Genomic DNA, 72089 nt, shown 5'->3' on the forward strand with positions numbered 1-72089 from the left:
AGGGAACTATCAAAATCATCTAGGGTCACATGCATACTGTTGCATTCTTCTCTCTCCTTCTAATAAGACACCTCCCTACCTGCGGGTAGAGTCCGGATAATATGGCCTATGAGAATGAAGTATCAAACCTTGGGAGACACAGTCTTTTCTAAAAAAAACTATTTTCTATAAGCCTATTTTTAAAATCTCAAACATACATAATTTGAGCCTTTTCAACTAGCATGCATCGTATTAGAAATCAACTAAATTAAAATTTGATTGCATTAGCTCTAGGAGCATTCACCTTCTATATGTCCAGGTCCAATTACGAAACTCTCTAGATGTCGGCCCAACTTCTAAAATATTCGACCTACCTACCTATCTTTCATAAAGATTGAATAATATAAATTTTATACGCTTAGATGTTTAGTTGGCTTCCCTCTTCAGGCAGGGCATAAGCCTAGGTGCATTAGCTAGGAAACGGGTATTAGTATTGGGTATAATACTAAACCCACCTTAAATCTAGTATTCATGGCTATTTTATTGGGTTTCTCATTGTATGCCTAAATAGTGGGTAAGTTCCTTCTCTTTAGAGGCTATAAATCCTTCTTATCCATGTCACATAAATGGCACCACTTACATCCCTTTCTCTCTATATGCTCTGAGTATATGAGTTTCTTTCTTTCCTTAACTACCTTAGTCCCTCTGAGTGTGGATCTGAACTGTGCATATTGACTAAGACACTTAAGCCCTTTCTTTCCTTTTGAGTAGGAATTCCTAATCTCCCCTTTTCATACTGATCCCTCTTTTCTGGAAAGAATAATATTGAATCCTTAATCGAGAATTTTCATGGGCCCTAGGCTCAAGACGTAATTAACCACGGGGGTTTGCACCTATGAGAAATGGAACTCCACCATTAAATAAACCTCACCCGAGCTGATGTATTAGGTGGGGGAAACTCATTGTTATAATTAGGTCGTATATATTACTACCCATCGGGGTGTACTGGTGAGAGCCGTTATCCTCAATAGATAGTCATATGTATGATCTAATCTGCCCTTTCTTTGGCCTATTTGAGATGAGCATGGAGACCTGCGATCGTCCCTATCCCTCAAGGTGGTGCATTCATATCCCCTCTGTACTCTATAGCCGGCGGTGTCCTTTCGGAGGTCCACAGTTTTTTGGCGACCACGGTGGGACCCGTTTCTTTCTCCATCTTTGGATCATATATTATTATTTCTTATATGTACTCTATAATTGGTACTCTATATATTAGGTACATCCTACTCTTAGTTAGGATCCTTTTCTTAGTTAGGTTCCCTACTTAGCTAGGGTTTCCCCTAGCTATGGTCCCTTTCTTTTCGGCCTTATAGGTCATTTTCTACCTTTTCAATTCTCTTCTTCTCGTTGGGTTTTTGTGTTCACTCAGCTCTCTCACCCTGAGACCACCGAGCAGACCCCATCGCTTTCATACCTTTTATAGATGCTTAATACCTAAGGGTGGATTATTTATTGATAGTATCTTAGATGAGGAAGGAGACTTCAAACGTCAGAGTACTAACAAGCAACCTATTCCCTATCAGGTTTATGGAATGAGAGTCAAAGATTCCACTTAAAAACCTTCTGACACTCCTTCCACTAGTGCTAGATGTTTGCTACATATTAGTGAACCTCCCTACCTCCTATAAATATCCCTTTGTATTCATACTCCATAAAAAAATCCCTCTTACTTTTCGGCAGACTGTGTGGCCATGATGATTTGTCCTCTACCACATGATGTTTGTTATGAAGAGTATAAGGCTATCCTTAAAAGTGATATGATGATATGCCATAGGGATTTTTGTACTTATATTTATGCACACCAATCACAATGGTGCCAGTGCATAAAACCAACAATTTAAACCCATTTTTAAGAGATGATACTGGGTCCATACCCACCTAGGTTAGTTAGGTGTGGTGATGTTGATCCAATGTCCCTGATTTAAATCTATTTTTTAGAGGTGATACGGGGTGCATACCAACCTAAGTTAGTTAGGTGTCGTAATGTTGATCCATTGTCCCTAATTAAAATCTATTTTCTATAGGTGATACTAGGTTCATACCCACCTAGATTAATCAAGTGTGGTGATGTTGATTCAATGTCCCTAATTCAAATCTATTTTTTTAAAGGTGATATTGGGTTCATATCCACCTAAGTTAGTTAGGTGTAGTGATGTTGATCCAATGTCCTTAATTTAAATCTATTTTCTAGAGGTGATATTGGGTCCATAACCACCTAAGTTAGTTAGGTGTGGTGATGTTGATCTAATGTTCTTAATTCAAATCTATTTTCTATAGGTGATATTGGGTCCATACCTATCTAGGTTAATAAGGTGTGGTGATGTTGATCCAATGTCCCTAATTAAAATCTTTTTTTTTTTTTTTTTATAGGTTACTAGGTCCATGCCCACTTGCGTTAATCAGGTGTGGTGATGCTGATCCAATGTCCCTAATTCAAATTCATTTTATATAGGTGATATTAGGTCCATGCCCACTTGTATTATTCAGGTGTGGTGATGTTGATCCAATGCCCCTATTTGAATTTCATTCTTCTATCAGTCATGTTATGATAGTTATTATACCCCAATTTTTCTTGTCACTCCAAGCATGATCTGAGATACCAAAATCAAAAATTCAAACTTATTTCTAAGAGGTGATATTGGGTCCATGTCCACCTAGTTTAATCATGTGCGGCGATGTTGATCTAATATCCCTATATTTAAATTCCTTTCTTCTATTAGTCATGATGTGATAATTGATCTTACCCAATTTTGCTTATCACCCCAAGCGTAGTCTGGGATACCAAAACTAATAATTCAAACCAATTTTTAAGAGGTGATATTGGGTCCATACCCACCTAGGTTAATCAGGTATGTTTATGTTGATCCAATATCCCTAATTTATATCCATTTTTTTATAGGTGATACTGGGTCCATGCCCACCTACGTTAATCAGGTGTGGTAATGTTGATTCACTATCCATATATAAATTTCATTATTATATCAATTTATTGTGATCGTGTTCCCTAGTTTCAATCATATAATGGATGTGGCCTAGGTTATCAAAGGCAATATTTCAATTTATTATAAAATCCTATCTGATTTCTCTCTCCCGAATTTTATTCATATGGCGAACATGGCCTGATAATAAAAAATAGAGGAAGCTCTCAGTTGAGCAAAGCCGGTTTTGCTTATCACAGGTTGAAACTGGCTTTACTCCCTAAGAACTCAATTCCCCCCTTTTTTATTCTTCTCCTCTATAATTTTTTATTTGATAAAAAAAATATATAGAGAAGCTCTAAGTAGAGCAAAACTGTCTGCCCTTATCACAGGTGGAACCCGGCTTTACTCTCAGAGATCTCAAATTCCCCCTTCTCTATATTATTTTAAATCTTTTGATAAAGTTACTTAAAGAATTCTGCTGGTATTTGGATACCCTTGGCCATGACATTTTGCTTTCCACCACGAGGTCACTAGGAGTTAGTTTGAAATCTCTTAAATAATTTTTTCACTAAAAGTTTTAAAATTATCTTTACTTTCTCCCTCATATCCCTACGTGAATCTGTATCAAGTTGATGTCAATGTGACTTTAGCCTTCCATCTTGTCGCTTCGATAGGGTCAGGCAGGTAGTTGGCCACTTTCTTACTCACTTAATTACCTGGTTAGGAGCGCCCGATAGAATCCCTGGGAGGCACACCCCGCCACCTTGACTCATTATTTGCTTGGTTGAAATGATCAGGTGAGTATTGAGCTTATTATGTTTGCCAAGCTGAAATGACAAGGTAGATGTAGAGAATTATCCTGTTGAGAGAGCCCGACAGAGTCCCTAAGAGGCATTCCTCACCACTTTTCTTCTCTGATGCCCTGTTATGATCAGGAAGGTGTCAGACCCTGACTTTTTATTCACTTGATTGAAATGATCAAGTGGACATCGAGCCCATCTATGTTTGTTAAGCTGAAATGGTAAGGTAGATATAGAGAATTACCTAGTTAGGGGTGTCAGATAGAACCCCTGAGAGGCACACCCCACCACCTTGACTCATTATTCCCTTAGTTGAAATGACCAGGTGAGTATTAAGCCCATCTATGTTTTTCCAGCTGAAATGGAAAGGCAGATGTAGAGAATTACCCGATTGAAAGAGCCCGATAGAGTCCTTGGGAGGCATTCCTCACCACATTTTTTTCTCTGATGCCCTATTGTGATCAAGCAGGCATCAGACCCTGACTCTTTATTCACTTGATTGAAATAATTAAGTGGACATCTAGCCCATCTATATTTTTTAAGCAAAAATGGCAAGACAGATGTAGAGAATTACATGGTTAGAGGTGCCTGACATATTCCCTAGGAGGCACACCCCACCACCTTGACTCGTTATTCGCTTGGTTGAAATGACCAGGTGAGTATTGAGCCCATCTATATTTTCCATGCTGAAATGGAAAGGCAAATGTAGATAATTACCCGGTTGAGAGAGCCAGATATAGTCCCTAGGAGGCATTTCTCACAACTTTTCTCCTCTGACGCCCTGTTGTGATCAGGCAGGTATAAGACCTTGACTCTTTATTCACTTGATTGAAATGATCAAGTGTATATTGAGCTCATCTATATTTTCTAAGCTAAAATGGTAAGGCGGATGTAGAGAATTACCTGGTTAGGGGTGCCCGATAGAGCCCCGGGGAGGCGCACCCCACCACCTTGATTCGTTATTCGCTTGGTTGAAATGATCGAGTGAGTATTAAGCCCATTTATATTTACCAAGCTAAAATAGCAAGGCAGATATAGAGAAATATCCAGTTGAGAGAGCTCGACAAAGTGTCCCTAGGAGGCATTTCTCCCCACTTTTCTTCTTTAATACCTTATTGTGATCAGGCAAGCGTCATACCCTAATTCTTTATTCACTTTATTGAAATGATCAAGTGGACATCGAGCCCATCTATATTTACTAAGCTAAAATAGCAAGGCAGATGTAGAGAATTACCTGGTTAGGGGTGCCTGGTAGAGCCCCTGGGAGGCACACCCCCCCTCCTTAACTCTTTATTCACTTAGTTGAAATGATCAAGTGGACATCTAGCCCATCTATATTTGCTATGTTAAAATGAAAAGGTAGATATAAAGAATTACCCGATTGAGAGAGCTCAACAGAGTCTCTGTGAGGCATTCCTCGCCACCTTTTTCTTCACGGATGCTCTATTGCGATCAAGCGGGCATCAGACCTTGATTTTTATTTGCTTGGTTAAAATGACCAAGTGGGTATTGAGCCCGTCTATGTTTGCTAAGCTAAAATGGAAAGGTAGATGTATAGAATTATCTAGTTGAGAGAGCCTAATATAGCCCCTGGACGGCATTCCTCACCACCCCTTTTTACCTTCCATCCTGCTATTTTGATAAGATCAGACAGATAGTTAGTCTACTTTGCCACTTTTGTTCTCCCCTTGGTTTTTCCCTCACTGTAGGGAAAGGTTAGGGGAGAATCCCTTTACTTTTTTACCTTTTAGTGATACTTACTTTAATTCTCCTCTCAGCTCTGCCCTTGTTATAGTATAAGGTTATAGGAGAGTTCCTTACTTTTTTCACCTTTTTGTGATCTTTTCTTCGGTTCTTTCTTCAACTCTGCCCTTGCTATATGGTAAGGCCAAGAGAGGATCACACTACTTATTCACCATCCGATGCTCTCTTACCTTATTTACTTGGGTCCTCACCTAGGCTCTGCCCTTGCTGTAGGGTAAGGCCAAGAGAGGATCAAACTACTTGATCAATATTCTTTGATATTCTACTTTACTATCTTTACAAGGGTTCTTTCCTCGGCTCTTCCTTTGCTATAAGGTAAGGCTAGGGGAGAATTCTTTTACATACTTTATTGGGATTCTTTCCTCGGCTCTGCCCTCACTATAGGATAAGGCCAGGAGAAGATCCCACCACTTATTCACCATTCCATAATCTTTTACCTACTACCTTTACTTGGGTTCTTTCCTCAGCTCTACTCTTGTTATAGGGTAAGGTTAGGGGAGAATTCATTTACCTACTTTATTGGGATTCTTTCCTCAGCTCTACCCTCACTGTAGGATAAGGCCAGGAGAAGATCCCACCACTTATTCACCATTGGGTGATTTTTTACCTACTACCTTACTTGGGTTCTTCCCTCGGCTCTGCCCTTACTATAGGGTAAGGCCAGGAGAGAATCCCACTATATTTTTTCACCTTTTGGTGATTCTTTACTACTTTACTTTTCCCCTCATCTTTTCCCTTGTCAAAGGGTAAGGCTGGGAGAGGAACTCCTTACTTCTTCACCTTTTGGTGATCTGTGTTGTTGCTCTATGCTCTCTCCTAGGCTCTACCCTTGCTATAGGGTAAGGCGAGGAGAATATCTCTCTACTTTCTTCCACCTTTTTGGTACTCTTTTACTTATTTTCTTCACTCTACTTCTTTTGTCACATTCGATCAACGCCAACATGAGCGGTTCACTAGTTAGTTCGTCGCTCCTGTTGGGGACCATTTGTTGACCGTATTTTTCTCCAACCATTGGGTCAAGGAGTTTGACTTGTTCAAACTGACCAAGACATGCCCCAAGATCATCTCCCTTGTATTCATTGGGTCAAACAAAATTTGCTAAGCCAAGACCAGGGCCCTGGGTCAACCTGGTTGACCAGGTCAACCTGGGTTGACCAAAATTGACCCAATACTCTCTCTTTTGGTTTCAAATTAAATCTAAGGCTTCTTACATTCAACTCTCCCCTCCACTGGACTCAGTGGGTTAAACCCAACCCATTGGGCCCATATCTGTGCCCTGGGTCAACTCAGGTTGACCCATTTGGCTCTTTTTGAGCCCAAATCAATTTCAAATCAGTTCAACCCTTATTTACTCCAATCTCTCACCCCCTTAGGTCAAGTTGACCATATTGACTGGGTTGACCTTTGACTTTGTCAACTCAAGTCTTATATGGTCAAATTTGACCAATATAGGTCAAATAAAAGCTCCTAAGTGCATTAAATTCATTCCTAATTTGTTTTAATTCAAAACCACAGCCCATTAAGTCTTATTTCCCCACTAAATCAATTTAAATTTAATCCTAGCCATCCATAATAGATCTAGGGGCTTTAAATAAGAAAAAATTAGGGCTTTTCTTGGACCTTTTGCTCATATCTTTTTCCCTACGTGCACCCAAGCCGAGAGATTTGGTTTGTGAGCTCCTCCCATCTCCTTCGACACCTCCCAACTCAAATCCACCGGCAAAAGCTCACCGACAACGATCCTCCGGTGAACCTAAGGCCAAACTCTTCTTAGATGAATCCATGTTTATCTAGAGTTTTTGGAACACAATTTTTTCTACAAATAGGAGCATGGATAATCTATAAATGCAACAAGACCATATAAGGTTCAAACCATTCGTTAAATCAATGTAAAACCTTAACCCTAGTATAGGACACTTAGAATTAATTATCTTTATTCACACCGCATTTTAGAATGTCATTTTTGTCCCTAATTGATGCTCTTCATTAGCACTACTTATGTTTAAAATTTCATTAAATTTCATCATGTAGATCGAGAGAATGAAATGAATTATCATTTTAGGGTTTCAATTTCGTATCATTTGTATTGTGGACGATCTGGGCCATTGATCTTAAGATAAACAACTTCAATCTCGCCGCTCTATCATCTTCTTTGACCGCGAGAGTAGATCCCACAGTCAGTTGTTTGGTCCAGCACAATCTGAGCCGTCGGATTAATATAACACTTGATCCAATGGCACGCGGTGTTGCTGACTGTTTTAATTAGATGCCACGTGGGTCCCATCGCCGCCAAAATTAACGGGCAAAGATTGGCGGCAGCGCCAATCATTTCCCAAGATTAGGCCGCCGCCACCGTAGTCCGCAGATCCAACCTAGGGACGCGAAGTGTCACCCGGCCGGTTTCTTTGGATTTAATTTTTTAAAATATTTTTTTAAATCTAATTTCATTCAAAATATCATTAAAATTTGTATTTTAATCCAAAAAAAAGCGTATAATATATTGAATAGTTCATATTTTGATCCTCTTTAATAAAAAATAATATCAACTAAAAATATCATATATTTTTTAAAATATTATTAAAATAGCAATATTAATATTTTATTATTATTATTATTATTATTATTATTATTATTATTATTATTATTATTATTATTATTATTATTATTATTATTATTATTATTATTATTATTATTTCTTGAATTTTAAAAAAAAAATTTATTTTAATTTAAAAATATTTTCAAATATTTAAAATTATTTTTTTGGCATATTTGTTGCACTATTTAATTAGTATATTATTTAAATTTTATTTAAGTAATTAATATGCTAATTATTTTCAAATTAAAAATTATTCTAAAACCTTTTTGAAACCCCATTCGAGCGGCCAGTGCATCTCCCACATAGTTATATATGCCTATGCATTGAACTATTTTTTAAATTACATTATGTATCAAACTAATATATAAGTTATCGATATTTTGAAACTATTTTAAAATTATCTATTTTAAATTCCCTAATTGTTGGGAGATTCACATTGTGGAATTTTAAACTTAGGTTCAAACATATGAATAACATTCATGGGGAGGTGGATTAGGGGATGATTGAGTCCCAATCATTCACTAATCTCACCGATAAGCGTGCTTACTTTTCCTTTTATTATCTCTTGCATGTGTAGGACACACAAGCAGTTAGTTTAGGCCCTCCTAGATCTTAATATTAGTGTATTTATTATTTCATACATTTCCACTCATTTTATCAGGGGGTTAGTCCAAAAATTGATTTAAAACCAGCTTAACGTAGTGACACCCTAAGGACAATAATTAAAGACTCGTCTAATGAACTTAGAAAAAATATAGGAGATAGGATAGATCCCTAATTTATATAAAACTTTTAAAACTTAAACTTAGTGAATTTCTAAACCTCTTAGAATTTTATAGGAATTTTTAGGAGTCTTTAGACCCCTTAATTAGCAAACCCTAATTTACATATTAATTTGGGTCCAATCATTTCGAAAAATTCTAATAAATCAATTTCAGCTCAAAAAATTCCCCATAATACTTTGAACTCTTCATAATTTATCCCTTAATCTTAGATAATTATGGCCTCTCAATTGGACTTTAATTTGAGCCTTAATTTAACTTTAATTAAAAATTACCTTTTTACCCTTATTAATTAATTAAAAATTATTAAAAAAAACTAAATTTTCCCCAAACACTTAGAAACATCTTCTTAGGTCATTTCTAACCTTTAGGGATAATTCCAATTAGCTTGGAGCTGATTTGGATCAAAATCATAAAATCACCCGTAATTAAATAATTTTTAATAATTCCCTTAATTACCCGAAACTTCTAAAAATCATAACTTAGCCTAAAAAACTCTAAATCCAGTAAACTCAAAGCTTAACTACTCTAGCTCTAGAATCAGGGCCAATATCTAAACTATCCAAAGCCACACAAGCCTACTACACACATATAAATGTGTTAAGGCACCACTTCTAGCTCTAGAATCAGGGCCAATATTTTCTTTTCTTACTACTATGATGTGATATTTTTGTATGTGGCATGTGTGTTGATTGCTTTGATTTGTTCTGATATGTTCTAATTGATGTGATGCTTATTTCATTATTATGCTTTCTATGCTTTTCTTATGATTGATTGTGCATTAGATTGCCCATGGGCTAGGGCTGATTTTATACTAATTCAGTCTTATGTAGGTGGTCATGCTCGTGTTGTGCTAAAATAAAGGGGACCATAATCATTAATGCTTTAATACTAACATTATTTTCTACAGACGCTCTAGAGACTGCTTAGCCCCCTTTAAATTAAAAGAGTGTGGCCAAGTGTGTTTACTTTTTTGTATATACATAATTACTTAGATTGTTATATAAACTACTTAAGATTTTTATTAAGATAACTATATAGGAGTCCGGGTCTAGATTTTCTATTTTTTAAATATAATATAATTTGTTATTAATTGAGTTGTGAAATTCTTTAAAAGTTTAACATTTCAAACACTTGGTACCCAAAGAGAATAAGAAAGGCCCCTTCTCAGGGAATTTCTTAGTCATTTGGGTACCCTTCCGGAGGATGAACTAGACATAGCCGGAAGGAGATGATCCAAAGGGAGAAGATCTGGAGAAGGATGATCCACTCAAAGATGGTGACTTGAAGACTAAATGCCTAACTTTTAAGACTTATGTCATTTTATAGGAATAGAATCTAGATTGTTATCGGCCGAGCCTAGCCACCACTACTTTTCTGTAGACTTGCCATAGACTTTCTTTACTATACTTTTTAGTGGATTTATATTGATGTGTTTACATTGATTGCGTATTAGAAAATTCCTACTTTTTTAGGTTTCTTTCTTGCATGTACGTGACCTATTTTTGCTAGGCTCTTTAGGGCAAAAATTATTTTTCTACTCATAACTAAATTCTTAAATTTTAAGAATTATATAATATAGAAATCTAACCAGCTAGGGAACTGCAAAAATCACCCTGGGTCACATGCATACTACTGTATTCTTCTCTCTCCTTCTAATAAGAAACCTCCCTGCTTGTGGGTTGAGTCTGATAATCTGGCCTATGAGGATGAAGTGCTAGACCTGGGGAGGCACAATCTTTTTTAAAAAAAAACCTATTTTCTATAAGCCTATTTTTAAAATCTCAAGCATACATAATTTGAGCCTTTTCAACTAGCATGCATTGCATTAGAAATCAGTTAAATTAAAATTTGATTGCATTAGCTCTATAAGCATTCACCTTTCATAAGTCTATGGCCAATTAGGAAATTCTCTAGATGTCAACACTACTTTCAAAACATTCAACCTACCTACCTATCTTTCATAAAGATCGAATAATATGAATTTTATGCACTTAGGTGGTTAGCTGGCTTCCCTCTTTAGGCAGAATATAAGCCCAGGTGCATTAGCTAGGACATGGGTATTATTGCTGAGTATAATACTAAACTCACCTTAGATCTAGGATTCAAGACTACTACACTGGGTGTCTCATAGTATGCCTAAATAATGGATAAGTTTCTTCTCTTCAGGGGCTATAAATCCTACTTCTCCGCGTCATATAAATGGCGCTACTTCCATCCCTTTCTCTCTTTATGCTTTGAGTGTATGAGTTTCTTTCTTTCCTCAACTTTCTTAATCCCTCCAAGTGTAGAACTGAATTGTGCATGTTGACTAAGACACTTTAGCCCTTTCTTTCATTTTGAGTAGGAATTCCTAGTCTCCTCTTTTCGTACTAACCACCCTTTTCTGGAAGAATAATATTGAATCCTTAATCGAGAGTTTTCTTATTCTTAGGCCCTAACCTTGAGATGTAATTAACCACGGGGGCTTGTGCATGTGAGAAATGGAACTCCACCATCAAATAAACCCTACTCGAGTTGTTGTATTGGGGGGGGGGGACCTATTGTTACGATCAGGTCATATATATTACTACCTATCGAGGTGTGCTGGAGAGAGCCGCTATCCTCAATGGTTAGTCATATGTATGATCTAATATGCCCTTTCATTGGCCTATTTGCAAGGAGCGTGGAGGTCTCTATCCATCGAGATGGTGTGGTCATATCCCCTCTGCACTCTGCAGTCGGTGGTGACCTTTTGGAGGTCCACAGTTTGGTCCAACCTAACCTACGTCTACTCCCCGGAAACCTCCATTCCATGTATTTCGCAAAACCTTTAGTGACTCTCTTTTTTCCCCAATAGTTAGGTGGAGAAGCCCTTATAATATCTCTTTCATCAACCAAATGTGGTAGAGAACCGTAGTCCTTTTTCTTCCTCCATGAGACGCTTGGATCCTTTTTCACCCCCAGGTTATGGTAGATAACAACAAATCCTTTAACAGGTAGAGAATAATGAATCCCTTTCACCTTTCCCGATGTGATGGAGTAGGCATGTCCTTTAACACCAAAGAAATCTTCTTCTTCTAAAAATTTCCCTGAAGATAAGCCTTGACTATGATGGTACTTAGGTGCAAGTTCTCCAAAGCAACCATGTAAAACTCCATGTCACACTCCCTTGAACCCCACAAGGATCTTCTCGCTCTCTCAAACTCCACCCTTTCTTTTCTCATGCTCAAGGCTCTCTCTTCAAGTTTTCTCCATAAGAAAAAAATGAGTCAATGAATGCCAAAGATACATACTAGGTCTTTTAAGAAAGCTTAAATAGAGCATTTTGAAAAACCTTAAAACTCAATTTTGGTAGCACTAATCGTCAAGTATGATCTTAGGATTGTCTTGTTTGATTAGTTCAAAATAGCTATTTCATCCATTACGAATAGCATTGCCCTATACGATCCATTCAAGTGTTTATATTAATCGTCATGTATGTTTAAGAACATCGTCTAGTATGATTAGTATAAAAACATAGCTAATCATCATCTATGATAGGTGGCGATTAAATATCATACCATGTAAGAATAAGATCATCCATTATGATAATCTACAATTGTTGAAGGTTTGTGAAGGTTGTTAGACCTTTAAGAACTAGCCCAACGCTAACCAATAGGGGGCGGGGGTGAATTGGTTATTTTTAAAACACATTCTTTAGTAAAAAAATTTAAAAAATTTTTAAATCCATACATGATAATTGATACACAAATATAGAAATAATTAAATTTCATAACAACAAAATAAATAAAATTTTTGAACCACACATATAATTATAGAAAAAAAAGGACAAAAATTAATCATATATGAAATTTAACACATTTCTATTTCAAAAATATTAATTCAGTAATTTTTAACTTTATACACAATTTACCTTCACACCATTCATATGAATAATTTCATAGGGGTATAAGAAAAAGCTTATTATCATAGTTATGTCTAATACTTTTATAAGTAAACTTCACATGGATATTAAAATATTAGAATATATTTGCTACAAGAATAATTCTTACACTTGAACTTTTTCAAATTATAAGAATATGTTATGCATAAATGTACTATGCATATGTTCCAATGCTTTTTTAAAATTCTACTTTCACTTATAGCTCCCTTTAAGCCTCCAACACATTCCCAAGGCAAGTGAGGTCATAATAGAACATAAACATTTCACACTTACATAAATAATGGGGTTAGAACAAAGCAGAAAACCTCCAATATCCGCATAAAACAAGTAAGACTAAAAAGCCTCCCACATTTACATGTGGAAGATGGAGCAAGAATATAACTTATAGGGCCCTTGTAACATTTCAAAGAGTGCACTTGCAATCTTTCATATTTCAAAACTTCTTTAATGCTATGCCATGAAATATGTAATTTTAATGTATTAGAAAATAATTATTATTTCAAATATGAAAATGATGATGTATGATCTACAAGAATTACTAAATTGGGTTGACATTATATATGTAAAACCCTACACACTTAACATTTTTTCTAGTAAAAATTTTAGAAGAATATTCAAAGTAATATTTTTGGAGATTTAGAGAACTATCTTGGATACTTAAAATGCCTCGCTTATTTAAAATTCAAAGAAATTAGCACATAGAGAACTAACTGATAAAATTTAACTTCTAATATTCAAGTGTTCAGAGTAAAGTATTTTACAGTATACTGAAAGTTATGTGGTTAAAATTTTATAAAAGCAAAGAAAAATATATTTTTGTCTATATCTTATGATATACTTATTTGAATCTAAATCAAAGACAAGTTTTTAGAAGTCTACCTCCTACCTAATAAACCCCTAATTAGCCCAAAGAATGAATTCAGCTCCATGGCCTCTAAACCACTTTCCTCCTTTTCTCTCTCCTTCTTCTCTTCCTTCTCTAGTAATAATAAGGGGTTCGGGTGAGGGTTATAATATTAGAAATGGATTTAGATGTTTTATTTTTAAAAATATCACTTTTGAGTTGGCGATGTGGCGCTCCCTTATACAACACCATGGCACTCTAATAGAATATTCTAGAAGATCATAGATTCCCTTAAACTATGAACTAAGCACCATAAACCCTCCTTCCCAATGTCACAATAGTCCTTAAAATCTCCTTCCCAAATATAGAAGACAACACCATAGCGCCACCATTCTAAGTACCGCAGCGCACCAATGAATATTTTGCCTTCTATGGTTTCCTCATTCCTTTAATCTTTAATCTTATGTGGTATTGAATAGATAGTTAAGACTTATAATTAATAACTAGATTAAAATAAATGAAGATTCATACCATATTAGTTCAATCAGCTGAGTTTTGGGATAATATTTATTACACATGTTCCTTTTGAAGCTTCCATCTTTTAAGATTTTTAAATAAGAGTAAAACTTGTACCTTCTAAGGTTTATATCTTTCAAGGTTCTTGGACAAAACATACACTTTCTTTTGCAAGTATGTTATGAGATTTTTAAAAAGAATGTATACCTTTAAGGGTTTATACTTTTTGAGATATTTAAATGCGTGAATAATTTATTAACCACTTGCTCTCATTGAGTCTTTTTAGTGAATACCATATCCACTCATATCTTTCCATCAAAGCTTCCTTATAAGCATAACTTACAAGGGTTTGAAGTGGAGATCATGTTTGATGTTTACCCTCATAAGGTGTTTTTTAAATGAAAAGATAAAAATGTCTTTATTTATATAAAAAAATGTGGTTTGAAAAGGTAAATATCTTATCACCTCTAAAAGATATATATTACATTGTGATTCTTCTAAAAATTCTAATGAGATTAAGACTTAATTTTTTTATTTTTTTTTGTCTTGTTCAATGATGAAATTTTCTTTGTTGGATATTATGATAGCAATAGAAAGAAATACATGATATATATGCTAGCCAGGGTGAAGACTCCTAAAAAAATATGATAACATAAGTTCCTCCTAGACAAGACATCAATGTTTTCTCTTAGGATATTCATGAGGTGCATCAATAAAATGTGTTTTGGTGAAATCCACAAAAATTGTAAGAAGAATACAAGCTATTCCATTTGTACACCTTGTAGGTTACTAATGACACTTTTCCCCTTAATTGGGGAAAGCAATGATGCAATGTAGTAGGTATGATCTATGGAGGATGGATTCTATGATGTAATTTTGAAGAGCCTTAAGTCATGAGATTTATCGTCAAGAGATATATTTTTAGTACGTTTGATCATTTTACTTTGCGGAGAGGGGACCAAAGACCAAGAAGATTAATGTAAAACTTGGTGTTGATCAAAGGAGTTGGAGTTCATGTTGATGATGTGCATTATTCTTGTTGACAATAGTGTGTGTCAATTTTATTAGCAACAATAGTTGATGAAGTTGGAGGACACCTTTTTTGGTGTTGATGGCATGCACTAGCTATATAAATGATGGCATATATCGATATTATTGACGTTGATAAGTGATCAACTTGGTGGAGTAGGTGATGATAAACATTGCTATAAGGGGTAACACAATGTGATGAAGTTGGCATGCATCGATAGTGGTAAAAGAATGTAGTTGAGCAACGATAGTGAAAAAGATTGGTTTTGAGCGATAATAGTTGGGCAATAATGATTGTTAGTGGTGAGCATCAGCATAAAAACTCAAGTTGAGCTTCACAGTTTTTTAGATCTGCAATCTCTCTCCAATTTTAGCTCAAGGACCAAGCTCCTAAGCCCCACATCATATAAAGAATTGGAGGCTAATTATAATTTTTTAAGTGATATTATAATAATTTTAGCAAAAAACCGCAAAACACTACATTAAGCAACTCTTATTAACACCCTTGATTATTATTTCAGTATTTTAATGTCGTAATGACCTTAAAATTAACCGACCTTATGTTCGTTGGATTCATCTCGTAGAGTCTTTAATTTTAACTATAAGCATGCAATATTTAAAAATTCTTTGATCTTTCAATAATATCATGAAGTTTTTAATGATATTTCCATTATTCTATTTGGGTTTATTTGAATTAAGATCAAATTACCTTTTAATGCTATTAAATTTGCCATTGAAATATTTAATTTGATTTAAATTTACTATAATTGGAACTTAAATGATCATAAAATTAATTTTAAAATTTTCCAGTATCAAAATATAGATTTGATTGATGAATTTACTTGTAACGAATCAATTATTTTCTCATAACGTTAGTGTCCTCTATACGTTTGAGATGTACTATCCTTATCCCTCATCCTTCGATCGTCAAAATAAATAAATAGATTAAATTAAATTGAAAAAAAAAAACACACACACAATGGCATAAGCCATGGGCCCCACAGATGGTACAGGGTACAACCTTAATGGTCCCCTCCACCTTCCGTCTGTCTCAATCCACTATACTCAGATTCTTCCCTTCTCTCACCATTTCACCGTTCTGCTTCGCAGACTCATCGTTAATCCACCTTTCCTTCTCAAAACTCCACGCGGCAATAACCTTTCTCCTCACCATTGTCACGAGAAGCTAGCAAAGCGCTTGCTTGCGGCCAGTTAAATTTTCCTCTTTTCTGGCGGCGATGAGCCGGAATCAGCCCAAACTTAAGCCGCCGCCGCGACCCTTCTTCTCCTGTGGGATCTTCCGCAACTGCACACAGTCAGTCCTCAGTCCTAGAACTCCCCCTAGCTCAGCAGCTGCCTTCCTCCAACAGCCATTGCCTCCCCCTCCTCCTCCTCCACCGCTGCCTCCTCCAACTGCGGCGGCTGCTCCTCTTCCTTCAGTCGCCGCTCCTTCGTCAAGTTCCTCGTCTTCATCCTCCTCTGCATCCCACAGCTTCACTCAATGGCGTTTCCCTCTCCAGCACAGCCACCACCACAACCAGCCGCCGCCGCCGGATCCAGAATCCAACCGCCCTCCCTCCGCAGACTCAGCATCCACCTTATCCATCGATCTCGCTGAAGCCTTTCACGCTTCTGAGCTACATTTTAGCGCCGGCGATAGCCTTCACGCCCTCCGTCTTTTGGAGCGATCGCTCGCGACAGCCAGCCCCTCGCCGCCGGCCCCTCCTGCATCACCAGGGGTTATGGCGGGTGTGGTCACAGCTCTCAAGGTAACGGCAACGGCTCGGGCAGCGGCAAAGGTATTGCTAGCTATGTTATTGGCGGAGGGAAACCGACGGGTAGCAGTGGAAGCTGGAGCGGTGGCTGCTGCTGTGGAGGCGGTGGCTTCCGCCGGATCAGGGGCCACTACGGTGAAGGAACGCACGCTAGCGGCGCTGGAGTTGCTTTGTACAGTGGAGGAAGGCGCGGAAGAGGTGAGAGAACACGCTCTAGCGCCGGCGGCACTCGCCGGATCTGTCGAGGAGATGACAGGAAGAGGAAGGGAATGTGGGATCGGGATCTTGGCAGCTATATACGGCGGCGAGAGGGCGGCGGAAGCGCCGTCAGTGGTGGCGCATGCAGTGGTCGTGGCGCTACAAGGAGAGTGTAGCACTCGGGGGAGGAGGAAGGGAGCGCAGCTATTGCGCGCGCTGAAGGAGAGAAGTCGACTAGATCTCGCCGCCGTCCGGGATGATTGCTGAACCGTAGGATCGAGGGTTATGTTGGGAGGGTAGATGGCTGACGTGATTGGACGGCTGGTGCTGCATTGTGTTCATGTTTGAATGATTGATTGCTTATGCATGTTTAATTTGTTGCATTGTTTAATGATAATCAATATTAGATCTATTTATAAATTAAGTTTCTTATATGTTTGGGATTTTTTTTTTTTGGGTCCTTAAAAAATTAATGATAATAAACTATGTTAATTAAATTATTATTTTTTTGGTAAAAATAATAATATTTAGATTATTTTATTTTATTTTTAAGGAAAACTTCAATTATGGATGTTAACCTTGGAGTCTAAAGGATTTCATTTGATTATATCTAAAAGTAAATGAATGGAGTATAATTTTAGTGGTAATATATCTAGGACAGGGATTATGCTTGAGGGGATAAAGTCATTAAAAAGAAGAGGGATTGTGACTTGAAGGGTAAAGTCATTAAAAAGAAGTATGTTTTAGATATATCAGCTCTATTGTTTGATTGAAACGATTGTGAAATAGATGTGGACAATATTAGTAGAATTCAAGTTGGATGGTTGAAGTGGAGGAATGCATCAATATTGTTGTGTGGTGATAAAAGAAATTCCTCTAACTTATGAAAAAAATTCAATAATATAATGGTGAGGCCTGCAACGCTTTATTACGCAGAATGTTGGCCATTAATAGAGATGCATAAAATTAAGTGTAGCAGAGATGAGGAGGTTTAGGTGGGTGAGTGAATTTGAACTTATAGATAGCACACTGGTGAATATATATATATATATGTGAAAATGTTGTAGTGGCTCCATTGATAGATAGGATTTAAATGAGTCACCTTATATTATTTGGTCTCATAAAACTTCGGCTTTAAGATGACTAGATTATGAGAGTAGATGTATTAGATTTTGTTTATGTTACGAAAAGTAGAGATAAACCTAAAAGACATGATTAGGAATTTAAAAATAATAATTTTTTTATTAATTTTAAATGAGAATTCAATTCTTAATAGGATATAATGGAAAAAATGATTTATGTAGCCAACCCAATGAAGGCTTCATGTTGTTTTCAAAATATATTCCAAATCTTTAGTTTAATTAATGCCCTATGATTTCCACTCAATAATGACCAATTTATTTCTACCAATATAAATTATAAAATTGGAATATTTATTTAAACTCTAATTGGGTAGATAATGTGGAGGATTGATTTGAGAAAATAATAGGCAAATTTGAGCACATAATTGTAAAGTGTTAATGTATATCATCAATTCACAATGTTATTGCCAGCTACGAATGAGTCATTGTTGGATAGGTGGAGAAGGCAGTGATGGGATGGAAATAACTCAAAGAATGTTTGAATCTAATAACTCTTTTAACAGAACTCATGTTGATAGTTATGTGGATTATAATAATGTTGTTGGGGTTTTGCTTTGATTTGGTTTTTTAATTTGATATTTATTTGTTTTATTTAAGTTTTATTTCAAATTCAACTTGCATCACAACTTTTTGAAAAAAAAAATTGGATAAGAAGAATATTCAACTTTACATCTTGTTTATTTAAATTTTATTTTAAATTTCATTTAGATATTTATTTACACTACTTGAAATGAAAATCAATATTTTACTTAAAATTATTTTTTTCCTAAATTACAAGCAATATTTACAAAAAAAATCTTAAATTTAAAACAACAAAATCCGAGCTTTATAAACAAGCCAAGTTCGAGCTTCTTAAACAAGTTGAGTAATCGAACCAAGTACAAGCTTGAAATATTTACAAGTCGAGTTCAAGCTAATTATATGAGCTTGATTTCAAGTTTGAGCTCACTTTGAGCTAAATGAACTCAGCTCGATAATGTCACTATTTGGCTCGACTCAACACATTTACAACCCTAGAAGGAACGCTTCTAAGAAATATATGTGGAGAAAATAAACCACCAACCAGATTCAATATTCATTTATTTTGTAATTGAATACGGCATTGAGAATAAAGTACAATCTCGGGTGACTCACACAATATTCTACAATGGATTCAATATCAAAATAGGGTTTTGGAAAATGAAATTTCTTAAATTAAACATAAAAAGAATAACATATCATCCCGAAAGGTGATTATGAAATTCTAAAGAATGTTTGATTAAAAAAGGATTGAGTTTTTAAAAAAAATTAATTTTCTTTGAGAGAATTTAATTTCTAGAATTTTAGTTTTGAAATCAAACACGTCATTATGAATAATATATTACCTCAGGAGGTGATCATATAATTTTTTATGGGTTCAAATTATAAAATTGCAAGTTCACCCTAATTATCATAGTCAAACTTAGGGAAGAATAATATTTGATTTCGAAGGATCAAAATGATATTTGATCGAGTGTTTGGCATAAATAATATGAATAAAAGATGATTAATTTTATAATCAAAGTCATTATAATAGAATGATATATCTTCCCAAAGAAAGAAAATATCATTCACTATCAATCATTTGAATATAATGATAATGATCGTTGAATTTAATTTTTCTAAAGAGAATTAATTGGATTTTAAAAACTTAATTTTAAAATTTTGATCTGGATTCTAAATCTCATATGATCATAAGCTCTCGTAGTTAATTACATCTTGGGAAACATAAGTTTTCTATGAATACTCTCGATTAAAAAAAAAAAGTAGAGATTTCATTTTAAATTTTTAAAGATTGGTGTCAAATGAGTGAGGATTGGAAATTCAACTGGGATTATATCAAATTGTAATACTTATTTCTAGAGGTCAACAGATGAAGGTAAGAGGTGCTTTGTGATTCTAAAATATTTTAGAAGCACCACAACTTATCCTAAGTATCAAGCTTAAATTTTGGATTGAAAGAGATTTAATTTGAGTTGTCAATTTTATTAAAAAATTAAGATTCAATTCTCGGAAGGTTGAGGTCTTATAGTCTAAACTTACCTTAGAACCTAAGTCAAAATTAGGCAATGAAATTCATAAACTCAAACATAACTAATGCAGTATAAATCTAGACTTATCCCGACCTGGATTGGGTAGTCAGTTAATCACCTAGTCACTGCAAAATTATGAGTCTGGACTTTAATAAAATAGTGGTAGAAACATTGTTTAGTTAATTATATAGAAATGGGGCTAACATCTAGAGCATATCATAATTGGTCTTTTGTATTATGTTGGTTAAATTGATGCTTAAAATAAATGCAATTAATTTTTTAAATACTTTTAAGTTTGTATCTACTACGATGCATGCAAGTCAACTTAATAAAATGCTTAAATCAAATGTGAAACAGTTTTAAAAAGTCTTATAAATTGATTACTTCCTAGAAATTACACAATTTTTCCTTGATAAAACTGCACCCTAATAGGTCAAGGGGTCTACCAGAACCTGCAAGCGAGGAGGTGTCTAACAAGGAAAAGAATATATAATATGATATATGCGACCCTCAGCGATTCAAGCTTATTTCTTAAAATCATTAGAGTTTCTATCTGAGCATAAATTTTTTAAATTTAATTAAGGTAAAAAATATTTTATTGTTCCCTTACAAGCCTCCGATCGAGTTATAGGCTAAATAAAACTACGACGTGCAATCGTAAAAAAACTAAGAAAACTTACAATCTTAATCATAGGCAAAGTAAACAAATCAATCAAAACAAATTAAACTAATTAAATAAATTCAACACTCCATGTGACAAGTGCCACTTAAAATTATAACCTAGGATATGTAGAAAGTACAGTGGCCTAGTATCACTAATAATAGCTAGAATTATACTCCTAAAATTCAAGTGACTTTGAGAATGAGATTCTTCTTGATCTTCACTTCTTTGTACTTCTATGATCTCCTTAAATATGTTGGGTTTAGGGTATGTAGAAAGTATAGTGGCCTAGTATCACTAATAATAACTAGAATTCTACTCCTAAAATTCAAATAAAAAGAAACTCCCTCCTTAAATGGGATATTTTCTTTTCTTTTTGGATTATCAAAGTATCCTAATATGGATATCAAAATGAAAAGGGTCTCTCCCCTAGGTGATATCACTCTTCTCTTAGAATTTTAAATTAAATATTTAATATCACTTCTCAAAACACTTTTACAACTTTAAATATAATTAAATTACATTAAATGAAAGTTAAAACCTAGACTCAAATAATATGTAGGTTTATCCTACATAATTAATATTTAAATAATCTCAAACAGTTATATATGAAAATTAAAATGCTCAAATCAACCACGCTTGATCATACACTTTTTTATTTAAAAGAGGAAATTAACATTCTGGATCACTTGTAAAAAATATCATTAATTTTTAAAAAATTAATTTATTCATTTTCCCCTTTTATTTTTAATATCTTGTATGAGCATAGTCACATGTATAAGATTGTATTAGCATTTAAATCACCCCTAACCTAAAGGTAAATATAATGCCTATCACATCAATACATAGATTGCAAAAAGTAAGTAAATAATCACATCAATTTATACTAATAATCAGCATGCAATAAAAACTTAAAAAGCTCGACATAATAGAAAAGTAAACACCACCCTAGCAAAAGACTAGAGTTAATTGTCCTAGAAAATCATTTAAAATGTGAGATATAGGCTGTGTGGTTTGGATATGTCTTATGTAAGGTAATTGATTAAAGTTATTTGAGGTTCTGATTCATTGAAGGCTTAAGGCAATTTTGATTCAAGTTTAGGTCTTAATATTTTTGAATTTATTTTATAATATATTTAAGTGTTAAATGATTACTACCTATGTTAAACCAGTGTCATGAAATTTATTTCACATTTCTTGGGGCTAAGTCAATAGTCTCATAGGCTAGGGTTACCTAATAGTAATCGATATAAATTAAGTAGCTTAATTCATTAAAGATTTAAAGATTGATAAATTTTAATTAAAGTGATTAGATGCTGGTTTTAATATTGGATTAATTTTTTCTAAATTTTTAACTTAAATATTGATTTTCTATAATTATTTAAATGTATTAATTAAAGGGATCAAATTTTGACTTTTTGATTAAGGTTACTTTCTAAAGTTTTAATATATTTTTAAAGACTAGACTTTAAGATGAGCAATTAGACTATAATTTTGCTAAAAATAGATTTTTTTCACATTTAGTTATGAATTGTTTAAGTTTGTATTGAAATTTGTATTAGAGTTGACTTTAACATTGACTTTTTATTTTAAGTGATTTTTTATAGTTTGATATTTTTAATAAATATTAGACCTTAAATGTAATTCAATGATTTTGAGTTTTCTCTATTTGAAATTTTTTAAAATTTTGATCTCATTTTGAATTACGATTGACCAAAGAGTTAACTTTTTGACTTTATCTTATTTCTGTTGGTTTATCATTTTTAGAAAATAGTAGACCTCAAATGAAGTTGATTGAAACTAAGTTTGGATAATTTGGAACTTTTTAGAATTAGTTATGATTTTTTAAATTTTGGTTATCTAATTATATTTTTTAATTATTTAATTAAGAATGTTTGATTGTTTCAATCCAAACTCATCCTAAACTGCATAGAATCACTCTCAAAGGTTGGGGATGATCTAGGAGTGTCTTTAAGTGTTTAAAATTTATTTAGAATTTAATAATTTTAATTATTTAATTTAATTAAATATTAATTTTTACTAAAACTTAAATTAAAGGTCCAGTGATGGGGCTTTTATTTTCCTTGATAGAGGATTGAATTTTGGTTAGTTTGATCTATTTTTTGAATTTTTTTAGATTTTTTATTTTGATTTAGATTTATTATAATTTTTTGATGTGTTTGGGTCCCTCACAAGCTTGAATTTAAACTTGCTTAATTTTATAACCTATTGAACTTCAAATTTAATGAAATTTAATTTTTAGTTTATAATGTTACTAAGTTCACTGTGGTTAAGTTTCACTCCTATTATGTGTGTATATAATTTCCTAGAATTTATCTAAGTTAACTAGACCTTATCCTTAATTATTTTCTTAGGTGTCATTACTGTTCAATTAGGTTCCAATCTCTTTCAAGCTAACCCTGATACTAATGCAAGCATACCTCATAAATTTTATAACCTAAATTTAATAATTTAGAGGGTTATAAATTTTTAAAGTTTTGGGTCCAAAATGGACCCATTAGTTTGAAAATTCACATCACAGCAATCTAATATGTATATGATCCTAGAAAAATTATAGTAAATGCCTAAGATACCCAAATATTTTATCTCCAAAATTTGAGTCCATTTTGACCAATATATTATGAGAAAATTGCTAAAAAGTGATTTTAAAAAAACTCATAATTCAATGATCAAAATACTTTGATTTTAATTTTAATAAATAGTAGGGCTCAAGCCCTTTCCAATGAGCATAAAAATAATTAATTTGGTAAAATTATATTTTCTATAAATTTTGAAACTTTTTGGATTTAAAATTGATTTTTTAATTAAATTTAATTATTTTGACCACAATGGCAATGGTTGTGTGTGACACGGTGCGGCACTATTATGGTCTTAATCCACGTATGTAACGATATTTGCTGTCAGATCAAGTGGGAGCGACGTGGAGGGCCCTGGTCGTGCCATATCGATGCAAGGAATCCCTGATAACCCGCATTCGATTTCGACTAGAATCTTGTAGTTCAGTAGGGGTGACGTATCAACTTCTGAGCCATCTGATCATGATGAAGAAAGGATCATACGACTCTGGTTCATCTAAGGAAAATCAGTTCAAATTGAACTAAAAAATTCAAACACTCATAACGTTCAAAATACTCATCCAAATTAGAGCAAATAGGAAATACATATTTAGGGTAACATAATCTTATAATACTTGGAGTTAAAAGGCTCCATGTATTGTAGATTTTCTATATTTTCAAATTGAATTCTAAACTAAAAGTTAAGATAACATACAATCCATTGTATGGATTTTAGAGTTTTTGGGCTTGTTGGAAAGCTAATGAGATCCTCTACAACTTTACTTAAGGGCTTAGGAGCTCCTGATGGCTAGATTGGAATATGCTATAGCAAATCCTCTCTCTCTCTCTCTCTCTCTCTCTCTCTCTCTCTCTCTCTCTCTCTCTCTCTCTCTCTCTTCTCTTCTCTAAATGGAGTTTTGAGCTTGGAAAAGGGTGGGGGAAAGTTTGGAAAGTCTTTGAAATAGTTAGAGAGGTTGGATGATGAATGGTATGTGCTCAAGGCTGTTGGAATTAGAAGTTTTGGTAGATATGATGAGATTTAAGAAGGTTTTTTGTCATTCTCCTCTTATCCCTAATGATTGCTATCATTAATTGAGAAATATAGAGGCTTTGGGTTGCTGCCAAGTACTCCTCACATTTATCCAAATGCATGGAGGCATGGAATTATTAAGTTGATTTGGATTATAAAGGTGGCATGGCCTCCTAAGCTTACATAAAGGCTTGTTTTACCATTCGACTCATCAAATCAGTCAACTTGACTACCTATGTGGCATGGAGGGAGGTATTGAGCTGATTAGAATAAGTTAGAAAGAGTGTTAAGGCCTAGGATTTGAAAGAGGAATATGATAGCTTAAGTGACTTTGACCAAGTATTCATAAGCTGGTCAAAGTAAGTTTGATTTGGCTTTATAGTGAGTTTTGTAATGTTTGAATCATCTTTTGAAATAGAATTGAAAACTTGAGGAAGTTGATTTAGCCAAATGGGTTGAAATGACCCATTTAAATACTTAAGAGACTATTGGGTCAACCTAGGTTAGGGGTGCAAAGAGTCGAGTCGAGCTCGAGCCAGGGGTTGTTCGAGTCGAGCTCGACTCTCAGATACCAAGCTCGAGCTCGAGCTCGAACTCGAGTCCAGCTCAAAATCTGAGCTCGACTCGTTTCGCTGTCGAGCGGCTCATCGAGCTCAATTCAAGCTCAAAATGTTGTCGCGTACTCGCCTTCGCTGCCGTGCAGATGTTCGTCGTCGTCGTGCTTTCAATCGAGCTCCGAGCTTCATCATCATGTCCAATGACGACGTCGTCTATCGTCGTTGTCACGCACTCAATCGAGCTCCGAGCTTTATCGTTGTCATCGTCCATTCCGAGCTTCATCATCGTCGTCGTCGCGTCTAATTTGTAGTCCCGAGCTTCATCGTCATGAGCTCCGAGCTCCAAACTCAATCTCGTCGCGTCCATTCTGAGCTTCGGCATCATCATCACGTTCGTTTCGAGCTTTGCCATCGTCTTCGCATCCGTTGTGAGTTCCGCCGTCGAGATCTGATCCGTCGTCGTCATCCCGAGCTCGATCCCATGAATCTGGCCCAGTCGAGCTGCTCGTCGAGCTGACGAGTCGGGTCGGATGCCTATTCGAGCTCGAGCTCGTTAAGCATTCGAGCTCAAAATTGTGTTCGAGCTCTACTCGCGAGCTCGTTTAGCTCGGCTCGTCGAGCATGTTGTCGAGTCGAGGCAGAGCAGGCTCGCGAGCTAGCTTGACTCGGTTGCTCCCCTAACCTAGGTTGACTTGGTTACCAGGTTGACCCAAGAAATGGGTTTGGATTCGATGGGTTTGATTTTGAGTATTGGAGGTAGTCTCAAGGTCTAGGGAGGTCATTTCAGTCAAATTGACTATTTGGACCCTTAAAAGGCTATTTTTTCAACCAAGTTGACATAGGACCTGGTTTGGGTCCAATATGTTTGAAATGACATTTAGAGACCATGGAGGTGGTCCCATGATTTGGATTGGCCATTTTAATAAAAATTACCTAGTTGGCCCTTAAGGGATATTTAGGTCAACCATAGTTGACTTGGTCAACCAGGTTGACCCAAGGTTTGGGTTTGAGTCATATGCACTCCTAATAGTGTTTATGATGCATTGGAGGAGGTTCCAGGTTTTGATTTAAATGGGACATGTTGAAGTTTATTAAAAAAACTCCAAATTTTCCCTTAAGAGTTATTCTGCTCATTTTGACCCCTGGTCAACTGGGGGCTAAAGTGGGTCCACCAAAATGATATTTACTGGTCAATATATTATGATCAAGGGTCTAGATGTGATAAGAGACTTTAGAAAAGGCTTTAAGGTTAAATTCTACTAGATGGCTGGTCTAGTGGCATAAGCCTTAAATATGTAAAGGTTTTATACTCTTTGGAAATAGATTTAGTTTATGAGGCTATAGGTCTTAGAATGATTTCAAATTTAGAAGGTAGACCCTAAATACATGCCTGATCAATATGCAACTAATAGATTATAAATCAAAGGTTATTTGACTGGGGTTTTAAATGTTTGAAAATTCATTGAAAAAGACTTTAATGACTTAGGCCTTTATCCTTGGATTTTTGTCTGGATTTTGGGGTTTGAGCTAGATTTTGGATTTAAATGTTTGAATTTGAATTTTTCAAATCATTCATAATCATTTAAATTATTGTTAATGATTGGGATAGGGTTGAGGCTAGATTGAAGGTTGGATCAAATATTAAAGTCAGGGTTTTGAATTGGATTGATTTGAGGCTTGGATTGAGGTTTGAATTAGAATCAGGATTTGAACTGGATTAAGGTTTGGATTGTGATTGAATTTAAGTTCTAGACGATTGAAACTTAGATGAATATTAATTATCAGATCAACAAGGAAGGGAATAGGATCGATCCTTGTCACCTCATAAAAAATGAGGTTAACAAATGTGTTTAAGAATAGAAATGGAGTTTTGAAAATTTAGCCACTCATTTCATTAGATTCAACAAGAAGTATACTACATCATTTTAAATGAAAAATGTGATATTCTTCAAAACATATAAAAATTATAATGAGTTTTATAAGATTCATCATTTCTATGATCAAATATAACAAAGAAAATGTTATATCATTAGGAAAACAATAATAACATTCTACAAGTATATTCAAAGTTAGAAAAAATTTTGAAAAGAAAATTTGTGTTCCCTAATATATTTTCTTTTTTTATGAAATAAAACAAGATTTTATTTTAATATGGAGTTCTCAAAATCCATATAGGGGTAGGCCCCTATAGTTAATTACATCCTAAGAGGGGTGCTCCTAAGAAAGCTCATAATTAAAGTAGCGATTCCATACAATTTTATTATGAAGTAAAAGACATGGAAAGAAGCTGGAATTTTTTTAAGAAGAAAGCTCGATGTTGAATAGTTCTTAGCGAATCAAAGGATAAAAATTAAGAGGTTTTGAATTATGAGAAGCTCAAAAACAACCCGATTTATCCTATGTTAGGTTTTGTATTTTAAGAGAGTATTTTTATATTTGAGTTGATATTTTATTATAAATTTAGTATTATATTCCTGGAGAATTATTGCTTAAGATTTGAAAAATGCCTTAGAACCTAGATCTAAATTAGGTACTACAAAGTAGTACACCCAAACCTATCTAATAAAGTGAAATTCTGGACTTACCCAAGCCTGGATTAGGGAGCCAGCTAAGCACCTAGATGCTTTAAAATTATATGTCAGGTCTTTTATGACAGATGGGTAGGGACGTTGTTTAAGTTTTGAAGAATTGGGATTGACATCTAGAACAAATTTTGATTGACCCATTTACTCATGTAGGATGATTTGATGCTTGAAAATAAAATGCAATTAAAATTTTAGACTCTTTTAATTTGTATCTAATGTAATCCATACTATTTAACTCAAATGTATAAAATGATAAAATAGTTTTAAAATCAGGCTTAGAAAATATATTTTTCCTAGAGCGTGTACATCATCCCATTGACAGAGTTGCATCCTAATAGGTTAGGTGGTATGTGAGAACCTGCGGGCGGGGAGGTACCTAACAAGGAAGACAAGATAATAATATGCATAAATGCTAACTCTTGATGATCCCGAGCTTACTTCTATAATCATTAGAATTACTATATTAGCCTAAAAATTTAATTTAAATTTTAAGTATAAAGATTTTATTCATACTATCATGAACCTCCGATTATATCCAGCTAAAATTAAACACATCATGTAAGAAACAAATATAAAAAAAAGGAATTTCTATTATACAAGTAATGTAAATAATCAATATCAAATTAATAAATTAAATATCCATATGACAAGTGTCACTTTATTTATAACATAAGGTCTACAGAAATTAAAGTGGTCGGGTACCACTGACAATAACTCGAATTCTAATCCTAAGACTAACGCAAGTGATTTTTAGTGGGATATTTTCTATCTTCGCTTCTTTGTCTTCTCTCCTCTTGCAAGCTCCTTGGATTCGTCAGGTCTAGATATCCAAATAAAAGAAATTCATCCCTGATTTTTTTTCCTCTTTGGATATTAAAGTCATCCTAACTTGGATCTCCAAATATAATAGAACTCTCCCTTAAGAAATGTCCGTTTCTCTTGGGATTCCAAGTTGGATGTGATATCTCACCTCAAATTTATACTTTCATAACACTTAATTTAATCAAATTATATTATATTTCAAAAATTAAAGAAATAAAACTAGATTACCTTCATGATTATCTTAAGTAATTAAAATTAAAATCATTCCAAGTAGTTATATATATAAGATTAAATTTAAATTATAGTTATACTTGGCTATACTTTTTTAATTTTAAGGGGGCTTAACATTTTGTACCTGCAAAAAAATATGTTAGTTTAAATCTTTAATTTTCCATCATTGATTTAGCCCTATATGAGCATGTCCACTTGTAGAAAATCTTATGAGCATCTAGATTATTCCTAACATAAGGTAATTTTTCTTCCATCATATCAATTCACAGATTATAAGAATAAATAAATAAACATATCAAAAAAAAATAAACATATCAATAAATCAATTTTATAAACAACAACAATGAAAATTATGAAAAGCCCGGCACAAAATAGCATGAAAGTAAATATCGGCCTAACTTAAAGATATAATTGGTTATCCTAACAAACAAATCTAAGTGCATATAGCAGGCTAGGTGGCTTAGGGATATTCTAGTTTATCATTAGTTGAAGTTTTCTAATCGATTGAGTTTAGTTTGTTGAAAGGTCAATAGAATTTTATGTTCAAATTTAAGTTTTAGTATCTTTAATATTTTGATGCCCATTTTTAGGTTGAATTTTAATTATTATAGTTGATTAATGATTAATTATTTAGAGAGTTTTATTAATGTATGTTTTAAAAATGTGTTTTATGATTTTTTGATAAAAAACTTTATTTTATTTAATAATTTATTGAATTTTAAATGCTTTATGGAATTTTCTTTCATTATTGGTTTAATATTTGACATGTTTCTAAATCTCATATAAGATTTACATATTTAACTTATCATGAAAAAAAGTTATCAAATTTTTAATTTTTTTTTAATTATCTATATATATTTATTAATATGTATTTATGATTTTAATATTCATGTTTAATCCTTATATTGATATGGATTTTTGTTATTATTTGTTTATGTAAAGAAAATGAGTTCTATTTAAATGTTTTTTATTTATGATTTTGATTAATATTTATGTACTTATGAATTTTATTTTTATTTTATGATTTTTAATATTTTATTGAATAATGTTAATTCTATTTATGATCTTAATAATCATTTATATACATCTTCTGTTTTAGTTTAGGGGTCAATTTATTTTTACTAAATAAATGAATGTTATTTATCATTTTTTATTTTTAGTTTGTATAATTCTTATGGTTGGGTTGAATTATTATGTTAAAATTTAATAGGTTTTAAATGATTTAAAAACTACTTATCTAATGGTGGATAAATTAAGGATAATCAAAATCAAATTCTAGCGCTTCTAATTACTAACGTAGTCGCCAAATATGCAATCGATAGGTCGGGTTGTAACTAATAAATTAATATTAACCTACAAATTAAATTCAATGATAAGATGCATAAAAAAAAGACCAAATTAAATTCAATTATAAGAGGCATAATGACGTAAAGACAAGGGTTTTTATAAGGCCCAAAGGATGGGAGAGAGAAAAACACATCATGGAGTTTTATTGGCCTTAATGCTATCTATGTTTAGAGTACTCACCTGCATCTAAGCCAATGTCCAGTGATATCTGGCCATAGCACTTTCATCCAGTAGCAATAGAGGTGACTGATCTCCTTTCATTCCTCTGTTTATTTGATCACCACCATTTCTCATAGTTTATGCTAACAAAGAAAGTAGAACAGTGATCCGAGCATGTTTAATAATTACTATAGAAATAATTGAAAATTCAATTTAAATAAAACATACCTTTTTTGGGCTTACACATCGGCTCGGCTGACTTTTACTTTTGTAATTTTTGATTTCGAAGATGATTTATATTGTTTTCTAAAATTTATCCCGATGCACAAGAAGGAGAAAGAAGAAAAAGAAGAAAGGGAGGGAGAGAAAGAGAGCTAAGCATTTCTTTAAAACTTTACTTTGTACCAAATACTTAAACAACTCATTTTCCAACATTTACAAACTTCAATACACTCACTTCCCCCTCCTAAAATATATGCATTTCTATACAAATAGCTTTTCAAAATACACACTTTTCTTTTCAAAGTTCATGCACTTTACTTTTCTACACACACACACACAATTCACATCTCATATACACATGTCTCACTTTAATCACACATTTTACCTTTCAAAACATACACTTTTCAAATAAAACACTTTTCAATATGCATACACTTCACTTTTCACATGCTTTATTCTTTCAAAATCTATACATTTTCCAACACACACATATCTCAAAACCATACACTTCATTATTCAACTCTTGCACGCCTTTAACTTCCAAAATTTTTGCATATATCACTTTCCAAGATTTCCATGGCTCACTTTTAACATACACTATCCAAAACACTTCACCTTTCAAAATAAACACTTTTCAAAACACTCACTTTCTATTTACATCAAAATAATCATCTATAGAAAAAAAAAGAAAATTTTCCTACTCCCTCACCATTCATAACTTAAACTTTATATATATATATATAAGGTATGCATGTATATTTTAGATACCAAGTAAGCGCCCAACAACTTCTCTTTCAAGCCACCATATGAAGGGGAATTATAAAATGGAAGCAAAGTTTGACATTTTTGGAAAATATATAAGTTAGAAAATTCATAGAGATATATTTCAACTTTTAATCTAATCTTTAATTGTGAATAACTTTAAAAATGCACCATATAAAGCTGTCAAAATTAAAGTGTAGGCAGTTAATAGGTTCATAAGCATTCCCTTTAAATTTCATTAAGTTTTTTTTAGTTGGTAACTCGTAGGAAGCAAATGGCATTCCCCTAAGAAAGTTATTTTGAAGGAAGAAGACAGAATATGGACCATCAATCTTTGACTAAATAGTCCAGTTTTGCCGAACAGCTGATCCATCTAACCCATTGCATAGGATCCCACCCATAAGGCTCGTGATATACTTTCATGGATAAGTGAATATACGACATGCCAATATGTGGCAGACGCCGTCATGGCCAACTCTTACAATCTCCCGGCTGTCGCCCAGCTATCACCTACCACCGTCCCACTATAGCTCTACTATCGCCCCACTGTTTCACCACCATTTATTTGCCACTAGCCTATTTTCACCCAGCCGACTCCCTACCACCACTTGGTAGCCACTCCATAGTCGTAGTCAAAAAATTAAAAAAAAAATCTCATTCTTTAAGTTAAAAAATGCCATAAACTTTAAAATTCATTAAAACTTAATTTATAGACTAAATTTAATGATTTTGGGCTCTATGAAACTGGAACAATAAGCCCTACAATCTAATATTAACATAAATATAATTTAACATATATATAGAGAGTAATTTACATTTGATCTTGTTAGATATTTTTCAATTTACTACCCAATCATGCATTGTTATAGGCTCAAATTTAGATTGAGAAAACTAGGGGACGTTCCCTACTTCTCCTAATTTTCTCTAAGCTTAATAATCCCCCAAGTTTTGTATTTTATTTTTCAAATTTATGGGTTATAATTTGACCCAAATCTTTAAAATTTTAATTCTCTTAGTGCATGCAGGCCTATGTCATCTTTTTACATGCATCATTTTGCATTATTTACTTATATGTGAGTTGTCTTTGTGATATTTATGTGGGACATCATTTTCACATGTCGATTGGTGAGTTATAGCCCCCCCTGGGGCTTAGGAGAGGCTCCTTTCATTATGTCAGAGCATATATACATGTCCTACCTTGCTTTTGGGTTAGCTATAATTTTTCAAACTTTATCAAGACGTCTCTTATAATTATGAACAATTTGGCAACATTCACACACATTTTAGGCTATTTTTACTATTAGCAAAATATATATGATAGGTGTGTTAGATATTAGTCATAGGCTATACATATCACTAATAAAGCCTTCCTTAGCCTTATTGGTTAATGATTTCCCCCTCTGTGAACCTCATTCACCTTTATATGGTCAACTAGGCTTATAGTATAGGCAACCTCTTTGTGTCATGTGCATTAATTTCTTTTGCATAAAGAATACCTCGCTTGGAAGTTTTCTTTGATTTTGCTAATAACATACTTAAGAAACCATAAAAATTACCTTTTAAATGATTTTGAGCCTCCAAATTTTTATCTTTATGATCATATCATGAATGTGAAAAATAAAATAAAATCTGAGCTCTAGCATGTTAGGTTAATCTATGTGTTAGCTTTGTGTAGTGTGTCTCTCAAATAAGTGCTAGATTAAGCTCTATTGCTTCAACCTATTCTAGGATCCCATGTTTGAGTTGCATTTACTTTTTCAAAAATTCTAATATATATGTATATCTTTCATACTATATATTCTATCAATAAAGTTTATAGGATGGAAATCTTGAGTTGTGGGACTACATGTCTTAAGGAGGCTTAGGTCCCCATGCCTAGTATGATAATGCCATGAATTAATTGATGGAATATAGGTGTTAATTTACAAATCTACTAAAAAAAATCTATTTCAAAAGTATTTTCAAACATAATACGTGATGTTGGAGAAGAAAATGTACTTCAAATCAAAACTTAGTTCTTTAAACCATATTTGATTTATGTGTATTTTTGAATCATCTTCTTTGATGTTAGGTATATAGGTTGGAATCCTCGAGCTAAGGGATTATGTGTCCTAATCAGGCATTGATCATCATGCCCTTTGTTATGATGCAACACACCTCAAAGGAAGGGAAGAAAGGCCCAAAGATTTACACAAATCACTCACTTTAGAAATTTAAAGCCATCCTTAGTAACTCTATCCAACTCCTTAACCACCTAAGTGTCAAACCTTAGGTCTGGTATAACCATTTTATATCCTTATATAATGAGTGCTTCATTCCTATTTCACTCTTTTAAAATTGATTTACTTAGACATAAGAAACTTAGGATTTTTGTGGTGGGCATTAAACCTACAGTACTGTATAACCTATTAGCCTCATCTCTAATCTTAAAAAATTGAGGGATTAGCCACCCATATAGCCATATAATCATTCTAGCCTTAATTAGGTTTAGGATTGAGGATGAGTTATTTACCCCTCAATTTTCTATAACTCTAGCGTAGGTTAGGGCCCATATATGTTACATTACTCATAACTTAATAATCAAAATAAAAAAGTTTAAAATATGATCATAATTAATTCAACATCAATGACTACTCACTTAAATAAAAATCTCTAGGTTAATAAATTAAACATTATGAACTAAACCTTATGACTTGAACTATTTACCCAAGTTATTCTAACTAGCTAACACTAATTTTGCACACACTTAGGTACAAGATTGAATACATTTTATAGGCATTCTAGGATTGGATGTAGTTAGGATATCATTTTTTTCGTATTACTTATTTTTTTACTTTGCATTTGTGATGCTATGATGTCATGTTTTATTTTGAATTATTTATGGTTGTTTTGTTTCTTATTTTATTGATTGATGAGTGGACACTTTCTTTTAAGGGATTAGTGTTTTCTTAGAAATATCTTCTACATATGGTCATGTTCCCAACGGGCTAATAAAAATATTTCCATTATCATTATAAATACGCTCTCTAACATGTATTTCAAGGATTGCTAAGCCCTTGAGAATGTGATCCTAAGGACTAGGTCGGGATATGAATATAACTAACTACTTTATTATAATTATGCTAATTTCTATTTTTTAGGGAGCTTATATAATTTTCTTTTTTATATGTAATTTTATTTAGAAAAGCTATAGGTTTGTGGATATTTCAGAAGGCAACACGCTAAACATATGAAAATTATTCAAGATCCCTACCATTTCAATAATACATACTTTTAGGCTAAATTATAATTATGGTACCACTCAGCTAACTATTTTACTTTTCTTGAGGTGTATTACATAATCCAAATACACTTCTTGGACTCCCATTTATTATTTATTCTTGGATGATTGGTGTGTTTATTTTATTTACATACTAGAACTAACTGCTTTATTAGATTTATTTGATTATTTTGATTGGGGGTCGTTAAGGTGGAGTCTTCACGCTAGGCTCTTGTTGACCTCATTTTTTTGTGCGATTTTCCCTCGAGTATGTTCGATCAGGCCAATTGAGTTTCGTCGAGCCTAATTCAATTCAAATCAATGCTGATTCAAGTTCAATTCTATTAAATTGACTTGATGAGACCTAATTGAACTCAAATCGACTCAAAATTGAGTCGACTTAGATTCGAGTGTGTTCAATTAAGCTATATTAATTCATCTTAGCCATGCCGAGCCCGATTCAATATGAATCAGCATCAATTTGAGTGTAATTTCATCATATTAGTTAAGTTGGTCGATCTAGCCCGAATTGACCTCAATTTGACTCAAAAGTAAGTTTGATTTGAGCCTAAATCTGAGTTAAATTAGCCAATTTGATTCAAACCAAAGTACAATTGACTTTTGACTTAATTCAAATCATTTCCTAAATCTAGTAGTAATTGCATGGACGGCTATGATCAAATGTGATTTTCATTTTAGCCGAAATCCCGCATTTCATATGATTTTCTGCGACAGAAAGAGAAATCAGATACAGATAGAGGAGAAGATGTCTGAGTATAGACATGATAAAGCGAATACAGAAGGACTCCCACCGAACATCCCCCTCTCTCTCGCGAGCTCCTTGTTCGCGAACTCCAGGAAGGAGCGACGCCAACCCCTCTCCCTCTACCTCTCGTCTGGTTCACACGCTTAGGAGGCGGAACCCTCTGCTCTCCCGCCTCTCTTGACCGAACGAACCAAGGAGGAAGCCTAAGCACTCTCCGTCGACCTCCTGCCCTAGCCATCGGCCGGCCCTCTCTCTACAGGTGATTTCTTCCCCTTCTTCTTCTTCTTCCTCTTATTCTATTCCTCCTCCTCCTCCTCGTAATCTTTCTTCTCCTTTCTTCTTCTTCTTCCAGATTTCTTTCTTCTTCTTCGTTTTCTTCTTTCCCCTTTTCCCTTCTTATCCAATAGATATGTCTTCATCAACATATTGATAAGAATTGCTTCAATTTCTGTTGCAGTGAGTTTGACAATGCATTCATCACATTTCTTGTTGCTTAGTTTTGTTATATTTACTTGGTTATCAAGCGATGTCTTAATCTTTTTGAGTGATTATGTTAGTTACTACTGGTCATGAGTAGTTTTGATTGTGTTTGAGTCTTATCCTTCTTAAAGAAATGGCATGAGGTTTCTGTAGTAACTCATTCATATTGCTATCCAACACTCCTACAATGATACTTCCTTTGCCAATGTTGTTGCTATTACAAGGATCTACTCATATTTAATTGATTGCTTACAATTACTAACTTTGTTAAATGTGTCATGGTGGTGGAAATTAGTGGTATCCATTCGAAGCATGCATGCAACTTGATGTAACATATTGCATGTATTCAAAGTCATTTAAAATTTACTTTTTTTTTTAAATGTGAAAATTGCATTCACTAAAATGTTTACATCATGTAATTTGTTCTCTAAAATCTAATGAGAGGACTATGAGGTTGCATGTAAGCAAAGTGCATTTATACTCATTCCTTTGTATCCGTCAAAAAAAAAAAAATTATGTGCTCGATCTCTTTTAAAATTGAAACTTGAAACTCATTTAGACTTTTCACTTGGCAACAAGACAAATGATTGTTACTAGTTTCAACATTCTCATTGAGTTATTGTCTCGATTTCTTCCCTATAATTATGAAGTTCTCTTTCATGTTTGATTTGCCTTCACATAATTTGTGCTTTTTGGTTTATGTACCTAAGCTTGAGCAACCTATTTTAATATATCATGTTGAATCTTGGATGATTATAGTTGTTCCTCTTCATTCCAAAATTTTAGTGAACTTTATATAGATTGTGTTGTGGTGAGCTTAACTAAATATGTGGATAGATTTTCTTTCCTTTTGTGGTTATGTGCGATTGTAGAGCATGATCTTCACATCGATTTGTTCTATGTATCTTTATAATTTTGCATGTTAGTTGCTCGACAAAATGCCTTAGTAAGATAATGTGATAATCAAGGATTTTATTTGTGCTGAAATTTTATGTGAAGATGCCCCCCTCATGTTAGGTTAAAGACTTCTCAATCATGAATAATCATTATACATGAATGTCCTGGTAGAACTTTGTGTTTTATGGTGAATGGTATGCCATTAGGGACTAAATCTACACCATGTTGTTCATGATTTATTGTAGTTTCACGAGATGGTAGAGATAGTAAACTCTTTTTTTATATAGTTCACTCTCCAAAAAAAAATCTGAACTTATTTACTGATTTGAATGCCTATTTCATGTAAATCGAAAATATTTCTGTTAACTATGTTCATCTTATGTGGATCTTCTTTCCTTCTGTGATTATTTATTTATTTATTTTTCAGCTTTCCTTTTTCTTAAGCCTTCACTCATTTTATTTATTTTCTTAGACATTATTGAGACACTTTAAAGCTCTAAGAATTTAATTAAACATAACTCAAATTTAATGTGCTAATTTTAATTTCAATGGCTAGTGCTATGTGTATTGGAGAAACTGGTTCTGGGACAAAATGCAACTTAGTGCTCCAAGCAAGCGTTTTTTACATTTTTATTTTATAAAGATTATTATAATTTTTTTTGCCTATATGTATACTTTTAAAATGTCTATAATGAGAAGTAGCATTTTACAACAAAGTTACCATCAAAGTTGTATGTGGCAAGCATTCTAGAAAGCCTGGAGCCAGATGTTGGTACATAATTAAAAATAACCTACGAAAACATTCCTCCCATGATAAGAAAAAGTGAGATAATCATTTTATTAAGTGTCAAATGAAACAATACAAAATTCCTTTGATGATAAAAGACAAACACATGATGATTGAATGAAACTAAAATCTAAGATTTCAAGAAGCTATACAGAAATCACAATATCTAACTATATTTAAAGAATACTAACAATGAACATATGCTTAATATAATCTATCTATTTGTTTTATCTAGCTACATGCTTCAACGCAGATGTTTTCTATTCTCAAAAGCTTCATTAAGCTTTGAAGTATCACGTACCAATATATGTTTTTTGGTTCTGTTTACTTACCTATGAGAAAGGCAAACATGGATCTTATATAAATACCTTTGAAGCACAAAAGGTAATTAATTCCAAAACCAATAAGAGAGTATATAATACCTTTAAATTTTAACTCTCGTGTTACACTTTTTCTGTAACTTCATATAAGCAGGAGTGGTCAACCTCATCTTCTTGATTTTGTATGAATTGGAGTCATCTTTAAATTCACTCATTTATGGGTTGAAACTCTCAACACTGCTTTGGGCGGAGTTTTGTTGTATACATTCATGGTGGCAAGCTTTATTTTTTCCAGATATAATGATAAAGTAAGCGGGTGTAGTCAACTTCTTTCTTCCCTTTGGTATGGGAGACATCAACGGTTCATCATAAACTTCACTTTCATGTCTGTCACTATCTTCTAATTTATTTTTATTGATATCATTTTCATTGATATTATTTGAACATTCAGCCTTTTTAACTATATAATTATAATATGCATAAACACAAATTAAATATATATTAACATATAAATTATAACATTAGTAAGAAAAATTGAAATGACTGAGCAAGATCGAAGGTAAGTATTTAACAAAAATTTCACTTGGACGAAAATTCCTTTTTTTTGTGTATCCACCCACTTTCTCTTTTTAAGAAATCTTGAAGCTTTCAAAATTTGAGAATCTATCAAATCATCCTCGATGCAATTTTTAAAATAGGAACAAGCAGTGTCCTCAAGCTCCTTATCATAAGTACTATATATGACTATTATGGGTGGGTTTTCTACCTCCTTAGAAGTCTTTGATTTGATCTGATCATGGTCAAATATTTAGCATAAGATTTCTAGAAAAAATTGAAAAAGATTTCTATTTTGCTAGATTAAAAAAAGTGAAATCTTCATGTTTTTTTATAAAGAGAAAGACGATGGATACACCAGCGAAAAGCAATTGGCATCCAAGCAAATTTTTTGGTGATTAAATAGCTTTTGAACCTTGCTCTGTCATTTTAATTTTGCTAATTAATGTTACAATTTATATATCTTTATATATTTAATTTATGTTTATATATGTTATAATTATACAGTTAAAAAGCTGAATGTTCAAGTAATATCAATGAAAATGACATCAATGGAAACAAATTAGAAGAAAGTGGCAGCAACCATTGAAGTGAAGCTTATGATAAACAATCGATGTTTCCCATATCAAAGAGAAGAAATATGTTTATTAAATCTACTTCCCTGTTTTATCTGAAAAAAGGAAAAGACCATGGGCACCTGGTACATATATCTTACTAATTAATTGAATTATGATATTTTATTTTTCATTCTCATGATTTAGAGATGGCACATATACCTTGGCAAAGCTATTTCTAAATAATGTTAGTCATATCATCACACAAATTTTCAAAACAACATAAGTATTTACCACTTTAGATACAACTACAACAACAACATCAAGCCTTTATCCCACACTGTGGGGTCGGCTACATAAATCCTTTTTATCTATTATATCCTATTAAGAGTTAAATTTTCATTTAAATCTAATAAAGAAATATTATTTATAATATTTTCTAAACAATTCTTTTATGTCTACCTCAATCTTTATTGACATAAGTCAAATCTAATGCATCTGCTTTCCTATCTGAGTCATCCGAAGGCCACCTTTTTATGTGACCAAACCATCTAAGGCGACTCTTTCTAATCTTATCTTTCACTAAAGGTGCTCCAACCTTTTCACGCATATGCTCATTTTGTATCCTTTCTCTAATTGTAAAGCCACTTATCCACCTAAGCATCCTCATCTTTGCAACACTTAACTTAATATTATGCTTCTCTTTTAACAGCCAATATTCTGCCCCATAAAACATTGCAAGTCTAACCACTTTAGATACCAGCAAAATATTATTATGTTATAACAAATAATTTAATTTGTCTAAATATGAGTGTTGCTGATGCTATTTTTCCTCAACTGCTCATTGAGTCATTCAGTTGCTTGAAGTTAGAAAAATATTTGGTTGGTACATTTTTTAAATTAAATTTGATTTGAAGATCAACTTCTTTAATGATTTCTGTTCAATGAATAATCATTTAATAAAACGTGCTTTTTATCTGCAACCTCAGAGAATTCTTAAGATGTTATGACATATGGTAGCACATAATTGAATTTTCACTTTTGTCCATGAAATATATACTCTTTTATTCTGCATTATTTATATTTATCTATAGCAAGAGTAGAAATATTTTGAGAATCATAATGAATAGTTAGAGAGGAGGATTACGCAGAATTAATTGCAATCGAAATTCCAAATATTAGAAGAACCTCACTTTCTCATTATATATACTTATCTTCATTCATCCCGTTGGTTTAGTAAGTAATACCTGTTAAATGACATCATATTATTTATCCAGCCAATTTAGTTTTAACAAAAAAAAAACATACGATATGAGCAGATAATTGGATAATCTTACTCATCAAATGTACTACAGAATCAAATACATTCAGCCATTTAAATATTCTTCTATTAGATAAACTTCAATGTCACAAATAACAGTAGCAATTCATATCAGATAGTTTCTTCTCCTTTCAATTTGTGGACTAGCTCGACACCGTTTTCTGCTAAAGCATAAGTGGGCGATTGGTAAAATTATTCCTCCTTTATCACTATTTAATATTTTTTAAAAAAAATATGATAGCACTTCCTTTATAATTTATAACTTTTTTTTTTTTTCTAGGTGATTGGTCTGTCTTTCAAAACTTTGCTCCTGATAGAGCAGTTGATATAGTTCCACATTTGCTCATGCATTTTAGCTTTGGGCTTGCCCAACCTATTGTGCATATGCCTTAACTTTTACTCATTTGATGACCTTATACACTAACAAAAAATGACTTTTCCGCAGCAGTTCATAATGACGGTTTACTAACTGCCACTATACATTTATATACACAATACTTTTCACCGCTACTAAAACTTTACCTATTATTTCCCTTCTCTGTCCTAATCGACTCATTCAATAATCTTGATATTCCTGCTGCATGCTTCGTCGGTCACACATACTAGAGCTCCATTGGGTGAACATCCACGAACAAATATGTTTGTCCTGAAACTGAATCCATCGCCGCAGTCAGATAATTCATCACTGCCAAATTCTCCGTCGTCATTCATTTGCTCGGGTCCAGTATTTTTCCTAATCGGCTCATTTCACAACTTATAAAATAAGCACCGATACTAATATCACATAAAGTCAAGCCTGATCTTATTGACGAAACTAAAATCTTAAGAAATATCAAACCATCCACCTAATGGTGACTTAGACTAAGAAGAAGACTATCAACTTAAGAATGATATTTTTAATGCACTTTACCTATCCTAAGACTACACCTATTTTTGAACTTGAACCCTAACATTAGCATGATTATGACATTGAATATGAGAAATCACCACTTAATTGTTCACCGAATTCTTATTCGAACTCAAGAATTTTTTCTTTCTTTTTTTTTTTTCTTTTTAGTTACAAAACAAAAATATTTTAAATAGCATGTTGTTGATTCTGCTACTCCTGATTTAGCAATTTTTTTGAAAATTACGTTAGATTGAATAGCAAAATCAAGCATCACAAGATGACCAACCATCAAAAACCAAAACAAAGTATAGATGTGTGCTGAAAACTATAGCAAAATCTGATATCGATCACTAGCGCAACAACCACCATATTTTTTGAGGAATTTCATATCATGTAACCCTATTCATATCTAAATTATGTTGTTTGTTAATTTATTGTATTTATCATGAAAAAAATATAGAATTAAGAATATTCTTTTTTATTGTGTTTTCTCACATATTAGCTTATATTAAGATGACAATTGAGTATAAAACTAATCCTTTGCAATTTCTTTCTCTTGTAACAGCATCTGATATATCACAATGTATGTTTATATTTTTTTTCATGGTATCATAGTTGGGGGACATTTATTGGAGGGACTATAGTTAGGCGACGGTGCTCAGAGGGATATTAGTCGGGCGATGGAGGTCAGAAGTATTGTAGTCGGCGAGCGATGGAGGTCGGAAAGACCTTAGTCGGGAAGCGTTGGAGGTCGTGCTCAATTGGCAATGGTGGTCAGGGGGACCATAATCGGCGGGCGACGAAGGTTGGGCGGATCGTAGTCGACGAGCGATGATGATTAGAGGTAGACCCAAGAGTGGTGGCTGTGGTCAATGAGCAATGGTGGTCATAATGATCGTAGTCAGCAGACAACGGTGCTCAGGGGGACCATAGTAGGCGGGCGACAGAGGTTAAGGGGACCGTAGTCGACGGGCGACGAGGGTTGGAGATAGACCCAATAGTGGTGGCCGAATGGAAGTCCGACGACAAAGATTGGGTGGAGATTTAGCAATGAAGGTCAGACAATGAGGGTTCGCCGACGATGGTGTCCGAGGTGGAGCTCCTCGATTCTTTAAGCCTTATAGCTCTCTTGATCTCTAGCCTAAGGTTCAAGCATCCAAATGTCCAAACCCCCCTTCATGTGAGAATATGGAGTCTATTTATAGATTTTGTGATAGGCATGCCCCATAAATATGGAGAAGATTTAGGATAACTTAGGAGTGTCCTATATCAGATGGCTCATGCATATTGATTTCCTCGTTTATAAAGCATTCATTCAGCATTGAATTTCCTCGAGTCGCTTGATTCGACCATAAGCATGCTATATTTAGATATCATTTTGTCATCTAATAAATGCACTAAAGTTTCTAAATATGCTTCAGTCTATTGATTAGACCGGTTTTAGTCTCGTTGCGTTTTGTCTCCTTGATATGTTCAATTTGACTACATTTTTACTGAAATTAGAATTTGAATGGTCCCAAATTTAATTTTAAAAGTTTTCCATTCATATATGCATCAAAATTCGTACCTGGTCAATGCGATTTTTGTGGACATATCAAGACTAAAACAATGGCACTTACGAGCCGTGATTTTAGGGCTACGGAGAGGAATAAAAACCCTAATGCAAAATCAGCAATTGACAGAACAACGAAAAAAAAAAAAAGAGAAGAAATTTTGCTTTCGGGTTTAGAGAAGATAAAAAAGTAGAAAGATTGAGGAAAATAATTAGTAAAACTGTGATATTTTTAATGATAAATTGTGAAATTTTTTTTTTTAATTAAGAAACATGACGAAAAGTTTTTTTAAAAAAAAGGGAAAAAAAACTAAGCTATTCAATGTAGGAGTATATCAAAACCTATTTTTTATCCAATGGCAATCAAAATTAAATGTAGTGGAAATATAAAAAAAAAATTAATTTTTTTATCAAATATATAATTACTATTCATAAGAAAAACTATTATTAGGAAGAACTCATAACTGAAGAAGAAATGCTTCAGTCGAAGTGGGAATCAGATTCGAAACCCTAATGCAAATTTCTAAAAGAAGATCTCACCAAAAACCTTATGCTTGCCCGTAGAAATTTTATTGCTTTTGAGAGGAATAACCAGCGATTTCTGGATCTTCAGAATCCAACGGGAACTTTTATTTGGTCCGGTGTAAGGATGCAGAGCAACATTCGGTCGTTGGCAAAATCTCGCCTATACCGAGGTGTACCGAGTTTTTTTGGAAAAACTCGGTACACCTCGGTATAGGCGGAATTTTGCCTACGACCGAATGTTCCTCTGCATCCGATCGGATGACGTAATAATTGTTCATCCAACGGAGAATTTATTTCAGCAGTAATAAGGGAATTATGTAGTAGTTAATTATATAGAGGATGGGGTTTCATTTTTAAGATTTTTTTTTTTATTCCGAATATTTTAGAATTTTTATTTTTTCGGCCACTTACGATAACCTTCATAAACAGAACTCTGACTCATTTAGGGTTTTTAGTACTTCGGGTTAGTTTGAGAACTGTTTTATTTTTTAGATTATAATCATGTTTTTTATTTCATCATTAATTTTTTACTATTTTAATAAATTTTTATATTGAAAAGCTGTTTTTTACAGTAACTTTCAAAATAGCTATTTTCTCAGCAATAATTTTATAAATATGTTTATTAAAAATTTCATGAATGAATTCTTAACTAATTCATAATTAAAACAATTTTAATTCAAATACTTAAATTCAAACTATTTAATTTTAATTCGTACACAATATTTTTAGTTAAATTAGACTAATTAGGACAAGAAAGCGTGACATTTAAATAGAATAATTTGTATTTAAATGAGATTATACTTTTTATGTTTTATTTGACGATAAATACGTACGTTGTGATAGTTAAACTAATAAATGACTTAAATAGTTAGTTATTAGTCAATAATGACAAGGGTCCAATTCAGCGGGGTATACAAGTCAAGTCAAGCTTGAATCACCATTGGCTTTAACTTTAGCTTGATTAATTAATCGAGGGTTAGCTCGCACTTTATTCTACAAATTTAAGTCAAATCATTTATTATGAAAGAGAAAAAATAATTATGATGTAAATACTTATTCTAGTAAAATGATACAAAATCAATTAATATAAAAAGTTAGATATAATATTTAAACAATTATAAAAACATTGTACAATAAATTTTGAATTCTAATATATTTTTAAATTCCTTTATATTAATATTTTGTTTTAAATGAGCCAACTCAGGAGCTAATAAGTCGATTCAGGACGAGCTCAAGTATAATTCATTAGCACATTGGGTTCGGCTCATGAGCCATTTATCAATTCAATATGGAGCTGACTCATGAGCTGACTCATGATTCTTAAGCCTTCACTCGTTTTATTTTCTGTTCTTAGACATTATTGAGACATCCAAGAATGTATAATAAACATGAACCAAATTTATTTTATTTTCATAGACATTAATGAGACATTTTTTTGGCTTATTTAGCTGGTGCTATGTGTATTAGAGAAAGTGACTGTGGGACATAAGGCAGCTAAGGATTTGAAGTAGGCATTTTTAATATTTTTATTTTATAAAAATTATTATAGTTTTGTTCGCCTTTATTTATAGATATTTTTTTGAAAATGTCTATAATGAGAAGTAATAATTTACAATAAAATTACAGTCAAAGTTATATGTGGCATACATTCAAGAAAGCTTGGAGTCAGATGTTGGTACATACGAAAACATTCCTCCCATGATAAGAAAATGTGAGACAATCATTTCATTAAGTGTGAAATGAAACAATTCAAAATTCCTTTGATGATAAAAGAGAAAAAAACATGATGATTGAATGCAGCCAAATCTAAGAGTTCAAGAAGAAGCAGTACAGACTTGAAATCACAAATTCTAACTATTTATAGAACAATAACATCAAACTACATGCTTCATTGCAGCTATTTTCTCTTCCCAAAAACATCATAATGAAGCTTTTTAAAGTATCAGATATCAATATCAGATTTTCGGTTATGCTTACTTCCCTGTCAAAAGAGGCAAACATGAATGATATCATATATAAATACCTTTGAAGCACAAAAGATAATTAATTCCGAAGTCAACAAGTGAATATATAATACCTTAAAACTTTTACTCTTGTGTTACACTTCTTTAGAAGCTTCCTATAAGCAGGAGTTGTCAGCCTCTTCTTCTTGATTTTGCATGAATTCATGGAGTCATCTTCAGATTCACTCATGTCGGGGTTGAAACTCCCAACACTACTTTGGGCAGAATTTTGTTCTACGCATTCATGGCGACAAGCTTTATTCACTGTCACTTTACAATAATAGGCAAATAATTATTTATAGTGTCCACGTCATGAGAATGAAAAAATCATAAAAGATTATAGATCAAATTTTCTTAGCAAGATATATACATACTAGGTGTCCATGGTTTTTTCTTTTTTCCAGATAGAATGGCGAAGTAAGCTGGTGCAGTCAACCTCTTTTTTCTTTTTGGCACGGGAGACATTGATAGTTCATCATCACTTTCGCTTTTATGACTGTCACTATCTTCTAATTTGTCTTCATTGATGCCTTTTTCATTCATATTGCTTGAACATTCAGCCTTTTTAACTGCACGCAAAATTATAACAAAAATAAGCAAAAATTAAATATATAATGGTATATAAATTGTAACATTAATTAGCAAAACTGAGATGGATGAGCAAAGATCAAAGGCAGTTTAATCACCAAAAAATTTATTTGGACAGAAATTCCTTTTCGCTGGTGTATCCGTCATCTTTCTCTTCTTCTGAAATCTTGAAGCTTTCAATTTTTTTGAATCTATCAAATCAGCCTGCATGCATTCTTTAAAAGAGGAGCAGGCGGTGTCTTCATGCTCCTCTTCATAAGTGCTATATATGACAATTAGCGATGGTTCTGCTTCCTCCTTGAAAGCCATTGATTTGATCTGATCATTGTTTCATATTTAGCATAATTTTGTTAATTTCAAAAAATAAAATCCAAACCTAATGGAAGTATCAGATATGTACTTACTACTCCGAGAAATAACAAATCAGTCAAAAAGAAATGCTTCATCCGAAGTGGCTATCAGATTCAAAACAGTAATGCAAAATGCTGATGGAAGATAAAACCCTAAACACTAATGCTTACCAATGGAGATCTTAGAGCCGACGAGAGTAATAGCAGGATAGTTCTGGATCTTCGTCAGACCGTAATCCAAAGAGGATTTCAGAAGGAATTTAGGAAATAAGATGACCAGTAATTACTCTTATCTTATATAGAGGATGAGGTTTCCTTTTTTAAGTGTTCTTATTTTCTTAATATTTTCAGAAAACAATTTCCGTCTATTTCGAAAACGGTCAAAAACAGAGCACCGCTCAATCAGAGTCATTAATATTTAACTAGCTTGATTAATAATAAATGCAGTTTCAGTCAGGTAATTAAGTGCAGACTAATTAAAATTATACCGTGCTGAATCTGAGTGCAATAGAATTAAAGAAATAATTAATAATTAAATGATATAACCATTTTTAAGACTTTATTAGACGGCAGTGTGATATTTAAACCAATAAATGAACTAAATAATTAGTAACTAGTTAATAATGAAGATAATACATTCTGAATTTAATCACTTATAAACTGAAATGTTTGCTGATTGATTTAAATTCACTTAGACTAACTCACTAATAGGGGTGTAACCGAGTCAAGTGGGCTCGGATTCAACTCGGTAACATGCTCGACGATTAGAGTTTATAGAGCTCACGAGACAAGCTCGAATATGATTTTTAGCTCGACGGCTTATCGAGCTTGATGTGGGGATCGTCGAAAGAATCGGACATGCAAGAAGGGTTTAATCCCAATCCAGGAAAAATGTCAAACACAAAGCTTCAAAGCTTTAAAAGAGAGTAATATTTCATTCAATGTGTTCTTTCCTCCTACACATTCCCTATATATAATACTAAAGTAAGGAAATCCTAGAGAATCCTAGAAGATTCTAGAAAATTTGTAACAAACTAAATAAAATAAACTAAAGAATATTATAAGCTAAAATGCTCCGCATCATTCTCCCCTTGCGTCAAAAGAGCTCGACTCCGTCGAGGCGTGTCATTGGGAGGGAGGCAGGTGTAGAAATCGTAAGCAATCCTCCTGGATCGAAGATTTTGTGTCTCTGGTTCATTTCCGCAAATTTATTTATTAACTATGCAGAAACAACAATTTTCTCTACTTCAATCAAAACAATTGTTTCATGGACATTTGCCTTGACAGTATCTTCTAATATCCTAGCAGCCACCTCGTCACCCTTAACTCCACCATCATAAAATGTGCTAAGGTTTAGTGCACGCTCAAGATAAGGCTTCCAATGTTCAGTAAGCAAGTCCCTTCTTATCATCATCACATCACCCTGATAGTACTCTAGCATATTTCTGAAGAAAGGCTTCTCATTAAAATAATCCCTCCTTACAAAGACCAAAGGTAGCTTGTATGTTAAAGCTTTACTGAAAGTACCATATCCAATTTTGCCAATCATGCAATCAGCTGTTGGTATTAAATCAAGAGTATATGCATCTTCCGCAAGCTTTATAAAGTTTGGAGGAAGCACCTGTTTGTTGGATGCACCACAAACCGGAAATAGACAAAGATCAGGTGACCATTCTTGTTTTAGTGTCCATCCAGCTGACTGGCCACCAAAATTAATAATAAACAATTTCACATCCTCGTCAATGCCAAATTCCTTTCTCACCTCTAATTTAGTTTTGTGTAATGTTCTGACAACTAAAGGTGCATCAATAACATCTTGAAAAGCAAGCATCGGACAATATCCAGGAAGCCGAAGTAAGAATTCACAATGAGAAAAATCTTCAGTTATAGATCGTATCCCTGCTTTTGCTGCAACATGAACATCTTTTAAAATCACTAAGTCAGCCTTTATCGACTTAAGCCACTCAACTTTGGTTGTCAAGATTAAGGTTAGAGACACAACAACTATCTCATGATACTTCTCCAAGGAAGCTAAGTGATCCATTCTCAAAGCATTAGTTTGAATAACACCAGTATCCAATAAAACCTTCAGAGCAAAGGTGCGGGACATGAAGTCACGTGTGGGAAGTGAAGACATCAAAGCCGTATTTTGGATATATTCACCACAAAACTTGGCCTTGTATAACTACTTGAGTCGAGAATTACCACGAATTATCCACAAGCATTTTTAGATTCTTCGACCCAAATCCTCATATCATCAGGAGTTTGACATTGGTCACCTTCATAACTGCAGCGTTCTCACCTCTCTGCCTCTGTGAGTGTGTAGGCTTATAATTTCTCTATCTCCATGCGTTACATTCCCTTCATCTCCACTGATCACAAATTTGGGATCGAACCCTTCAGTGACATTACATTGAACAACTTGGGAGCATTGTATTGGCTGAGCTTTATCAGAGGAGTTCACAACGAGCATGTGCACACCTGTACTGGAAATGTCCTCAATACCATTATTGTAGTTGTCATTTTTAACTCAGTCTTCCCATCTCCATGATCCATCAAATGCCGATCAATTTTCTTAGCAGTTTCAATCGCTAATGCCTCAAGGGCATTAGTCTCACCATATCCAAGCCCGTCTCTTTTGGTTGTAGCTCTAATATGGGTCGCAACCTTCGCCCAACCACTATCCATGACTTCCTGAACCAGAGACTAGAGTGGCACGATAGAAGCAGCATCCCCACACGAGATGGTTGGGCTCGATATCCAAACCCGGTCGAAAACCACGTGAATGTCGGAAGGGGTTTCAGTTTCAATAACATCCATGTTGGAGTGTTGGTCATCTGAATTGGAGTCTTCCATATCAAAGCTATTGTCCGATTCTTGCATAGAGTTGGATTTAGAGCACTCCTTGGGATCGATGGTGGAGTCGAAGTCCTCATCGAGCAGTGCTAGCTTCTGCTCGGGCCGTAGGTACAAGAGCAAAATCGAACTGGAGAGCATGAATGATTGCGCGTTTCGAAGGCGGATGCTGGGTTGGATTGCTGGAAGAAGCCAAGGCAGAATGTGGGTTGGCATAGCAGAGTGATGATGTTGGTATGGTTGCCGACCTGCTTATAATCCTTTCCACCGAATGCATGAAATCAACACATAAAACATCTATTCAATCAACTAATGCTTCCACTTGAGCCACTCGAAGGGCTTCGCGACGTCGATCATGGTCGACAGCCCTTCTTCTTTGGTGGCTATCTTTGTGAGGATAGTGGGGCGGTGGATCTCGCCATTGGAGTGGAAGTTGGAGTGGAGGATAGTATTCTTCTTCGTCGTCGACAGCCCATCTCCTTCGACGTTGATCTTCGTCAACGGCACATCTCCTTCGGCGGCGATCTTCGTCGACTGCCCATTTTATTTGGCGGATATCTTCGTTTACAGCCCATTTTCTTCTGCTTCGATCGTCATCGACAACCCACCTTCTGCAGTCCATCGTTCTTCACAAGCTCCGATCTCTGATACCAACTGATGTGGGGATCGTCGGAAGAATCGGAAATGCAATAAGGGTTTAATCCCAATCAAGGGAAAATGGCAAACACAAAGCTTCAAAGCTTTAAAAGAGAGTAATATTTTATTTAATGTGTTCTTTCCTCCTACACATTCCCTATATATAATACTAAAGTAAGGAAATCCTAGAGAATCCTAGAAGATTCTAAAAAAATTTGTAACAAACTAAATAAAATAAACTAAATAATATTATAAGCTAAAAATGCTTCGCATCATAGCTCAAGCTCGAACTCACCTCCTCTTAACTTTTCAGCTCATCGAGCACCTCGTGGAGGTGATCGAACAGGAAAACAAAATCTCAATTTGGGCAGGCGGGAGAATGAATCGAAGGCTGGGCGGGAAAACCAAAATGACTGAGCTTGTGTGTTGCTCGATGTCGGAGCTCGGGACGCCAGAGCTCGTGTGTTGCTTGACAGTAGAGCTCAGGACGATGACGAAACTCAGGACGACAGTATGAAGTTTTCGCCCAAGGCTAGCCAGCCGAGCTCGTTTATAGTTGGATGAACTCGAGTTCGAGCTCGCCTTTTGAGCTCGACTCGAGCTCGTTTTTCAACTAACAAGCTGAGCACGATAATTTTAAAACTCGACTCTTTTACACCCTTACTCACAAAGAATAAAGTTAAGTTAATTTTCCTACAATACTTCATAATTAATTGTATGAAATGTTTCAGTCGTCCAGAACAGGTCCTTAGTTGCTACAAAATTGAGTGCAATTAAAAATTAGTTCATCAACATTTAATTAACAGAACTAACCCTATTTTAATTATTAAATTAATTAAATATATACTAAGGTCTTCAACTGAACGGCGTTCTATTTTTTTTAAGGTTGTTGATCGTTATATAAAAAGACATAAAAGAAAAATGAAAATATTCAGAAAAAAAAAACTCTTAAAAATGAAAATTTTCTTGTTAATGTCAAGTGATCTAAATTTAATAAAAAAATTTATTTATTTTAGAAATAAAGTACGCCACTAACGAAATGAACAAATTATGCTAAATATTTGGTAGTGATCACATCAAATAAAGAGAGCGAGAGACCCCTTCTTCTCACTCAAGATGAGAAATGAGGGAAATGAAAACTTAATCGCTTAAAATGGGATCACGTTCTCTTTATACTTTAAAATATATTTATTTCATTTCAGCTCATCATTAAAATAAAATAAATATTCGATCTCTACACAATAATTAATTCCATATAAATTTAATTCGTATATCACATAAGCCAAATAATAATTTAATATTTAAATAGATCACGAATTTAATTGGCTCAATTTAAGATAGCTTCAAATGTATAATATTTTCTTTATATGTATAAATGTATCGGCCCACATAGAAATTTCCCAACACCCTAGGTTTAAATTTCCTCATTTATTGTAGCATCTACTTCAAGACCGACTCAGGCTTCGACCTTTGGCTCCAATTCCGACAAGGACTTTAGCTTGTTCATCATCTCCCCCAAGGCAAATTTCTAAGGTAAGAATGCCTTTCTTTGAAGATAAAATAATTTGTACTTGATGATTTTATTTTTCCCCATCTTTTTGTGGGCTCCAAAAATTCAGCCCCGGCCTCCGCTCGCTGCTTATCTTTGGGGGGAGTTTTAACGGAATTAAGTTCTGGGGTAAATTTTGGAAGGCATATGTGTTTGTAGATAAGACACTACCCAGAGATTTCACCGTCATTTTGCAAGGACTTTATGATCTGAGTTCTAGTTTCTTATAAGCGTAAGCCCCTATAGTTAATTACCCCTCCCGATAATGAGAGAGAACTTTTGATTAAGGCTAGTCATTAATCAGATATGTAGAGATACATAGTATCTGGCATATAGTATCAACATGGGTTTGAAAATTTAAAAATTTTGATATTTAAATTAGAAATTTCACCATCTTCCACTTAAAGCTGATAGTGGGGGATGGGTGATGGACTCAATCAATATCCCATGGTTCTGTTATCCTGGATCATTGTGGACCCTTGTCTGCTTAGTCGGAGGAGGTAGTCGAAACCTAATAGAAGGATCCTTGTCAGTATCCATGGGTTGTTTTGTTCAAGGGTACCTTATAGATATGGGGTAAGTTTTTGTCTAAGGAGACAAATTTGAATCCACCTTAGCTAACAGAGGGCTTTATACCCTATCGATTGTAACATATTGATTCATATCTTAATAATTTGATGACACTAAGGGACGTATTGGCTCTAGCCATAACCTTTATCTCGTGGTGCCATTTTATGGCATAACCACTCGGTTCAGAGGGCCTCATAAAATAATTGTTTACATGTAGTGCCATTTAGCGGCGAAACTACCGGTTAGAGGACATGTACCACATCCTTATTGGTAGGAGATTATTTTGAGAATGAATCATAATGATATTGTCGACCAAACATTAGCTCTTTATGAGCTGGAGTAAATTTTGATTTTCTCACCCTGACAAACTATTGCGGAGCATGGATAGATTTTGTTTTAAGCGCTTGAATAGTTGAATTTTGATTTTAAATATTTGAATTTGATATTTTATAGAGTTTTGGATTTTCATGGGTATTTGGGTGGAGCTTTCAATGTTGGAATTACCCCTCCGATTGAGATCTACGTTCAACACGGCCATCATCAGGATTTGCTATCATATTGTTTATAGGTAAAACCTTGTCGACCCTACTAAGCTGCCGATAGATGATCAGGTTTCGTAGGCTTTATGCTTATGTTAATGAATTTCATTGTTCATAGGGTTTGAAGATCGAATCTGAATGTATAAAATAGATATTCTGGTCAACGTCTTAACTATATATATATATGTTTAATGGTTCGATCCATATCAAATCCTATTTGCACACACTAAAGGATCAGGCTTGAATTTGGTTTTATTTATTGACCCACACAGCATCCCTAGACGCCGTGTGTATACCCATAACACACTCGTCGGGGCCCATATGGATTTTGATTGTATCTATCCCTTTAGTGTACCTATGTGCATACATATTATAATAGATGTATAGGGGTATTTTGGACATTTAACAATTCTTCTACAACATCCTGCATAAGCTCATATTTGTTGTAGTTTTTTCACACAAATTAATGGCTCATAGGTACTGGTGTACATTGTGTATCCTTCATCATTGAGTTATGTGTTATTATCAGTGTAAGCTTAGGGGACCACTTGTCCATCAAGAAACTTGCAAGCCTCAATAATCTTATACATCCCAATTCTAGAACTTGGTTGAACTAACACCCACTCACTTAATCTTTGAAGATATTGATTTGATATGGCTTTCTCTTCCTATAACTTATATAGAAATTTGTAAGCAACAACTGATGTCTTGTACTTCGAAGTTGATGGTCACTGTATTGAACTAATTATATTGGAAATCAAAGATACCTCGAATCATCTAAGATAGTTGTGGGAGGCACCCATTCTTAAAATAATTGTTATAGTCTTTGAGATGATTGGAATAGCAGGTATATTTTCTATTTATAACTGTGAGTTTAGGTCACAAAATTCTGCACTAATCTTTGACAACACATTTGTCAAATGTTGATCATTAGCTCCAGTGGGCATGATAAGTCATTCACGGTAGTCTGTAGGTATTTGTATTTACTGCATGTCGTTCTCCTTTGCTTGCAATTGATCGACGTATTTACTGGCCATTTAAATGGCAGTTGATCGTAGGGGGTTACAATATCTATTGCATGCTACTGATCATCACTCATAGTTATATCATTATATCATTATTAATGGGCATCTATGCTTGCCACATTCTTCTACCTCATGCCTGCAGAGGATCCACCATGTTGGTGATGTGTTCACCAATATTACTTGTGGATAGGTTTGTTGTATGCATGTAAGCTTTATGCCCTTACGTATGAGTAAGTTATACTGCATGAGAATCTTCTAGTGCTTCTCAAAGGCATTCATATTTAATGTAGTCGCTTTATATTTTGCTTGTGGACAACATATTCGATATATAATGAGTCTCCTACAGTAGCTCGTAGGGGTTTACATTTGATGAAGAACTTATGTATCTTTTCGTGGATGGCACTTTGTATATGTGACAAATCTCCTACGGTAATTCATAGGATTTCGCATTTGCCACCAACCTCTTCATACAAATTGATTGGCAGGTTGATTTATTCATTTACATATCTTTACATTATTGTTTAAGGATGATAGCATCACATACACTACAAGATTTCTGTCATCAACTCCTAATCTTATAGGTAATCATGCTTGCATAATTGATATGGGTGCTACACACCAGCCATCATCATCTGTAGGTGACTTATGAAGTTTCAAAGGCTCTACATGCTTCCTTGTCACCAAATCATTCATTCTCTTTAGTTCTGTCATCTACAAGTGAATCATGTTGGCAATTACAGGCTTCATGATACTTATGTGTAAGTTGAAGATTCTTTGTTGTAGCATTGGACTGATCATTGCACCACAAATCCCTTTGTTCATGCTTTTGAGAATAGTTCATAGTCTACATGATAATTTTATTCATTGATACTTGTGTTTTGACCAATATTATGGTCTTTAACATTCGTTTGAAGCTCTTTATGTTGTTCTTTGACTCTCATTTGTGTGAATAAGACCCTCCAGCATTTGTGGTTTCATAATAATTATACACTTATCATTTTGAGATCACTGTTTAGTGTTAGGTGACATGTTTGTTCAAGTTCATAGTCGAAACTCCTTTTGATTTTGTTGAGTTCAAGTTCTCTGTAGTCCAACTCAAATCTTTGGTTGAGTTTAAATGCCCAAGTTTTGTTTACTTGATATTCAAATCAAGTTCAAACTCTTGTCATTATATTCAAGTTTGAGTTCACTTTGTTCGATCCTTATTTATAAGTTCAAGTCCTTTGCATTCAATTCATTCCAAGTCCCTTGTATGTTCGAGTCCTTGTCATTTGATTCAAATCAAGTTCACAGTAATTTGTTTGAGTTTGAGCTGCATACTGTTCATTTTCAACTTTTCTATATTTATTCAAGTCAAGATCTCATTTCAATTAGATTCAAATTTCAATTTGTCACTTCAGTTCTAAAGCATGTCCCTTGTAATCAATTTTTTCAAGTTCAAGTTCTAATTCCTTGTTTCTTCAGTCTAGATTTTGACAACCTCCCGGCGTCTCCTCTGTTTAGGGGAAAAAACCAAGGGGCATCCTTCCCCTCCATACTATATGAGCACTTCAAGTAGATGTTGGGTGACACACGGTTATATTTTCTTCAATCCCCGTGATGCTACATGAGCGTTTAAAGGTCTTTGGCACATATTGAAAAGAACACAATGATTTCCTCACGTATGAGAACTTAGTTTTTTTCCCCCTCACGCTAAATAAACGCTTCAGGGAACATCACACTGGTTACTCTCCCCCCTGTGCTACATGAGCGCATAGGGAGGTTTACCAGCTCGCCGTAAGCGTCGAGAGCCAAATTTTTAAGTTAGAAGTTGTATCTTCGAAGCGAAGTGGCAAACTATTTGATGCTCGGTTAGAAGGCAAATTATTGCATCCGGTCACCTGATAGAGAGATTCGTTCGGATCTCTCTGTCTACTGTAAAAGCACAGGTACTGTAGTATACCTGCACTTCACATTTAATGTAGACAGAGAGAGATCCAAACTATCTCTCTGTCAGATGACCGGATGCAATAATTTGCCCGGTTAGATAGGGTCGGGTTATGAAATGGAGCCCAGCCGATGGGTTGAGCAGAGGCGGCGGGGGCCCTGTAAGGAGATCTCTCGGTTTCGGCCAGGTAGGCTTGAAGAGCCGGGTTAGGGTTGATCGAGGTCGGAGGCAGCTGATGTGGGTTCAGTTGTGGATCCGGTGCAGGTAGTGAGAGAAGAAGGTGGCCTCTAGGCACGGTGAAGGGGATTTGGCCGGAGAAGTAGATATCTCGGCGGTCAAAGGCTGGTCGGATCTAGAGGAGTTTGGAAGGTAAGGTAGGGGCTTCAGTTGATGCAAGGGGATGGGGGTCTGTTCGACAGAGGTTTTGACGGGAGGAGGCAAGAGGTTAGAGGTCGAGATCGAGATGTCCAGCTTCGGCAGGAGTTTGATCGGAGATTGACGGACATGGGTTGATGCTTGCTAGGTGCAATGGAAGTCTTCCTTCGGTTGCTTGGAAGAGGTAAGTTCGAAGGGTCTGTGGACTTCAGCTTGTAGAAGAAAGGGAAGTCGGTTTAGAGAAAAGGTCGGAGAATGAAAGTTTTTTTTTTTTTTTCTTCAAAAAAAAAAATGAAGCTTCACTTAGCTCACATTTTAACGACGAGAGTGGCTACGGATGATCACGGAATTTGAGCAGGATTTTCAGGAAGAGACTTGAACGGCGTCGAAACTGTACAAGATACGCTGTTTGAGCGGGATTTACGCATGGTTTTAGGATTTTTTTTTTTTTTTGCTGAGTTTTGGCTCTCTGTCTATAAAGTCAACATATTTGTGATCTACCAAGGCTTTGGTTGGTTATGAAAGCTCTTACGGCAGTTCTTTTCTCTTGTAAATGGTGAATGTTTTTACATAGTTGTTCTTTACGTAATTTTTAACAGTTTTTCTAACCGTTCTTAGAAATCATGAGTTTTTATCTTTTTAATTGTGTTAAAAGTTGCTAGTAATTAATATAATTTTTGCATTATTTTAAAATTTAGATTAAGTAATTTCTACTTTATGTTAATGTTTGAAAATTATATTGTCAATTTAGTTAAAATCTTGAATTCATACTTCAAAAAGTTTTAATTCAGATACTCAAATTCAAACTTATTAATTTTAAATCGTATGTAATCATTTTAGTTAAATTAGACTAATTAGCACCACATATAGAGATTTATATAGAATAATTTGTACTTAAATGAGATTACTTTTTATATTTTATTAGAAAATAAATTATTCGTGATAATTAAACTATTAAATGGCCTAGATAGTTTGTTATTGATCAATATTTATGAGGGTACAATTAAAAAATTATAAAAATTGATGAGGACATAATTTAGAGGTGTAAACGAGCCAAGTAAAGAGTTTGAGTAACCCTTCGTTTGAGCTTGAGCTTGATTAATTAGTCGAATTCGAGCTCGAGCTCGAGCTAGAACTTTATTCTACCAGTTCGAGTTTGATTGTTTATTATGAAAGAAGAAAGTAATTATGATTTAAGTAATTATTCTAATAAAATGATAAAAAGCATAACAAATTATAAAAAAAACATAAAATACATAATCAATTAACATAAAAAGTTAGATATAATATTTAAACAATTATAAAAACATTGTACTTAAAATCTTGAATTCTAATATATTTTTAAGTATATTTTATATTAATTTTTTTTAAAACGAGCCAACTCACGAGCTAACGAGCCGAGTTGGCCGGTCTAGCTCAAACTTAGCTCATTAAGTCATTGGGCTTAGCTCACGAGCGATTTATTGAGCCAAACTTAAGCTGGCTCACAAGTCGACTTGAGTCACTCACACCCATAGTCCAATTATAAATTAACTATTTGTTAACTGAATAATTTGTTGATTGATTGAAATTTATTTAGAATAATTTAGTTCTATCATTTGAATTTTATTATAGTTCACACGTAATTTGAATTCAGAGAATATCAATTTTAAAATACCAGTGAGATATTCCTGAAAGTCAGCTAAGCAAAACAGAAAGCTTGTGATTTTATTGGCTGATTTAGCAGCTTCCCCCTTTTCTTAAGCCTTTACTCATTTTATTTTCTTTTCTTAGACATTATTGAGACATTTTAAAGCTCCAAGAATTTATAATAAACATAAACCAAATTTAATGTTCTTATTTTAATTTCAATGGCCGGTGCTATGTGTATGGAAGAAAGTTTTTTTTTTCTCATAAAATATTCATGAAATATCAAGAGCTGAGGTTTTTTTTTTTTTTTTTAGGGATTAGAAGCTTACTAAAAGAATAACATTTGAAATAAAATCTAACAGCTTTAGATCCTACCTAATACTGGAAAAGAAAAGACAAAATAAGAAAATGCTAAAGATAAAAATTAAAGGAAAAAAGGAAAACGCGCTGCATCAACGCCACAACCATAACAACTCCCAAATGAATGGCCAAACGATCCAACGAGGAGCATCCCAACAAGCAGTCTCCACCATTTGCAACCCAAGCTGCCCGAAAACAACTCCAAGTAGAGAAAAGAAACAATTCAATAGTCACAATCACAATCAGAGCAAAAGTGACATCCAAATTCAAAGTCCAAGATCCAAAAAGTAGCACCACAGCAGCAACCCCAAGACTCCAAAGCAGCAACCACCAAGCCAACCACAAAAAAACCTATTTTTTGAATTTCCTCTTTCTTCATTTTCCCACCCAAACGATAGTATCTCGCATACCTCCATCCTGTTAAAACACTTGTCATCAACATCAGAAGGAGAAGATGAAAATCCTTCAAGACAATCCATTTGCGCCTTAACTTTTTCCCCAATCTGACGCCCACATGAACATACAACGAGTTAGCAGAAAGTAAAGCAACTGGAACATCAATAAGCTTCTCATTCACTCCCAATCCCACAGAGGAAACCGACACAATCAGATTAGCCGACGTCACAAGAGAAGCAACAGAAGGCTCCAACTCACTAGAATCACCGTTCACCACTCTCATATTCACAGCGCAAAGTTCATTATCATCCACATTCATCAACTTATTACCAAAAACACCTTGAGCCACATAAAAGTTATTTGAAGAAGGGTCAACAGCCACAACACCATGAGACACATTACATTCATGCAAGGATCCGTCAGGCCTATCAACTAGAGGCACGACCTCCACCGCAACATCATTAAGAGCCAAATCATTGCAAAGAACTCCAACCTCAACCAGCGAATCCAAAGTACCCAAAGGGCAAACAACTTCAGGCCTCAAAGGAATAGATTCACAAACCACAACAACATCCTCACCACCGCCATCATTAGAATTAGGAGCCAACTGAGTAGATCGATCTAAAACCAAATTGCCACCCTCTCTATTGTTAGATGACAAAGCCAAAGGCAAGTAAAAGGCTAATGTGTATTGGAGAAAGTTGTTGTGGGACATAAGGCAACTTAGGGTTTGAAGAAGGCATTTTTTTTATATTTTTATTTTAAAATTTTTAATAGTTTTGTTGGAAAACATGGATCATTGAAGTTAATTTTTCAGTTATGCTTACTTCTCTGTGCAAAAGGCAAATATGGACCAATGAAGCACAAAAGATAATTAATTCAAAAGTCAAAAAGAGAATATCAAATACCTTAAAATTTTAACTCTTATGTTATACTTTTTCAAAAATTCTTATAAGCAGGAGTTGTCATTCTTTTCTTCTATATTTTGCATGAATTTGAGTCATTTTCAGAGTCACCCATTTCAGGGTTGAAACTCCTAACACTGTTTTGGGCAGAGTTGTGTTCTACACATTCATGACGGCAAGCATTATTCATAGTCACTTCACAATAAAAAATAAATGATTGTTTACAGTGTCCACATCATTAGAATGAAAAAAATCGTAGATCAATTAATTAACAAGCTATATGTACTAGGTGTCCATGGTCTTTTCGTTTTTTTAGATAGAATGGCGAAGTATGCAGGTGCAGTCAATCTCATTCTTCTCTTTGGTATGGGAGACATCGACGGTTCATCATGAGCTTCACTTTCTTGGCTTCCACTATCTTCTAATTTGTCTTCATTAATTCTTTTTTTATTGACGTTACTTGCACATTCAGCCTTTTTAACTAATTATAACATGCATAAACAAATAATACTTATCGATAAGAAATATTCAAATGACTTGAGCAAGATCGAAGGTATTTAATCACTAAAAAATTTACTTGGACGAAAATTCCTTTTTACTTGTGCATGCTTCCGCTTTCTCTTTCTAAGAAATCTTGAAGCTTTCAAAATTTGTGAATCTAGCAAATCAGCCAAGCTCCTCTTCATAAGTTCTATATATGGCAACTATGGGTGGTTTTGCTACATCCTTATAAGAAGTCATTGATTTGATCTGATCACTGCCAAATATTTAGCATAATTTGTTCACTGCGTTATGCACTGTACAAAGTATAATACATTCAAAGGTGTTATTTTACTGCGTTGCACACTGTACAGAGTATAATACATTTAAAGGTGACAAAGAATCCTGCCCGAAAAAGAACAAAAAACAATGGAGATTTCCATGATAAATCACCGGGCTTTTCTTAGAAAGGAATTCTAATGGAAGTATCGGAATTCTAATTACTATTCAGAGGATGAATTATTGATAAGTGAAACAGAAATGATTCATTTGAAGTGGCAATCAGATTCAAAACCCTAATGCAAAATGCTGAAGGAAGATCAAAGTAGAACCCTAATGCTTACCAACAACGAGTTTAGAGCTGACGAGAGCACTAACCTGAGATTTCTTGATCTTATTTAGAAGGTGAACCGAAGAGGATTTCAAAAGGAAATTAGGAAACAAGTAGACTTGCCCTAAATGACGGACTTTTAATAACTTATATGGAGATGATGTGGTTTCCTTTTTTAAGAGTTTTTATTTTCTGAATATTTTCATTTTTCTTTTCTGTCTATTTCTATAAGGGTCAATAACCTTCAAAAAAAAGTAAAAAACAGAACGCCGTTCAGTCGAAGTCATTAGTATATATTTAATTAATTTAATAATAAAAATAGGCTTAGTTCTGGTAATTAAATGTTGATGAACTAATTTTTAATTGCACTCAATTTTGTAGCAACCAAGGATCTGTTCCTGAGGACTGAAACATTTCATACAATTAATTGTGAAGTTATTATAGGAAAAACAACTTAACTTTATTGTTTGTGAGTAAGGGTGTAAACGAGTTGAGTTTTGACACTATCGTGCTCAGCTTGTTAGTCGAAAAAACGAGTTCGAGTCGAGCTCAAAACGCGAGCCGAACTCGAGCTCGTCCAACTATGAACGAGCTCAGGTCGCTAGCCTTGGGCGAAAGCTTCATACTGTCGTCCCGAGTTCCATCGTCGTCCTGAGCTCTGCTGTCGAGCAACACACGAGCTCTGACATATCGAGCTCCGACATCGAGCAACACACGAGTTCTGTCATTTTGGTTTTCCCGCCCGACCTTCGATTTGTCCTCCCGCCTGCCCAAATCAAGATTTTGTTTTCCTGTACGATCACCTCCACGAGCTGCTCGACGAGCTGAAAAGTTATGCGGAGGTCTGTTCGAGCTCGAGCTCGAGCTCGATAAGCCGTCGAGCTCAAAATCATATTCGAGCTCGACTCAACTTGGTTACACCCCTATTAGTGTGTCAGTCTAATAGTGTGATTGAATTAAATTTACTTGTGAGTTGCGATGTTAAAGTTTTGTGATCAACCTCCACCCCATTCTCAAATCTTGCCGAAAATGAATCAAATTCGCATAATACTAGCCATGATCTTAATCTTTAGGAATCACGTAATTTAAAGATATGATTCTATGAATTTTAAGAAATTACTAAATTCAAATCGCTGATAGGATTCACAAAATTCAATTGATAAATCAAGACAAAAAATATTCCAAGTGAATTTCAATCAATCATTGAACATTTCAGTTTATAAGTGATTAAATTCAGATTTTATTCTCTTCATTATTAACATGTTACTATTTATTTCGTTCATTTATTTGTTTAAATACCACACTGCCGTCTAATAAAGTCTAAAAAATGATTATATCATTTAATTATTAATTATTTCTTTAAATCTTACGAACTCTGGTCCTAATTAGCCTAAATTTAAAGTTAAATAGCTAACTAATTAGTTGCAATACATTATAATATTAATTAATCTGCACTTAATTATCTTACTGAAATTGTATTTATTCTTAACCAAGCTAGTTAAATATTAATGACTCTGATTGAGCGGTGCTCAGTTTTTTAAGGTTTTGACCGTTATCGAAATAGACGGAAATTGTTTTTTGAAAATATTAAGAAAATAAGAACACTTAAAAAAGGAAACCTCATCCTCTATATAAGATAAGAGTAATTACTGGTCATCTTATTTCCTAAATTCCTTCTGAAATCCTCTTTGGATTACGGTCTGACGAAGATCCAGAACTATCCTGCTATTACTCTCGTCGGCTCTAAGATCTCCATTGGTAAGCATTAGGGTTTTACTATTTTTCTTTTTTTTAAGGTTTTTACTCTTTTCTTCCTTCGGCATTTTGCATTACTGTTTTGAATCTGATAGCCACTTCGGATGAAGCATTTCATTTTGACTAATCTGTTATTTCTCGGAGTAGTAAGTACATATCTGAGACTTCCATTAGGTTTGGATTTTATTTTTGAAATTAACAAAATTTTGCTAAATATGTAACAATGATCAGATCAAATCAATGGCTTTCAAGGAGGAAGCAGAACCATCGCTAATTGTCATATACAGCACTTATGAAGACGAGCTTGAAGACACCGCCTGTTCCTATTTTAAAGAATGCATGGAGGCTGATTTGATAGATTCAAACAAATTGAAAGCTTCAACATTTCTGAAGAAGAGAAAGAGGATGGATACACCAGCGAAAAGGAATTTCTGTCCAAGTGAATTTTTTGGTGATTAAACTGCCTTTGATCTTTGCTCATTCATCTCAGTTTTGCTAATTAATGTTACAATTTATATACCATTATATATTTAATTTTTGCTTATTCTTGTTATAATTTTACGTACAGTTAAAAAGGCTGAATGTTCAAGCAATATGAATGAAAAAGGCAGTGGAAACAAATTAGAAGATAGTGGCAGCCATGAAAGCGAATGTGATGATGAACCATCGATATCTCCCGTGCCAAAGAGAAGAAAGAGGTTGACTGCACCTGCTTACTTCGCCATTCTTTCTGGAAAGAAGAAAAATTCATGTACACCTGGTATATATATCTTGCTATGTAATTGATCTATGATTTTTTCATTCTCATGACATGGACACTATAAATAATTATTTGCCTCTTATTGTCAAGTGACAGTGAATAATGCTTGTCGCCATGAATGCGTAGAACAAAAGTCTGCCCAAAGTAGTGTTGGGAGTTTCAACCCTGAAATGAGTGAATCTGAAGATGACTTCATTAATTCATACAATATCAAGAAGAAGAGGCTGACAACTCCTGCTTATAGGAAGCTTCTAAAGAAGTGTAACATAAGAGTAAAAGTTTTAAGGTATTATATATTCACTTGTTGACTTTGAAATTAATTATCTTTTGTGCTTCAAAGGTATTTATATATGATTCATGTTTGCCTCTTTGACAGGGAAGTAAGCATAACCGAAAATCTGATATTGATATCTGATGCTTAAAAGCCTCGTTATGATGCTTTTGGGAAGAGGAAATAGCTGCAATGAAGCATTTAGCCAGCAACATACATAGATTTGATCAAGCATATGTTCGTCGATGTTATTGTTCTATAAATAGTTAGAATTTGTGATTTAAAGTCTGTACTGCTTCTTCTTGAACTCTTAGATTTGGTTGCATTCAATCATAATGGTTTTTTCTCTTTTATCATCAAAGGAATTTTGAATTGTTTCATTTCGCACTTAATGAAATGATTGTCTCACATTTTCTTATCATGGGAGGAATGTTTTCGTATGCCACATATAACTTTGACGATAACTTTGCTGCAAAACGCTACTTTTTATTACAGATCACATTTAAAAAAAAAAAAGTTATAAGCAAAAGTTTTATAATAATTTTTACAAAATAAAAAATGTAAAATACCCTTGCTCCAAGCTCTAAGTTTATAATCTAAAGGATCTCAAAAATTTTAAATTTATTTATGAATAAAATACATACCTAAATAATTAATCTTATACTAATCTCGAAGGGGATCTTATTAGAGCAGCAACACAAGAATACTTAATTTACTTAAATTGTAATCTGTAGCTTATATAGCATATAGCCTTTTATGTATCAAGTACAATCTATAAATACACATGTATCATATGAAGCAAATACGAAAATGAATAATATCTCTCTGTTTACTTTCCCTTTCTCACTTGTTTTCTTGTTCCTGTAAAGATTCAAAGATTACGTTTCTACAGATCTAAGAGTTTTGAGCAGCATCCTGATCAATTCACAGCATAAATGTTTTCTTATTTTATTTTAATTAATTATTTATTTATTTATTTGGCACTGTTTTTGATGCTGAGCAATAAATCTCATTCTTTGTTTTAAATTCACGAGCTTAGGAAAACATTGTTCTTGCTTAGTTAATAAGTCACCAATCATTTATCATTTTGAATAATTTTGCTTTCTAATCTCAAAAAAAAAAAAAAAAAAAAAAAAAAAAAAAAAAAAAAAAAAAAAAAAAACAAAGCAAAAGAATCTTATTGTTGCGTGCAGGAACATTTGCAGTGATAGAGAGATTAAGAGTTTAACATCTTACTACCTCATAAACATTCAGCATACATACAAATAAGAAAGGAGTGTATGATTGTAAAAGACAAAAAAAATTTATGTGAAAATACCATGAAAGGAAAACATAATTGGGTTTGGCCCGGTTCAAATGATTCAACTACTATTTGTGTTTGATTACAAGTGTAGCCTTTTACTGCGAGTAGGCATTGATACACTATAAAAAACACATTAGTTGATTGAAGTTTGAAGAGTTATTTGGCAGGAATTCCGCATAAATCCAAGTGCTGAAGTCGAGAGTCTGAGTTGATGTTGATTGTGTGTATCGATTGAAAGTTCAAATATGGGTAATTAGGCCTACTTAAACAAAAAGTGCACACCGAGAAATTATCCTTCTTAAAAGATTTTGATCTAGTGAAAAAATAGTATGAACTAGCAAGAATAACTTTTTAATATATGGAAGATAACATTTAAACACCTATTACATAAAAACATTTGTTTTGATTTAAAAAAAAAAAACTTGCAAAGAAAAATATTTTTGTTAGTTTTTATTTTTTTTTTTTTAATTCTTTTCTTCTTGAGAAGAATCAAGATATATTTCTAATACAAAGCGAAGCTCACAAATCACATATTTTGCAATAAGTAAAATGCAAGAAATAAGTGCGAAAAAGTAAAAGCTAAAACCAAGAATGAACACACAAAAATTTTTATATTGGTTCAGTCAACCATGACCTACGTCCACTTCTCGGAATCTTCTCCGGGTATTACACTAAAAACTTAGTGACTCTCCTTTTGCCCCCACAGCAAGGTGGAGAAGCACTTACAAATCTCTTTCACCTCCTCGATGCAATGGAGAAACTGAATCCCTTTCACCTCTTCGGTGTGATGGAGTAGTCGAATCCCTTTCACCTCCTCAGTGCAGTGGAGTAGTTGAATCCTTCCCACGAAGAGACTATTCTCGAAGGTACCCTCAAGGAAAGATAATGACCTTGGATGAAGAAGGTGCATGATCACCGAGTAACCATGTATAGAAAATCCTCTAACACACTCTCATGTTCCCACAAAGAATTTTCTCCCTCATGACCTCACCTCTCTCTCTCCAAGGAAATGCTCTCTTTTCAAACCCTTCTCATAAAAGCTCTCCCTAATAAAAAGTGGCAAAAGATTACCTAAAATGGATTAGGGATGATATTTAAACAAAACTCAAAATAACCCTAAAATTTAAGTTAGCTGACTATGTTTATACAGTACGATCGTGGATCATACAGTACGAATAGTTTAAAAGTCTCTATTTATTCTGTACAATGAATGAACTTCTAGTATGATTAGTTAAAGAATCCTAAATTGATAGTACAATACAAATAATGGATCATACAGTAAGATTAGTTTGAAAACTAAAATTAGTCCAGGATGATCTCTGGGATGATAAAGATTTTCTCTGTAGATCAACCAATATTATTAGTATCATATCAAGATTTGTCCAAAATGATCCCTTGGATGATTAATTATCATCTCTATTGATCATTCAGTATGATTATGATCGTACAGTATGACTATATTTTATTAATTAACCATGATTTGATTGAGTAATGAAAGGGGATATATTATGTAATATTTTAAATATTGTATAATACCAACTAGTTCATATAGTATGATTAGTTCAAAAATCAAATTTCAAATATTTGCCTAGTTCTAATTGGTGGTTGGGGTCTATAAATTAAACATATTGTTCTGTATAATCTAGCTCTTATAGTATGATTAGTTTGTGAAATTAATCCTTTATTTAACTATTTTAATTAATTTTTCTAATATATAAATAGTACAATATGATATGGATGGTACCATACGATATGTAGAAAATTTGATATTTATTTTTCATTCCCTCGGGTGAGTGTGTGTGCACAGTCGCTAAGCTGACATACATCTTTTCCTAGACAATTCACTCAACAAACATAAAAATAAATAAATGAAAATACTAACTCTTGTAAAATATCAAATCTATTCTACCTAGTCTTGAGTCAATCATTTATTGCATGGTATATTATCACTACAAAAAAACTCACATTACTAGCGGCTTAGATAAACTAGAAAATGATAAATTCTGTTAAAAATATGCATTTTTGGCATATTTCAGGCATAAATTCAATCAATGGTAAAATTTGCATCAGTAACATTATTCTAGCAAAAGGTTTCTTCCTAAAGTATTTTTGGTAGATTTGCCGATGAAATTCTAGTGGAATTGTGCAATAATATATGTCATTTGTGAAGCACTTGTTCCGGTGGATAAACCTCCAAAATTTTTTGCAAGATACTAACAGATGAAATTTCCAGTGGGCTATCCACGGGAACATTTGATGGAATTTTACCGCCACAAAGAAGATACGTTTTCATATCCATTTTTTAGCAAAATATCCACCAGAAGCATGTACAAAAAATAAATAAAATAGCACTCTCTCGCATGTTTTCTACAACAAAACAAACCTGCATTACGAAAATACACATTATTTTTACATTCAAATATTGAACATAAAGACATGCTACATGCATGTAATAATAGATTTTATCACAATATTTTACTGAACATTCACCAAACAGTTTAATATTAAACATAAAGTCTAGTAATAATCTGTTGATCCAATAAACAAAAATAGTCTAGAAATGAAATTCCCAATAATAATAAAAAAGACTTATCAAAATGTCTCCTCATTTGCTGATGATGCCTACTTTCCACAGAACTACGCCCTTAAATTTTGTAGCTCATCCAACAACTTGAATTCTACTAATAGTATCCACATATATTTCAGCATCAACTCCCTATCTAGTCTTATCAACAAGAAGAATATCATCAACAAAATGCATACATTATGGTACAATCTCTAGCAAATGCCAACCGAGAACATCCATGACCAAAGTAATAAAAAAAGAAATAGACTAACACAGATTAACTTATGGCAGTTTCAACAATCTAGGTGGCTAATGATGGCCGTGGAGTGGTGTACATGAAGGTGACAAATGCTGCATTCGATGGGATGCGACCCACGAGATCGGGAGTGAAGCAGGAATGAGCATGAACGAAATAAGAAGTAAGACAATCACAAAAGGTAAATAGAGGCTGCTAGAAATATTTCGTCATCTTTAAATAAGACATCAAATTTTCTGCCTGAAGTTACCACTGGTTTAGAAGAATTGATGGCTTTCCCATCTGGTTTTCCACCAAAAATATTTTGGTAATTTTTTTACCGAAAAACCCACCACTACTACCAATGGATATAATTTAGCCATAAAGTTTGTTTGTATACCTAGGTTTTCCTATAGTGGGTGCACTTGAAATATTATTGCACGTAAGAGAAATATGAAATAGAAATACTAGGAGAAACAAAGTAGAAAAAATCAATAATATTTTTTATCATCAAAATCATGAGCATAGGATCCCAGATTGCAACATCGATCTTATAATTGATGATATGTATTGGCATTGCTAGTGATGGTAGATGATAAAGTTGATAGGCACCATAGTAGTATGTGATAATGATTAGAGTATTCTAAATCTATGGACCGCAGTTAAATGGTGGTGGTTGGAAAAATATATTTTTTCATCAATTCTAAAACTAAATAATGAACTCAATGTTTAATAACCTCATATAATTTGTCATGGCAAGATAAAATATAACTTATTAAATATTTTCTAAATATTTTACTCGACACTCAGAGCACATGCATTAGTTCTTTCCATATCATAATTATTTTGAAAAGACTAATATCATGGTTGAAGTTTGTAATAAATTCTTAGAGCTAGTATGACAAATGAGAGTATAACAAACTAGTAGCAACAGAGAACTTGAGGAACATAGGAATAGAGCATCACATATTTATGTATATAAGATATTTTTCCTTTTAGGACTAGTAACACTAAGATACAGGTATATAAAGAAAGAGAGTTAAGTTATGGTTTATCATTCAATAGATCATGATGAATTATTCTGATAAAGTGTTCCTGTAACTTGAAGCCAACATTAAGAGGTAGAATAGAGAATGAGTTAGCTGCTAGCTTATCAGATATACTTATTAGTGCTTGAGGCTTATCACCGCCCTACAAACTAAGTGTCCAGAGATTGGAGTGTTTGTTTTGGAACGAAGTTGTATGAATCTGGCAAGAGAGAGAGCTTTGGTTAAGATGTCTGCAAGTTGGTCTTTTGAGTCAACGTGTTACAATGTATCTTCTTAGGAGTGGATGTGATTGTGAATGAAGTGATAATCAATTTCTATATGCTTTTTATGGGCATGAAAAATAGTATTATTGGATAAAGACATGTCATATATGTTGTTGTAGAAAAGTGCACTGGCTTCTTGTAGGGCAATAATGAAATCTGTTAGCAAGCAACATAGCCAAACTATATTTGATATAGTGTTTGCTAAAACTCTGTATTCAGCTTTGGTGGATGATTTTATAATAATCAGATGTTTCTTAATGCACCATGAGAAAAGGGTGTTGCCAATGTAGGAGCAATATCCAGTGGTAGATTTGTCGCCAAGGGTATCAGAAGCACTATCTGAATCAAAATAAGATCTTAAGGTGATATCACCTCTTATGATTGGAAGATCCAAGTGGATTATTCCTTTTATGTAGCAAAGTTAGCATTTCATTTGCTAAAAATAATGATTTAGTGGGTGATGCATGTATTGGCAAAGCACATTTATGGTGAAACAATGTCAAGTTTTGTAATTATGAGATTCTATAGAGACCTAGCAATTTGGCATTAGAGATTAAGGTTGGAAAATAGCTTGTTACCATCTAGGGAGGTCAAAGATTTGACAGAAATGGGTTTGGTAGTAGGCTTGCAATAAAACATTCTAGATTTATGTAGAATTTTTAAGTGTGGGAAATAGATTTTCACCATCTGGGTAGGTGGAATATTTGACAAGGCATCAAATTCATAAATGATACCATAAAATATTGATAACAAGACTGAATGTTATAATAATTTCTAAGTGCTAGTAAGGAAAATGATAGTATTATAAACCTACAACAATAGAGACTGTGAGGAAGAGAGGGAAAGAAATTGAATATTCATTTATAGAAGATGTTTTTCATTTTATGACCAAATCATTAAGAGATATATACATAAAGAAAGAGAGGTAAGGTAAGATCTATCATTTAGTATATCATATGAATTATTCTGGTAAAGTATATATTCTTATGAACTGGTAGCCAATGTTGAGAGGTGGACAGAGTATGAGCTGGCTGCTGGCTACTAGCTTATCAAAACTACTTATTAATGCTTTAGGATTATCATATTTAAGTACTCACTGCAATGTTAGAAAATAAAGTTCTTGTTGAACTATGAAAAAAAGTACTCTCATAATAATGAAAAGAACACAAAAACACATATTAGCTACTCAAACATAGAAGTTAATTAATAAAAAAGTTTTCACAAGGGCTTCACTTACAATAGACACATTACATGAAATTATTTGAATTCAAATTACACTTGTAAAGAAAATTAGTTTTAGTATGATAGGACTATAATAAGATTCAAATGTTAAAAATAAATTATTCACAATGGATTTCAATAAATCAACAAATATTTAATTAATCTCTCTTTATACTATCAATTCTAATATTAAAATATGGCTTTTATAATCCTTCCCAAAATAAATCCTAACCCTCCATCTAGTGTAACTCTTTATCTTCCACATGCAAATCTCAACTTTACATTTGGCTTTTATAATTCTTCCCAAAATAAATCCTTGTGGCATAACTCTTCAACTTCTACATGCATTGCATTACTAATATATCCGCAGCTTACAAATTGTCACAATGCATCATTCTCTTCTCTAATTTCATAGTTGTTAGGAAGCGAAGCTCTCTTCATTCTCTTCTTTAACATATCATGCGTCATATTCTAATTTGAAAGAATTATTCTATTGTCTTTTATTAAATAACAATCAAAGCTATCTAATTTTATTTATCAATATAAATATCAATAGAAATAAAATTATCGATCAAAACATCAATATACAACAATATTTATTTCCCAAAAATTGTGTACACTACTTGGAATTTATATAATTATACCAAAATTACTCTATCCTAATTAAGTATAAAAGAATAGCTAAAATAATAATAACCTAAACCTGAAGCATCCTAGTCAATCTTTTACTCTTGCTCCCATATCCTAACCTAAAATCAGTTCATCATACATATAATGAGCCCAAGAGTCCAACAAGTAACCAAATCCAATAATAATAATAACAATCATATGATCAAGAATTAGTGTAGAAATAGTAAAACCTACTCGTAGTTGTAGTAGTAAAATATATAAACAGTAAAATAATATGGTACATAAGTCAGTAATATAGTAGAATAGAAAAATCAATAAATTAGTATGAGTTTCAAATCATTAAAGCAATCATCATATCATTACTTTCAATCAGTAGAGAAATTATATAAATTAGTAAAACTAAAACATCAGTTAAAACGATCAAAATTATATTAATGTAATAAACTCATGTATGAGTGTATACATACTATATATGTATTTTATATCAATAATAAATCAGTATATTACATGCTCCTTATGTCACATGCTTAGTATCAGTATAGTGAACCATAAATATCAAATAATATCGATGTCTATATCAATAACAAAAATAATGCAGTGCTAGGAACAATAAAACAATACATAAAAGTAAATACGAGCATTAATAAAAAAATCTATACAATAATAAGAATAATGCTTCAATAACATGTACTTTAGTAGTCATACTAAATAAGTAAGAAGTTCTAATTATCACGATATTTTTAAGTAATTAGTAATCGATAGTCAGTAATTATTGCCTCAGTAAATAGAGTTGTCACTCTTTGCATGTCAACAAAGTAGTTATTCTATATAACTCCCAATTAGTAGCACATGAATTCATATAGGATAGCACCAAACCATAATATTTAAATAAAAGTTCGTCAGCTCACCATATTGTACAGGTCAATCAATCTCCAACTAACATATCAACCAGTCTTTACTTGTCTTTTACACACACACACACATTATTATTACAATACTATAGCAGTAATAATGACATATCCACATTCATTACCAATGCATTATAGTAAATAAAGTATATACCTTAATTTAAAAAGTGCCAAAATGTCCTAACATTAGGCAACATAAAATCCTACTAAGTAAAAAAATTCACATTTTTAGAAATTAAATAAATTACTAGAGATCATATACAACAACATTCTGAAATTATTATTGAATAAATCTCCCAACATATCCAACTGGCAAAAATTACTCTACGGCCTCCAAATCTTAAATTCTATTTTCCCTCTCTTCTCTTATTCTCTTGGATTTTACTATTCTCCTCTCTATTAGCCTATTCGAATAAATGAGAAAAAAATGCTTAATGAATGTAATGGAATAAGATATTTATAAATAAATAATAATTATATAATTTAATTAATTTTTTAGTATAAAATTCATGTAAGTTCTTTTGGAGTTTTAAAAATTATAGAAAAATATCCATAAATAGCCCATTTTATTTAAATTTTTTTTTAATGGAATTAGTTTACAAAATGGACACCTAATGGTCCCAAAATCTCTACTTTTACAAACAAGTGTTAATTTCTTAAGGATTTCCACCATTTAAAAAAAAAATTAGTATAACTAAATCACTACAATATCTATGTTATGAAAATGACAGTTGATGATTTAGACTTATAATGACTTTTGAAAAATTCATTTTCTTCTATGGATTCTTGTGTGGTGGTTGGTTCACTTTGGTAACTGTTGGTTTTGTCAAAATGCTTTGTGGCTAGTGCATCTTTTGTAGCTTTCATTGGTAAAATAGTTGTTTTATATCTTTTGTTCATAATATACCAATCTTCAATCTTCATAAAATAGCAATCTTGATTATTCACTGAAATTCAACTATTCCTATTGCATTACTTCTAGAAATTAAATTATTTCATCAAATGCATTCAAAAAATAAATTATTTGAGAAATCCTTCTTCTTTTTTGGTTTTTTTGGAAAATTATTCAGTAAAATCTCAGGCTATTGGCA

At 33.4% G+C, this 72089-nt stretch overlaps 1 protein-coding gene and 1 long non-coding RNA gene across 2 annotated transcripts; both read left to right on the forward strand.

Annotated features, from left to right (window-relative positions):
• The first annotated feature begins 16338 nt into the window (after window positions 1–16338).
• LOC110093330 (pectinesterase inhibitor 10) lies at window positions 16339–17585 on the forward strand. Its single transcript, XM_020818182.2, has one exon. The coding sequence runs from the start codon at window positions 16455–16457 to the stop codon at window positions 17454–17456; it is 1002 nt and encodes a 333-aa protein (XP_020673841.2). The 5' UTR covers window positions 16339–16454; the 3' UTR covers window positions 17457–17585.
• Window positions 17586–35324: 17739 nt separating this feature from the next.
• LOC114580293 lies at window positions 35325–43042 on the forward strand. Its single transcript, XR_003701653.1, has 2 exons — window positions 35325–35618; window positions 41728–43042. It is a non-coding gene; the product is annotated as an uncharacterized LOC114580293 (long non-coding RNA).
• Window positions 43043–72089: the final 29047 nt, after the last annotated feature.

The sequence above is a fragment of the Dendrobium catenatum genome, unplaced genomic scaffold, assembly GCF_001605985.2.
Source record: "Dendrobium catenatum unplaced genomic scaffold, ASM160598v2 fragScaff_scaffold_923, whole genome shotgun sequence".
Lineage (NCBI taxonomy): Eukaryota > Viridiplantae > Streptophyta > Magnoliopsida > Asparagales > Orchidaceae > Dendrobium > Dendrobium catenatum.

Bases quoted from the DNA above. Each gene is read 5' to 3' on its own strand.
- LOC110093330 (XM_020818182.2), top strand. From the start codon at position 16,455: ATGAGCCGGAATCAGCCCAAACTTAAGCCGCCGCCGCGACCCTTCTTC.